The 72,089-nt window shown below is 44.0% G+C and overlaps 1 pseudogene; it reads right to left on the bottom strand.

The window, feature by feature from the left end:
* Positions 1–26,856: 26,856 nt before the first annotated feature.
* On the bottom strand, positions 26,857–66,724 carry LOC136449824 (inorganic pyrophosphatase TTM2-like; annotated as a pseudogene).
* Positions 66,725–72,089: the final 5,365 nt, after the last annotated feature.

Here is a 72,089-nt window from a genome sequence, read left to right as displayed (position 1 = left end):
CACAATTGGGAAATTGACTAAGGAACATTCTTCGGTTAATGACACAATAGCTAGCCTCAAGAATGAGAAAAGTATAGCTCAAGAAAGCCTCATAAGTTTGGAAGAAAATACCAAAATCTTGAGTTAAACTATAGCACTCTTTGGGCTAGTACTTCAACTTCTCCTAAGGCAACCGAAGACTCTAATGTCTCCACTAGCAATGGTTATAAAGATGCTATAAAATTGATGTAAATGCATATGCAACTAATCTTGTTGAGCTAGAGAAGAAAGACAAGGAGATACATAGGTTGAAGATGATCTTGAAGAATGGGTGCAAGTGTCAAGAGCAATCCAACAAGACGATATACAAGTCATCAAGGCACCCATCAATCAAGGAAGGCATTGGCTACAATAGGTATGATGGGATGGCCAATGAAAGAAACATGATCAATGGGGTGTCTTCAACAAGGGTGTTGCTCTTGATGAGCTCATTTGCGAGGCAAACAAAAAGGTCTACATTCCTAAGATCCCACCTACAAATGACAAGACCAACAAGATGAAGCAAGAGGAGGCCCCCAAGCCACAAGCACCACTCCCACGATGCTATGCTAGTGATTACATGTGTTGTTGGGGCTAGGATGGCAAGATCATGGTGAAGTACATTGGTGCCCGTAAGAGGAAGGAGATTATGAGGAGTGTTTGGGTGCCCAAGTTTTATGTGACTAACCCCCTAGGACCCAAATCTTTTTAGGTACCTAAAACAAAAGCTTGATTTATCTTTGTAGGAATACTCCTTTAGTGGAACCAGTTGGGTGTTGGATAGTGGATGCGCCAATCATATGACCGAAGAGAAGGACATGTTCACATCATTCCAACCTAGTCATGACCAAAGTGGAAACATTGTGTTTGGTGACAATGGAAAAGGAGAAGTTCTCGGTTTGGGTAAAATTGCTATCTCAAATGATAATTGTATTTCCAATGTTTTACTTGTGAATTCATTAAGATACAATTTGTTGTCCGTTTCACAACTTTGTGAGATGGGTTACAATTGTCTCTTTATGGATAAGGGTGTGGAAGTCTATAGAAGGGAGGATTCCTCTATTGCATTTACGGGTCATTTAAAAGGGAAACTCTATCTAGTTGATTTCACATCAAATAGAGTAAATCCTAAGACTTGTTTAATGGCAAAATCTAGCATGGGTTGGTTATGGCATCGCTGTATTACCCATGTTGTGATGAGGAACTTGTCCAAACTTCAAAAGGACGAACACATCCTTGGACTAACAAATGTTTCTTTTGAGAAAGATAGAATTTGTAGTGCATGCCAAGCCGGAAGGCAAGTTGGAGCTAAACATCCCGTCAAGAATGTTGTGACAACCGAAAGGCCATTGGAATTGCTGCACATGGACATATTTGGACCCATCGCTTATATAAGCATTGGTCGTAACAAATATGGTTTTGTAATTGTTTATGATTATTCTTGTTTCACTTGGGTATTTTTTTGTGTGACAAGAGTGAAGTGTAAGGCATCTTCAAGAAGTTTGTAAGAAGAGCACAAAATAAGTTTGATGTCAAGATCAAGAGAGTTAGAAGTGATAATGGGATGGAGTTCAAGAACACCAACATTGAAGAGTTCCTTGATGAAGAAGGAATCAAGCATGAGTTTTTGGTTCCATATACTCTACAACAAAATGGTGTTGTGGAGAGGAAAAACTGAATGCTCATAGAAGCCGCAAGAGCAATGTTGGATGAGTACAAGACTCCAACCAACTATTGGGCAGAAGCAGTCAACATGACATGTCATGCTATCAACTGCTTATACCTTCACAAGAAAAGAGAAAAGACCGCCTATGAACTTCTAACCGGTAAAAAGCCTAAGGTACACTACTTTAGAGTTTTTGGATCTAAGTGTTTCATACTTAACAAGAAATCCAAAAGTTCGAAGTTTGCACCAAAGGTTGATGAAGGTTTCATGCTTGGTTATGGTACTAACGAACATTGATATCGTGTTTTCAATAAAACCACCGGTTTAATTAAAATCGTGGTAGATGTGACTTTTGATGAAACTGATGGCTCTCAAAAGGAGCAAGTCAATGTTGAGATTGTAGGTAATGAAGAAGCTCACATAAAGCTATCAAGAAGCTTGCCATTGGTGAAGTAAAGACCATTGAAGTTCAAGATGAAGATGGAGACACCATTGTGCATGTTGACTATGATCCTACCATTCATCATGTTTCATCCAATGAACATGGTGAAGCTTCTGCATCAAGAAACAATCATGAAGGAAGATCAAATGATGCACAAGGTCATTCACATGAAGATGGTTCTACCAATGGTGATGAGCAAGCTCGACCTCAACTCAACAATCAAGAAAGAAGTGAAGATGACCCTCCACAAGACCATGGTTTTGATCCTCCAATCAGTCAAGACCATGATGATGAAGAGGATGGTCCCATCCAAAGATCAACTCAGGTGCCACATCTAAGAGTTCATCATAACATTCAATGGGATCATCCCATTGATAACATACTAGGGAGCATTCGATGAGGGGTAATGACATGTTCCCGCTTAGCAAGTTTTTGTGAACATTACTCATTTGTTTCTCCTTGGGAACCTCATAGGGTGGAGGATGCACTTGATGATCTGGATTGGATGATAGCCATGTAAGAGGAGTTGAACAACTTCACTCGGAATAAAGTTTGGTCTTTAGTGGAAAGGTCCAAGCAAATTGTGAATGAAACCAAGTGGGTCTTCCACAACAAGCAAGATGAGCATGGTGTGGTGATAAGGAACAAGGTAAGGTTGGTGGCTTAAGGATTCACTCAAATTGAAGGCTTGGATTTTGGAGAGACCTATGCACCGGTGGCAAGGCTAGAATCAATTCGTATTCTACTTGCTTATGCCGCACATCATGATTTCAAGCTGTATCAAATGGATATGAAAAGTGCATTTCTCAATGGTCCCCTATCCGAGTTGGTGTATGTGGAGCAACCACCGGGCTTTGAAGACCCCAAGTATCCCAACCACATCTACAAGCTAAACATGGTGCTCTATGGGCTCAAACAAGCCCGTAGAGCTTGGTATGATTGCTTGAAGGATTTTCTACTCAAACAAGGGTTTAAGATAGGAAAGGACTATGCTACTTTATTTAATCGCAAAGTCAATAATGATATCTTTGTTTGCTAAATATATGTCAATGACATAATATTTGGTAGTACTAATGTGGCTTTTTGTGAGGAATTTAGTAGGATTATGACAAATAGGTTCGAGATGTACATGATGGGAGAGTTGAAGTTCTTTCTTGGATTTTGAATCAAGCAACTCAAGGATGGCACATTCATAAGTCAAACCAAGTATACCAACAACATGTTGAAGAAGTTTGACATGGACAAAGCCAAGCCCATCAAGACAACTATGCCAACCAATGGACATCTTGACCTTGGTCAAGGAGGAAAGGATGTCGATCAAAAGGTATATCGCTCCATGATTGGATCCCTCCTTTACCTTTGTGCATCTAGGCCTGATATTATGCTTAGCGTGTGCATGTGTGCAAGATTTCAAGCTAATCCAAAAGAATGTCATTTGATGGCAGTTAAGAGATTTTTTTGGTATTTAGTGCACACTCCTAATCTTGGCTTGTGGTATCCTAAGGGCTCGACTTTCGAATTACTTGGCTATTCCGATTCGGATTATGCTAGCTACAAAGTAAACCGAAAGAGTACTACCAGGACTTGCCAATTTATTGGTAGGTCTTTGGTGTCCTAGAGCTCTAAGAAGCAAAACTCCATTACTTTGTCCACCGCTGAAGTCGAGTATGTGGCAACTGGTGCATGCTGTGCCCAACTACTTTGGATGAAGCAAACTCTCAAAGACTTTGGTTGTGAGCTAACCAAGATTCCCCTTTTGTGTGACAACGAGAGTGCCATTAAGTTGGCAAACAACCCTATAACCACTCTCGAACAAAGCACATAGACATCCGACATCACTTTTTGAGAGACCATGAAGCCAAACGAGATATCACAATTCATCATGTGAGCACCGAAAAGCAGCTAGCCGATATCTTCACAAAGCCCCTAGATGAGTCAAGATTTTGTGCTTCGAGGAGTGAGCTAAATATCATTGATTCTTGTAATGTGGCTTGATGACTTGCACATATTGTTGTTTGACCTAGATAGGAGAAAAGGAATTGTGAAAACATTGTGTGAAATTTCAAAACCTATCTTCTAGTTTTCACATGTGACTATTGCCCTATGATGATTGTTTGAAATCTAGTCACATATGAAAATGTTCTTGTCCATCATATATGTGCCCTGCACTACATGGTTAGTTCAAACTAGTTAGTTGCTGAATCAGCCTAGTTGGAAGTCCCAATGTGTGTCAGAAGTTCCGACCGCCAGAAGTCCTAGCGCCATCGCCAAAACTATCGATGGCCGGAACTCCCGGCTCATGTCGGTACTCCCGAAGCCGGCTGGTTCGTGTTCTTTGTTTTAACCGCATTTTGACCGTCCATGCGACTTGACCTAGGGTTAAAACCTCTCTTTTAACTGGCCCGGCCTAGTAACTCTCACCCACCAGCCCCTCTCTCGCTTGCGTCACCCCTACACTGCTCTTGCACTGCCCTCCCACTACCACTGCTCCTGTCCACTCTGGTCGGCACTCCTAGCGGCCGAAGCCCCTGGCACCTCCGGCGGCCACCTCTAGTGACCCTCCCTCTCCTCTTCCCTTCCTACAAGTCCTGACGTCACCTCTTTCTCCATTCTCCATGGTGTGTGCCCGTCATTGAAGTTTCAAGATCCCATGATGGTGTGGATTCTGGGTGAGGAGGTGCTCATGCTCGTGGATCTATTCGTGGACATCATGGTCATTGTGGATTTTGTTTTTCTCCCTCTCCTTCCCTTGTTCAAGGTACAACCGTTCTCCTACCCCTAATTGCCATTGTACCTTTCTTTTCTCCATTTCTCTTATCCTCTACCTCCCTTTCTTCCTTCCCTATGTGAATGTATGCGCAGATCTGGAGCCCCATGTGGGGGATTGCAACTTTGTGCGTCGGAGGTCCCGGTGGTGGTCGGCACTTTCGACTATCAGAAGTCCCAACCTATGTCGAAACTCCTGACCCTCAGTTGTATTTCCCCTCCTATTTCTCCACCTCTGCGCCTTCATTTTGATTTGTTGTCCTTGATTCTTAGCCCTACTCACTGTTCTTTCCCATAGCCATGGACGACAATAGTCCCCCAAGGTGCTAGGAGAAGTGGTCCAAGCGCAATCAAGACCGTGCCGCTGCCCCAAGCTGTCTGGCCGCACCAAGGCAGCATGTCCCCATGATGGTTTTGGTGGTTCACGTGCCTGACCCAAAGGTGCATGTAGACATGGTGGTCAAGGATCAACTGCTGCTCCTCCACCTCCTCTAGCGCGTGCCTTTGTTGGTGATGATCCCATCGTTGATGAAGAAGAAGAAAAAGCCCTTGAGCGAGCTGGTCACACCATCGCTACTTAGATTCTATGTACTCCATGCCATAGCCCTAGTTTTGTCAGTGAGCTTGTTCCTTTTATGGAACCTCTGTCAGTCATCCAGGAGCCTCAGCTCGCTCCTAATCCCTATGGCGGCTTCACCCGTCCTCTACCGGTTGATTATCATCACAGGGTCTGGGACATTAGGACCATGCGAGGCCAAAATCTTTATGCTAAGGATGAGAAGGATCTTCGGCTTGAGTATCTATGGGGGTATGGCCCCCGGTATCCACAAGACAAGACATGGGCCACACCATCAGAGGTGGCCCAGCCCACAAGATCAAGGCATGCACGACGCTGCTCGACATGTACCGCAAGATATTGTATAGTACCAAATAGGCTACTTTCCTTGTAACCCTAACCCTCCAGAGTATATAAGGAGAGCCAGGGGTCTCCTAGTGGACATGATCAATACATCTCAATGCAATACATCAGAACACATGATGTAGGTATTACGTCATACTGACGGTCTAACCTATCTAAATCTTGCATCTTGGTGCTTGTATTACCATCTCACTCCTGATCTCGCTCACCTCTATGACAAATCTACCATTGTGGAATACCCCTTAGTGGACTGTCGAGCATCTTTTGTCGACAGTTGGCGCGCTAGGTAGGTGTGTGCACTTGATCCCATGGCGAGCTAGATGGACCTCAAATCAACAAGCACTTTCTCAATGATGGCCCTGTGCCGTTGGGCAAGGCTTGACCACGTTCATGTGCCGGATCATGTTCAGGGTGGTGTCCATGCGGTTCTCCCATGGCGTTGCTACTTTGCATGTGATTCAGATGTGTTTTCCAATATGAAGCCGGCGGTGGCTCCATGGAATTCAGGACATCCTCAGCACCACGTGCAAGCCGATGGATTTCAACAAGACTGCATGCAAAGTGGTGCTGTGCTATCAGATGATACATGCAACCATTGAAGGACACATGGCCTACAGCCGCATGCATGCAACCTCGTCATTGGCATCTTCTCTGACTTTGCCGACCCATCGAGGACTCGGCGGTGCGACTACATGGCGTTTGTACTCTAGGCCGTATCCGCATAGGAGTCCTACTCCAATTCGAATCGAGCACAACGTGCAACAGAGATCTCCATGGAAGCAAATCTACATGCATGCAAGCAAATAAGGAAGAAGTACGTGTACATCTACATGCAGGCCAACTACAGATCGCTGCGGTACTTGCATGTGCACATGCACGTATGGCATCAAGCATGCTTTAGCCACGCCCCATCTACTCCTCCGTACAGCATCGTTTCTTCAACTAGTCAATGATCTCACTAAATCTCCTAAAGTCGATCACTAATATAAGGATGACGTCGCTCGGACTACTTACTCCAACCACCTACCGTGTCACAATGATGGTCACCGCGAAGAATGGTGCTGTGACAACCGCGACAGCTGCCATGACGATAGTTCAGAAAGCTCGAGGGCCGGGCAACTTTGTCAACGCTGACCAGATAATGCCATACACCACCGATCAGACGTTCTGTCTAAAGCTAAGTCATGCTTTAATATTTTCCTAAATATTCTCCAATCTCCGTATATCACCATGATGTTTCTCCGAGCTATTTTCTCCATGTTTGCTCTCTAAACGGTTTTCTGAACCCCTGAACAGTCACATTGATGCTCGGATGCCTCCAGAGATGGCCCTGTCTCTAGCTCCTCCCTACATGTGCACGAGCGTCTACCCTCTATGTTATGGGTGGTAAGCAGCAGCTCCTTGGTCACGCCTGTTCCTCCTACATGTTCACGGGCTCCGCACTCAACGTTATGAACTATGGGTTAGCTAGGGCTAGAGACTCAGCTACACACTAACTGGTCGGACAGTTTATATTAAATATAAATACATCTTTGCTCCAACTGATCGCCAAGCTAGATACACTATTTTTTCTCTAGAGTTCAAATATTTTTACATCATGTACTACCCGTTCTACATATTTGTATTGCAGGATCATCGTCCAGGTGATCGGACCACCTAGTGCTTGGACTTCTCCACTGACCAGCTGACCAGACTATTCATCACTCGTGCTTCATCGCTAGCTACGTCGGTTACTCCTCGGCACTCAGATTCTTCATGCTCGAGGACTAAGTGGGCACACTTCACCGCATGGATGTCGCCAGCTATGCTGGGGACTCTTTGATGCTCAGACATCGCCAGCTACGCCGGGGACTCCTCGGTGCTTGGATATCGCCAGCTACGCCGGGGACTCCTTAGTGCTCGGACATCGCCAGCTACGCTAGGAACTCGGTGCTCGGACATCACTAGCTACGCCGAGAGCTCCTCGGTGCTCGCACATCGCCAGCTACGCCGAGGACTCCTTGGTGCTCGGACATCACTAGCGACACTAGGGACTCCTCGCTCCTCGATGCTCGAACATCGCCAGTGACACTAGAGACTCCTCGCTCTTCGGTGCTCGGACATCGCCAGTGATGCCGGGGACTCCTCGCTCTTCGATGCTCGAACATCGCCAGCAACGTTAGGGACTCTGTGGTGCTCGGACATCACTAGTGACGCTGGGGACTTCTCGCTCTTTGGTGCTCGAATATCACCAGCGACGCCAGAGACTCCTCGCTCTTCAGTGCTTGGACATCGCCAGCGAAGTCGGTGACTCCTCGGTGCTCCCTTGGTGGTCGGATCTAGCTATGTCTTGTCAGTGTGCTATCAAGCTACTCCTTGCTATTCGGATCAGGGTGTTGATCTTAGGCAGCACGTCTAGGGTCTTGATACGCGCATGTCGAACGACGTCAGCAAGCTTTCAGACTTCTTTTTCTTTGACCCTGCTACAAGATTCATTCTTCATCTTCCAGCAGGCTCGGGAACTAAGTGGGCACACTTCACCTTGCGGTGAATGTGCTTTTTTCTCATCTCGATGCTACGCCTGGGGACTGGCTGCCTGCTCAGCTGGTCTTCTACTTTCTAACCCTGGCACCACATGACTACGTCACCTACTATCAGGCTCGGGGACTAGCTATGGGGGTATGGCCCCCGTTATCCACAAGACAAGACATGGGCTGCTCCATCAGAGGTGGCCCAGCCCACAAGATCAAGGTGTGCACGGCGCTGCTCGGCGTGCACCGCAAGATATTGTATAGTACCAAATAGGCTACTTTCCTTGTAACCCTAACCCTCTAGAGTATATAAGGAGAGCCAGGGGTCCCCTAGTGGACACGATCGATACATCTCAATGCAATACATCAGAACACAGGATGTAGGTATTATGTCATACTGACGGCCGAACCTGTCTAAATCTTGTGTCTTGGTACTTGTATTACCATCTCGCTCCTAATCTCGCTCACCTCTATGACAAATCTACCATCATAGGATACCCCTTAGTAGACTGCCGAGCATCTTTTGTTAATAGTATCTTTTTTTGGCATCCCTTCCACTTTGACTTCTATGATTCCTTGATCTATCATAAGTTTCTGAGGAACAGGGAGCCACCGGTCATTCAGATGAAGGTTATTGATGCTTATTCCCTTGGTCTGTTCAAGGAGCCAGAGCTAGAGCGGATGGTTCCTGATTTGTGCTTGGTGGGGCTATCCTACTTGATGGAGTTTTGAAAGCATTGGAACATTGAGATTATCTGTCATTTTTATGCTTCCTATCACCACGATACCAACCCTACCGGTGCCATTGACATCGTCCATTGTACCACTAAGGACAAGCACTACAAGGTGGATTTCATCACTTTCTCTTGCCTTCTTGGTTTGGATGAAGGTGACCGCACTACACCTAAGCTTTCTAAGTATGAGGATGTGGCTCTAGAGGAGTACTAGCACATGTATCTAGATGGTTATCCTGCAGATGGACAGACAGTGTATTTGAAGCCCTACTTTTATGTCCTAAACAACATCCTGCATTAGATCTTGTATCTGAAGCGTGGTGACTCCACTTATCTTCATGATGATTCTCAAAAGGTGCTTTAGCACTTTAGTGATGATTTTGACAAGTTCTCCATCAGTCGCTACATCTGGAACAAGATTCATTCGACAAATGAGGATCCTGTGAGGCATTATCCATATGCCCCCTATATTATTCATGTGATTGAGCAAGTGTTAGGCATCTGGTTCCCCACAGATTCCACTCACAAACTTCTCAAGATTTCAAACAAGATGTCTCATATGGTTATAAAACAACTGAAGGAGGCTGCCAAAGGAAAGGGCAAAGGCAAAGGTGCTTTGGGCTCTTGCTCTCACCGTGGTGCTTCACCACCTGCTACTTCTTGTGCTTCTAGTGTTGAGCCACTCTCCTCCTCCTCCTTCTCTGGTAAGAAGTCTAGCAAGTTCAAGTTTCTCATGACCTACATGTTTGGACAATGCTGTGCTAGTGCTCAACATGAGCATGACATGCAAGAGAGGCTCTATCATCTAGAGCAGCATGCTAGTATTGAGTCTTCACCACCACCACCATTTGTGCCTCCCTGTGATCCTCTGACTCTTTATGATGAGGCTTGTGCAGCATATGAGGACAATGCTGCTTCTCGCTCTCATGGCAAGAGTAAGGCTACTAACAAAGATGAGGATTACATCAAGGACAATGACGATGATTGTGATGATGGTGACCATGATGATAATGAGGACTATGAGGAAGAGTAGTTGTTTCTTTCATGTGGCCTACCCCTTTTGGCACTTGTTGACAAAGGGGGAGTGTTAGGCTTTGATTTTCATGTAATAAGTTAGTTGGTCCCTTAGAGTTTGTGAGACTTTGAACTAAGTGGTTTGTATTAACTATGTCGTGTGGTGGCACTACGTGATGGACAACTATATATGTGTGTATGATGGATGATTGTATGACAAGTAATGTTTATCTATCTATCGTTTTAGCTTGTGCTTGTATCTACTTGTGATGGTGGATGTTATTTTTGATGGCCATGTGTTGATCTGGTTTTTACTTTGATATCTTGGTCATTACATTCTTTTTTACTTGTTGTGTGAATATAACATGTCATATTGCATATCTTTTTCATGGATATATACTTGTTCACATACACTTGTTGCACCCCACGAATTGCAAAATTTAGGGGGAGCTTTTGTGTCTTGATATATGCAAATGATGGATAAATGATCATCATTGAAATTCAATTCATTGCATATATTAAAGAGGAGCTCTCTATAATTTTTGGGGTTCAAAATCTTAAATTCTTTTATTCTTATAAAAGCCTAAGTTGGTTGTCATCAATTACCAAAAAGGGGGAGACTGAAAGTGCATTTGCCCCCTATGTGGGTTTTGGTGTATTGATGACTTCAAATTAGGGACTAATGAGATCTTAATGAGATATATTGCAGCTTTAGTCCCTTGTAAGAATTAAAGAATTGATCTAAGATGAAATGGTGTCCCTCAATTCTTGAAGTTGAAAAGGCGGACGAACTCAAAGCGCTCTCCAAAAGTTTTTTATCTTCCATTTTGGGTTTAGGTTCGCCATACTATAAAGAGGGATGCAAGTTTAGGTGGTCGGTGGAAGATAGAGTGCTCAAATAAAAATAAAATCAAAAGAGAGACACTCTAGCACTTCACGAGCACGTAGAATATTTTTTAGAGACTTTTGGTGTCAGAAGTTATGACATAAGTCGGAACACCCGACTCAGGTCAGAAGTCTCGATTTAGGTTAGAAGTCCTGACGCCTAGTCATTTAACCTACATAGTGACTGCGATCGTTGGAAGTCCTGACGTGTGTCGGAACTCCTGATAGTCAGAAGTCCCAACACTTGGACCCTTGGTTGGACTGCTGACCGCTATCGTCGGAAGTCCTGACCGTTAGAAGTCCCAACGTTCACCTGGAGTTCTGACGTTGACTTGCTCGTGCTGACTTTGACCTTGCTATGAACAATGTTTTCTATAGAGGTCAGAAGTCCCGAGATCTATGTCGAAACTTCCAACATAGATCTAAACGGTTACATTTCTACTATGAGTATAAATAGCTCTCTCCTCTCTTCTAACCATTACTCACTCATTCATTGCAACCTACTCATGGACAAAACAGCTCCAAAGCATTCAAGAGTCTTCACTCCTCTCCTCTTTGCTCCTAACTTTGATTCCCCCAAGGATTGGAGTGATAGAAGAGTGGATTGAGTGAGAAAATCACTTTAGGAAGCTTGAGCACTTGATTTCTTCATCAAGCCGGTTTGATTTGCGTCTATTACTCTTGGGGCTTTGCTCCTAGCCGGCTAGGTGTTGCCCAAGAGCTTCCATCTTATGGAAGAGCCTTGGAAAGTTTGTATTACCCTCAATTTCTTAGTGGAAAGTTGAAGTGACCTTTGTGGTTTTCTTGAGAGAGGCAAGGAGGTGAAAGAGACTTCGACCTTTGTGGTCACCTCAACAACGAGAATGTAGGAGCTCCTATGTGATTTTTGGTGTATTGATGACATCCAAATTAGGGACTAATGAGATCTTAATAAGATATATTGCAGCTTTAGTCCCATGAAAGAATTAAAGAACTAATCTAAGATGAAATGGTGTCCTCAATTCTTGAAGTTGAAAAGGTGGACAAACTCAAAGCGCTCTCCAAAGTTTTTATCTTTCATTTTGGGTTTAGGTTCATCGGACTATAAAGAGGGTTGCAAGTTTAGGTGGTCTAAGGAAGATAGAGTGCTTAAGTAAAAATAAAATCAAAAGAGAGACACTCGAGCACTTCACGAGCATGTAGAATATTTATCGGAGACTTTTGGTGTCGAAAGTCCTGACATAAGTCAAAACTCCCGCACAAATGCACGCACGTGGGAGAAGAGGGGGCGCGAGCGGCAGGCGTGGGAAACAGAGCGGGCGTAGACCAAGACGTGGCCTCCACATGGGTGCACACAGGGGCAAGAAATGGAGCGGCATGGCCCCCATGTGAAGCAGGTGCAGGCATACTGGTAGGCACATCGGCAAGCATATGCACAGGTACGACATGGGCATCTGAACGGAAGCATTTATACGCACAGATATGGCATGGGCATTTGGACATGCATGTCTATCTAGACTTTCGAACGCTAGCCTGACCAAAAGTACTATATTACTCGATGAGGATGCTGTTAGGTTGAAAGGATCAAGATGCCCAAGAGGGGGGAGGGTGAATTGGGCTAATTCTAAATTTTTTTGCAACAATTAAACCCTACACTTAGCCCACTTCACCCCTTGTGCCTAGAATGTATTTCTATTGTTCTACCACACAAAAGTTTTGCACCCTAGGTTCCAATCCTACTCTAGCATGGCAATTCTAGGAGTGTAAAGACAAGAAATGAATTTCTCAAATATAAATGCTCAAAGTAAAGAGAGGGAAAGGAACACGGCAAGGTTTTCCCGAGGTATCGGAGAGTCACCACTCCCCACTAGTCCTCGTTGGAGCACCCGCACAAGGGTGTAGCTCCCCCTTGATCTGTGCAAGAATCAAGTGCTCTCTATAGGCTGATTCTTCGACACTCTGTTGCGGTGAATCGCCCACAACCCCTCACAACTTGAGTTGGGTCATCCACAAGCTCCGTCGGATGATCACCAAACTCCCAATCACCACCGAGCCGTCTTGGTGATGGCGATCACCAAGAGTAACAAGCCCAAACTCTCACTTAACCATGACAAGCCTAATGAGAAGGGTGGATGCACACTTGCTACTCTCCTTGCACTAATGAGGACCTTAATCTTGGATTCTCAAATCTCAATCACCTCACTAGGCTCTTGCTCTCCTTTGCACTCTCAAGGGTGTTTCTTAGCTGAACAAATGGGCAAGAGACCTCCCTTGGATGAGTGGAGTAAGTATTTATATCACCTCATTCAAAACATAACATTGGGAGGCTGAGTCAGCATTCTGTGGGGTGATTGGATGCTCAGGTCAGGGTGACCAGACGCTCTGGTCAATTATACCCGCAAAGAGCTGTTATGCTCTGATCGGACCAGGGTGACCAGACGCTCCGGTCAATTATACCCGCAAAGAGCTGTTATGCTCTGATCGGACTCTGATCAGTGTTCGGTCAGCACTGACCGGACACGTCCGGTCAAGAAAATATTCTCTAGAACCTTACTGATGTTGACTAGACGTTGGAACCCAGAGTCCAATCACTTCGTTGTTTAGCGTCCGGTCAGTTACTAGATCCTGACCAGCGTCTGGTCAGCACCGACTGGATGCGTCCGGTCAAGAAAATCCCTCTCTCGAACCTCTCTGGAGTTGACCAAATGTAGGACCCCAGCGTTTGGTCCACTTTCACTCAGCATTTGGTCAGTACCAGACAACTTTAGTTGATCAAATGAACTGACCGAACTCACCCTCTAGCGCCCGATCATAACTAGACCAGCGTCCGGTCAGTCATTTGACCCTCCATTCACTTCCAACTCGAAATCCTATGTGAATGAAGTTAACTCCAATTGATCTTAGGGCTATTCCTAAGCTACTTAGGGCTAGTTTTGACAAGTGTGCACCACACCTAACCCACTAGACTCACCTAGGTCAAGCTACTAGTCCATACCCCCCTTAATAGTATGCCCAAAGGAAAAACAAAGTCCTAAACTACTTTAAGTGTCTCTCCAACACCAAACGACACTTAAAACTAGTCTATCCTTTACCTTGTCGTCCATCCTTTGAAAACCAAAACGATTTCCATCGTCAGGGGCATGACAACCATGATTGCCCAATCAATTGCCATTACCATGACCTAACTCAAATTGCCTATGCAAAACACACGTTAGTCATAGTAATCTCATGTTGTCATTAATCACCAAAACTCAACTAGGGGCCTAGATGCTTTCAATCTCCCCCTTTTTGGTGATTGATGACAACACAACCTCGAATATGTAGAAGAGATAAGTGAGGTTTTCAACATGCTTGGTTCATATAAGTTTTTAACAATAAGAGCAAAGGGGTTAGACATGCTTATAAGACCCAAGCCAACATGGTTTACTCACTAGATATGAATTAAGCATGAGTACATGAAATAAAGCTCATTTGAATCAGAGTAAAAATGTGGAAGCAAAGCAAATGAGCATAACCAAGTGACATGACATATATATAAATCAAATGTAGAGAGCACACATGTCACATAAGTCTCACCATCACAAGTATGTAATGCAATGCATGAAGGTAAACGTGAATGCATAAAGTATCACACACAAAGAGCCAAAAGAAACGAATGCAATGCATGAAGGTAAATGTGAATGCATAAAGTATCACACACAAAGAGCTAAAAGAAACGAATCACATGCTCCCCCAAGATCTAATGCTCCCCCTAGATCTTACATACTCGCTGTCACATACTCACTCCCTCTCCCCCTTTGGCGTCAAGCACCAAAACCTAAGGGTCGAACGGTAGGACAGGAGCAGTCAAGTCAGGCGCTGAGGTGCGGTGAGAAATCTGGAACTGAGCAGCATCATCCTCTAGCCCTAAACTCTAAGCGGTCTAACCCTCTATCACTGGAAGTGAAGGTGAAGTGATCTGGGTCTACTCAGTAACTAGTGTGGCCTATGACTCTAGAAGTATCACTGTAGGAAGTGGAGCCACATCTGCCTCTGTCGCTGTGACTGTCTGAGGTGGCTTGGACGATGCAATAGATGATGGAATCATCTCTATAGTCCTAGTCACTAGAGCAACTATGGTAGGGACAGGGACTCATAACTCTAGAGGTGTAGGCTGCCCTATAAGCTCACTGAATGTAGCACCAAGACTCCTAGATACTGGGGTGTCCATCACTAGCACTAAAGAACTTTGAGGCCGAGTGAAGCCCATAACAATGGCAGTAAAGTGAGGACCCTGGGCTGGCACTAGTGAAGCAAACCGCTAGGACACCTACTCTGTAGGTGAAGCAAACTGAGTAGTTGGCTGTCCCTAACTCTGAAGCCCACTGGGCTGTATAGCTAGAGTCACTGTAGTGGTGGCAATAGGCTAGCCTATCTAAGGTGTAGACTATTGAGGAGTAACCCCAATAATAGTGAAGATATGCTACATGAAGCCAAGTAACTGCTACTGAATCATAAGCTGTTGCCTCTAAAACTCATCCTGTCGAGCCTGAACCTGAGCAAGAGCAACTGCGGTCTCCTGTGCCTGGCGTATCTGGTCCTGTCTCATCCACTCAAGTATTGCTAGAAGAGCTGGGTCTATCTGTGGTGGCTGTGGTGGAGCAGAGCTAGAGCCACTAGCCTCTCTATCGTGTGGTTGAGGAGGCATCTACAGAATAGGCTAATAGTCATCATCAGAGCTGTCACTCGGGTCGCTCTCGACCACATCCTCTTGTTGTGCATCAAGCTGCTCCTCCTCTATTGCTGCAATGCCCCTGATGATCTCATCCTGCTAGGCTACTATCTCTGGGATCTCTAGGTGATGGCTCGGCTGATGAGGTGTCCTTGCATGACTATGATGTAGCATTTGGGTCATGTCATATAATGGAAACTCAGTAGTAGCACATGTGTATTCCACCATCGTCTCTAGGGACTTCTGTATAACTGTCTTTCTAATTAGGAACGTGATCTAATGAGCATAAGGTAGCTGACGATGACCTCTAAACCCCTCTGCTAGTGTATCCTACATCTCTAAAAGTATCACATCCCAAATATCAAATACGGTCTAAGACACTAGAGAATGCACTAACCATAACTGAATGCGAGTCAAACCCTCATGGTAACCCATCTTTGGGAGCAGAGTCCTCCTCATAATAGCATTAAGAAGTCGAGTTGTAGGTGTAAGATTATGTGGTGTCCTACTCGACCCCTCGCTAAATGGCTCTGTGAAGCAAGGTCTAACAATATCTATAGGTGGCACAAGTCTGCCATGAGGGCATCTCGGAGGCTCTGTCTGACCATGGCAAACCTCGTGAAGGCGAATAGGTGACTCTGGAATACTAAGAATCTCTCTGACCCTCAAGCTCTAGAGCATATAGTCACAGCCTCTGAATGCAAAGTGAATGATTCTATGCCTCGGGTCATTCCAAAGAGAGGAGTAGAACTCATGGACCCATGATGGAACAAAATGGCCAGTCTGTCCAAGAAGATATGTCAAGCCTAGTAGATAGGAAAGGTGAGGACAGATCTGCTCGCCTGCAGCTGCAACTAGAGACTCTATGGAGTAGACTCTCTGAGATCTGAAGGCAACTCCACTATTCATATAAGCATTATAAAAGTCCTCCTACAACATAGTATATAAGTGCTCTAAAGCACGCTCATCTTGCCTCGATAGAAACTAGTCCCCAAACTGCACAAAGCGAAGCTACTGCACCTGTCTGGTTGTAGCTGCCCTCAAGTCAAGGTGAACCATTAGAGGTGGACCCTATGGTCTAGGAGGTGGATGAGAGCCCCTCCTCTATGTCTCAGGCCTCGATGACACCTGAGTGTGTGTACGACCAGAGCATCAAAGCTATGGCTGTGCTTCCTGCTCTATCTCCTCAATCTGCTCTATCTGCTAAGTACCCTCTATCTGCTCTGCTGGCTATGTCTGCTGCTCTATCTCCCCCTAAGGCTAACTCTCCTCCAAAGAGACACGCCATCCTCCTAGCATAACAGTCTCAGGTGGACTACCATGACGAGTCTCAACTCTCTTGACGATGGCCCTCTATGCTAGTGACAACTAATCACCTATATGAACGCGACCCTGAGATCCACCTCTCTCGGCTCGCTCTACGGCGGCTACCACTACTATTGCTCTCTCTGTCTCCACATCCGTGAACTTCTGCTTCTTCTTTGTAATCATCTTTTTCACCTTTCCTTTTTCTTGAGCAGTCAGGCGAGGCAGAGGCCTTGGATCCTCATCTCCAGGACCATCTCCGACATTCTTGCAACATGCCATTGCTGAAGCTAACTAGAAATACTGCCACTAACAGGAAACAATAGCCAACTGACACTCATGAGGCTTGGCCTCAATCCATACTCGAGGGCTTGGCCCCGAGTAAAACTACCACTATCAAATCAACCACAAGAGCACAGACTCACTGCACGATGGAATAGATATGAAATATAAATAATCACTATATTCATCTAGAGGTATGAAACCCTAAGAAGCAAGCAGTAGATGTGAAATTGAAAGCAATGGCTTGCTACCTAAAGAAATCTGATGAACCGGCAACCAATCAGCAAAGGAAAGGATCATGGGGCACTATTGGGATCGGCAAGGGCTAGGGTTAGGGTTAGGTGAGAAATGGTATGACGGCTGAGAGGGCACAGTAGTGCAAAACAGGCTCAGGCATGGGCGCTGGCGAGGCAGGTGATGGCGCTAGTGCACGGCGTGGAGCACGATGGTGCTGTGGAGGCGCAGGCGGGCGATGGAGGCGCTGGCGGTGGTGTTGGTGCACGGTTGCAGTGAGACTATGGAGGAGTAGGCACGGTGAACAAGGCACAAGTGGCAGCACTAGTGCACGGCATGTCGAGGCAGTGCGTGGTGGCATGGCAGTGTGACGAGGGGAGGCAGTGCGGGCGTGGCTAGGGCAAGCGGCGGCGCGAGGCAGGTACGGGCGATGCAGGCACAGGCGGTGTGGGTGACCTAGGCGTGGGCCTATGAAGCACAATATAAGGCAGGCCCCATGAGACAAAGAAGATAAGGAGTATTAGATCCACTCGATTTCTACTGACTGGACGCACTGGTGGCAACGACCGGACGCTGCCACCTAGAGTTTGGTCGACAACAGAGAGGTCAAAAACCCCTCAAGTCATGACCAGACACGTCCGATCACCCTTGATCAGACACAAACCAGAGTCCAATCGATGCTGACAACATCTTCATCGTATGACCGAATGCAGGATCACCTTCACACCGGACGCTAAAAGAGCACTGTGCAGCGTCCGGTCACTTCTGTGCTGCTTTTGTTCACCTCCTGTGAACTGACCAGACATTGGAAGCAGAGTCCGATGCAGCGCCCGGTCGCCATGCTTTAGTAGATCATCAAAGTTCCTTCGTGCTGCCTTTTCCCAATCAAGTCCTAACTTCAATAAGACGCAAATAAACACCAATTGGGACTGATGTGAGAGACCTCTCTCAAACCCTCAAAATTTTCAAAATATGTTGCCTTGGGCTATAATTCTTTTTAAGAAAATAGGCAAAAAAGGATAATCGAAAAGAAACGACAAATCAACACACATGCATATGCAATGCAACACTTGAAAGTAATTCTAGTTGCTTGTCAAGTTTGATCCAAGGTTAAGCTTCTTCACTCGCTTTTCGGCGGTTATCTTAACCATGTTAGACAAGCCCTATGTGCATTACTAAAAATTAAACATGTTATATATTACAATACAATGCAATGGACAAAACATGCTCATTTTTTAGTGAAGTTACTAAAATCAAGCACATTGAGCTCATTCCTCAACCGACAAAATGTAGCCTCATCTAGCGGTTTTGTCCATTGCACCTTCTAGTGATATATCATTTTTAGCAACATGATCTCTAAAAAGTGATGGCGGATATCTATGTGCTTGGTGTGAGAGTGTTGAACTGAATTATTAACTAGCTTTACCACGCTCTCATTGTCACACAAAAGAGGTACCTTTTCTAGAATTACACCATAGTCTATCAAAGTTTGCTTCATGTAAAGAATTTGTGCACAACAAGCACCCGCGACAATGTATTCTGCTTCGGAGGTTGACAAAGCCACACCATTTTGCTTCTTGGAAGACCAAGACACTAGTGATCTACCAAGCAAATGGCACCCTGCGGATGTGCTTTTCCAATCAATTTTGTAACCGGCATAATCCGAATCGGAATAGCCAACTAGTTGAAATCTAGCTCCTTTAGGATACCAAAGACCAATGCTTGGTGTGTGCTTAAGGTACCTAAGGATTCTTTTAACGGCAACCATGTGAGCCTTCTTAGGACAAGCTTAAAATCTAGCACACATACACACACTAAATATGATGTCGGGCCTAGATGTGGTCAAATATAATAAACTACCAATCATAGAATGGTAGAGAGTTTGACCAACCGATTTACCTCCCTCATCTAGGTTGAGATGTCCATTAGATGGCATTGGTGTCTTGATTGGCTTACATTCATTCATTTTGAACCTCTTGAGAAGGTCCTTGGTATACTTTTCTTGAGAGATGAAAATCCCTTCTCTCATTTGTTTGACTTGAAAACCAAGAAAGAATGTAAGCTCTTCAATCATAGACATCTCAAACTCTTTTGACATCAATTCACCAAACTCTTTGCAATAGTCTTCATTTGATGAGCCAAATATGATATCATCAACATATACTTGGCAAATGAAGCTCTCTCCATCAAGCTTCTTGGTGAATAGTGTGGTATCGATCTTCCTAATGGTGAAACCCTTCTCAATGAGGAAATCCCGAAGGCGCTCATACCAAGCTCTTGGGGCTTGCTTAAGCCCATATAGCGCCTTGGACAACCTATAAACATGATTAGGATATCAAGGGTCTTCATACCCAGGAGGTTGATCAACATAGACTAGTTCATTTATGAAGCCATTTAAAATGCACTTTTAACATTCATTTGATATAATTTCATTTCATGATGTGATGCATATGCAAGGAGGATACGAATGGCTTTAAGTCTTGCAACCGGTGCCAAAATCCAACCCTTCAACTTGAGAGAACCCCTTTGCAACTAGTCTTGCCTTGTTCCTCACTACAATGTCTTGATCATCTTGATTGTTGTGGAACACCCACTTTATTCCAATGACTCTTGCACCTTGTGGTCGCTCTTCAAGAGTCCAAACTTCATTGCGGGTGAAGTTGTTCAACTCTTTATGCATGGCATTTATCCAATCCGAATCTTGAAGAGCTTCTTCTATATTCTTAGGTTCAATGCAAGAGACAAAAGAGAGATGTTCAATAAATGAAGCAAGTTTTGGAGAGCGAGACATTACACCCTTTGAAGGACTCCCTATGATGAGATCTTATGGATGTGCTTGTAGTAGGGGTGAATTTCTTCTATCAACCACTTGAGGGGGAGGTTGTGGAGCATCAACATCTTGAGCTTGTGCCATCATTTGATCATGAGAGACATGAGTATCTTCATTTTCTACACTTCCATCTTTATCACCATCTTGTGGCACATTTGATGAAGAAGGTGGATCAATCACTTATACATCATCTTTGGGCTTGATGTCTCCAACCGGAATGTTCTTCATGGCCTCCCTCAATGGTTTATCACCTACATCATCAAGATTCTCATGTGCTCCTTGGGAGCCATTAGATTCATCAAATTCCACATCATATGTTTCTTCAACCAAGCTAGTGGCATGATTAAATACTCTATATGCTTTAGACTTTGATGAGTAACCAACAAGAAAGCCAATATCACAACGTCTTTGAAACTTCCCTAGGTGTTGCCGCTTCTTGTAGATGTAGCATTTGCAACTAAACACCTGGAAGAAAGATACGTCTGGCTTCTTCCCATTGAGCAACTCATAAGGTGCCTTGCCAAGAAACTTTTGAAGAAATAGGCGGTTGGATGCATAACATGCGGTGTTGATAGCTTCTGCCCATAGAGCTTTGGGTGTGTTGTACTCATCAAGCATTGTTCTTGCAAGTGTGATAAGTGTCCGGTTCTTTCTCTCTACTACACCATTTTGTTGAGGAGTGTATATTGCGGAGACCTCATGCTTGATTCCAACTTCATCACAATATGCTTTAATGTTTGTGTTGTCAAATTCCTTTCCATTATCACTTCTTATCTTCTTGAGCTTCACTTCAAAATCATTTTGTGCTCTCTTGGCAAACTTCTTGAAACATGAAGCCACTTCGGTCTTGTCATGAAGGAAGAATACCCATGTATATCTAGAGTAGTCATCAACAATTACAAGACAATAGAGATTTCCTCCAAAACTCTTGTAAATTGTTGGTCCAAATAGATCCATGTGAAGGAGCTCTAGCACTCTTGTTGTTGACATGTAAGCTTTGGTTGGATGAGTATTTGCAACTTGCTTGCCAGCTTGACATGCACTACAAAGTTTGTCCTTCTCAAATTTCACATCCTTCAAACCTCTCACCAATTCATTCTTCATTAGCTTCTTGAGTGAGCTCATCCCAACATGTGCAGGTCTTCTATGCCATAACCACCCAAGTGAAGTTTTGGTGAATAAGCATGTCTTCAAGTTTGCATCTTCGGAGGTGAAATCTACTAGATATAGGTTGTTGTATCTAAAGCCCTTGAATATCACTTGATCATCATATTTCTTGGACACAACCACTTCCTTCTCGGTGAACAAGCATTGAAAGCCAAGATCACACAATTGACCAACGGATAGCAAGTTGAAACTCAATGAAGCAACATATAGCACATTTGATATTGAATGATCATTTGATATTGCAACTTTGCCTAATCCTTGAACTTTGCCCTTTGAGTTGTCACCAAATGTAATCCTTTCTTGACCATCTACTTCTTCATGTATGGCTTGTTCTTTTTCTTCTCATCATCATCTTCATCACTTGAGTCATCTTTCTTGCCCTTGTACTTCTTGTATTTGTCTTTCTTGGGTTTGGGGCATTGATGAGCTAGATGACCAAGTTCTCCACAATTATAACAATCCATCTCAGAGATGGGCTTCCTTCTATTGCTAGTGAAGAATTTCTTCTTCTTGCCATCAAACTTGACACTGTTCTTGTTGAGCTTCTTGTGCATCTTGACGGTTTTTCTCACCATAAGAGCAAGACTTGCATCATCAATTTCATCATCACTTGAGCTATCATGATCAACTCTTGCTTTGCCCTTCTTCTCTTGGCTAGCCTTGAATGCCAAGTCTTTCTTTTTAGTGGAAGAAGAGCCATCTTGTGGTGTGATGTGCATGTACATTTCATGTGCATTGATCTTTCCCAATATTTGAGTTGGTGTAGCGGTGGAAAGATCACCTTGATGAAGCACCATCACAATATGCCCATATTTGTCAATGAGGAGGACACTCAAGATCTTTCTTACAACATCGGAGGGTTGCATTTGTGTGAGTCCAAGCCCATTGACTTCCTCTATAAGAACATTCAAGCATGAGTACATCTCATTAGCACTTTCTCTAGGAAGCATCTCAAATGAATTAAGCTTTTTCATAACAAGGTGGTAGCATTCCTCACGCTCACTCTTTGTTCCCTCATGGAGCGCACAAATGTCCGACCATAGTGCATAGGCATCCTTATGGTTCTGAACATGGTTGAAAACATCCTTGCAAAGGCTTCTAAAGAGGGTGTTTCTAGCATTTGCATTCTATTTCTCATAATTTACTTCATCGCCTTGAAGGTGTGCGGGAACATTAGGTTTTGGGAAGCTTTGTGAGGCGGCTCTAAAAACTCCAACATCTAGAGCTTCTAGATATGCCTCCATGCGAATTTTCTAATAAGGAAAATCATTTCCCTCAAAGATAAGAGGAGGTCCATCCCTATGGGACATCTTTATCTAGGCGGTTAAGCCTAATTAAGCGAGCACGAGGCTCTGATACCAATTGAAAGGATCAAGATACCCAAGAGGGCGGGTGAATTAGGCTAATTCTAAAATTCTTTATAATAATTAAACCCTACACTTAGCCCACTTCACCCCTTGTGCCTAGAATGTGTTTCTATTGTTCTACCGCACAAAAGTTTTGCACCCTAGGTTCCAATCCTACTCTAGCATGGTAATTCTAGGAATGTAAAGATAAGAAATGAATTGCTCAAATGTAAATGCTCAAAGTAAAGAGAGGGAAACGAACACAGCGATGTTTTCCTAAGGTATCGAAGAGTCGCCACTCCTCACTAGTCCTCATTGGAGCACCCACGCAAGGGTGTAGCTCCCCCTTGATCCGCACAAGGATCAAGTGATCTCTACGGGCAGATTCTTCGACACTCTATCACGGTGAATCGCCCACAACCGCTCACAACTTGAGTTGGGTCACCCACAAGCTCTACCGGATGATCACCAAACTCCCAATCACCACTGAGCCATCTAGGTGATGGCGATCACCAAGAGTAACAAGCACAAACTCTCACTTGACCACGACAAGCCTAATGTGAAGGGTGGATGTGCACTTGCTACTCTCCTTGCACTAATGAGGACCTTAATCTTGGATTCTCAAATCTCAATCACCTCACTAGGCTCTTGCTCTCCTTTGCACTCTCAAGGGTGTTTCTTAGCTGAACAAATAGGCAAGAGACCTCCCTTGGTTGAGTGGAGTAAGTATTTATATCCCCTCATTCAAAACATAACATTTGGAGGCTGAGTTAGCATTCTACGGGGTGACCGGATGCTCTGGTCAGTTATACCCACAAAGAGCCGTTATGCTCTGACCGGGCTCTGACCAGCGTCCAGTCCGGTCAGCACTGACTGGACGCGTCCGGTCAAGAAAAACGCTCTCTAGAACCTTAATAATATTGACCGGACGCTGGAACCCAGAGTCTGGTCACTTCGCTGTTCATCGTCCGATCAGTTACCGGATCCTAACCAGCGTCTGGTCAGCACCGACTGGATGCGTCTGGTTAAGAAAATCCCTGTCTGGAACCTCTCTGGAGTTGACCGGATGTAGGACCCCAGCGTCCGGTCCACTTTCACTTAGCGTCTGGTCAGTACCAGACAACTTCAGTTGATCAAATGAACTGACCAGACTTACCCTCTAGCGTCCGGTCACAACTAGACCTGCGTCCGGTCAGTCATTTGACCCTTCATTCACTTTCAACTCAAAATCCTATGTGAATCTAATTGATCTTTGGGCTATTCTTGAGCTACCTAGTGCTAGTTTTGATAAGTGTGCACCACACAACCCACTAGACTCACCTAGGTCAAGCTACTAGTCCACACCCCTCTTAATAGTACAGCCAAAGGAAAAACAAAGTTCTAAACTACTCTAAGTGTCTCTCCAACACTAAACGACACTTAGAATGAGTCTGTCCTTAACCTTGTCGTCCATTCTTTGAAAACCAAAACGATTTTCATCGTCGAGGGCATGATAACCATGATTGCTCAATCAATTGTCATTAACATGACCTAACTCAAATTGTCTCTGCAAAACACACGTTAGTCATAGTAATTCTGTGTTGTCGTTAATCACCGAAACCCAACTAGGGGCCTACATCTTTTCATAGGTGGCTCGAGCGAATTTAGAAAATCAATTGGCTGCCAAGAAAGGACAAATTTGAAGAGTGTTTTGGCCAGCTCGGGTGAGTTGTGCATGGTTGGAAGTCGTCTTGTCAATGAACGCTGGATGGTCAATTTTCCTTAGCCAAGCTAAGGTGAGTGGCAAGCCAACGTTTAAATGGGAAGGTTTCTCTAGTTGTCAGGAAGCCTGCTAATACCTGTTGTAAGTTAACGTCCATGCATATAATGGCTACAACCACACTCTTCTCAAGGTTTGTGACCGGAGTATCGGACCAGTGACTAGGAGTACCGGACCAGTAAATCGATGTAAAATTCCTCTGAAGATCGATACATCTTCCTATATTGGGGAGAGGAACACTCTTCTCAAGGTTTGTGACCGGAGTACCAGACCAGTAAATCAATGTAAAATTCCTCTGAAGATCGATACATCTTCCTATATTGGGGAGAGGAACACTGCAGCATCATCCATGTATAGTGTATAACGAGTCACCGGTTGGGTTAACTATCCAATATTAAAACATAAAAAATTGTGTAACAACTCTGTTGAGTCGACCCATTATTTTTTTCTGGTCATTTTTGGGTTCCACCCATTCATAAGCCACACGAGCAAAAGCACCGGGGCCTGGGCAGCCATGGCGGCATCTGCTTTGGTTGCAACCAACTTGCTGGCTCTCCTTGTGCTCGGCATGACAGCCGATGACACCACCAGCTTCACATGGAGAGAATTCCTTATTTGACACCAGATAAATGATCCGTTCCTTTCTTGGGCCTCAAAAAATTTCCGTTCCCTATTTGACACCGAGTTCAACTTTCATTCCTTACATGCCTTACATGACACTCCATTGCATTTTCCATCCGGCCACCGTTAACTGCGCTGTGAAAAGACGATTTTGCCCCTATGTGCCCCACCACCCTTCTCCCTCCTCTCCTCCTCCAGGCCGCTGTGTCCTCCCCCAGCCTGTGGCCACCGCCTCCGCGTACGCGCGGCCACGCCACCTGAGGAGAAGGCCGTCGGCCATCCCCACTGCTGCGGCCGAAGCCCCCTCCCTCCTCCGATGAGCCACGCCACCCTCCTCTTGCCTACTCTGATGACCCACGGCACCCTCCCCTTGCTCCCTCCGCCGGCGAGCCCCCTCCCTGCGGTGCCCACCCACGGACCACTGTGCCCCTGCCGCCCGCCGCCACCACGCGCTCCTCGAACCTCGCCGGGAGCGGCGCCACGGGGCCGACCGCCCACACGAAGGCCACCGGCGTCTGCTCCAGCGCGGCGGCCATCGCTGCCGCGTGAGGCTCCTGCAGCACCGCCATGCTCCCGAAGCAGACGCACACGACAGAGCCTTCGGCGAACCCGTTGAGCCACATGCACAGTTCGGCCGCGGCCGCGTCCGCCTCCCCGCCGCGGTTGCTCGCAGCGTTGGCCATGGGAGCCAGCGGCGCCTCCAGGTACCGCTCCTCTTCGTTGGAGCAGGCAAGAGGAGGGTGGCGCGGCTCGTCGGAGGAGGGAGGGGGCTCCGGCCACAGCGGCGGGGACGGCCAGCTACCTTCTCCTCAGGTGGTGCGGCCGCGCGTACGCGGAGGCGATGGCCGCGGGCTAGGGGAGGACGTGGCGGCCTGGAGGAGGAGAGGAGGGAGAAGGGTGGTGGGGCCCACAGGGGCAAAATTGTTTTTTCACAGCGTAGTTAATGGTGGCCGGATGGAAAATACAACGGAGTGTCATGTAAGGAATGAAAGTTGAACTCGGTGTCAAATAGGGAATGAAAATTTTTTGAGGGTCAAGAAAAGAACGGGTCATTTGTCTGGTGTCAAATAAGGAATTCTCTCCTTCACATGCATTCAACACCAAGAGGACGGGAAGCCCTCGGGCCCTGCACACCGGCGCGTGCACGACACTGGGCCGGACGCTGACAGATTGATTGGATTCAAGGTCGATCTCACCTAACTGCCAAATCCAATTATACTGTACTTTAATTTGTGCTTCAGAGCCCCTTGTCACTATTGCTTTCACTATTTTCCTTTCTCCAACTTTTGTACCATACTTCCATGTAACTTGTTATTGATGTTTACTTTTAGCGCAAATTCTATAATGCAGGGAGAACGGTCGGCTATTCAGCGCAGAATCTTTAATTGAGCTCTAATTGAAGAACAAATGCGGACCCAGCAAAGGACAAGGGTGTACTGTACACCTGTACACACACAATTAATTTTTGCAAAAAGAATGCAAGTTAGTAGGCATGTCTACACTTGTAATTAGATCAGATCCGAATACCAAATAGCCAAGTAGGTTAAGTTAGGCTTCGGGTGATCGATTTCGCACAACATGAATGGGTGCTTGTGTGGTGCATTTCAAAGAGAATAAATAAAGACGGCATTGCAAACAGGACAATAATGTTTACACTCAAAAATCATGAGACAAACAGTGGCATTCTGTAAAACTTGTCGATCTCTCATAATTTCTCCAGACATATTATTTACTATCATCTCCAAAATTTATTGGTATTGGGGACTGCCAGTACCCGTTACACAATAAGTATATGCTCCTGGTACACCATTTTCTGCTTTTGGAAGTAATTCCCTAAAAAACAAAGGCCTTGTTGCTTGTGCTGGTATATGAGTTTATCTGTATTAGCCCTGTTCACTTGGCTGATAAGCCATGGCTGAAAGTACTGTTGGCTGATTTATTGTGAGAGAAAAATAATGTTCGTTGGCTAAAAAAGTACGGCTTATAAGCCAAATGAACAGGATGATTATTAGTACTTTGTAAGCTGATAGATATGGTCTTCCTGATGTAAAAAGTTTGAGAACTGTCTTCCTTTTAGCTTGTAGAAGAGAGAACATCAGTATGAAATCTGGACTCTGGGATATTGCAGATCAATTGTGACAATTAGCTTCCTCCAGTTCCGCCAAAACAAGACTAGATGGTGAGCCTCAAGCACATGTTTGAGCCGACTCACTTTGGTCAGCCCCGGTTGAGACCTTCAAACATGAAGTACCCAATACTGGCAACAGTCAGGCAAATAAGTGGACAGATGACCGTGTCAATATCCAGTACCCGGTTCTTGCTGGCGGTATTTGCTTGGCGTGTTAAGACCAAATGCTCATGAAGTAGGTTGGTCAGATTGTCGAGCTGATGTATAGCCTATCGCTGACCTCTTGATATGTTCATAACCTGCATAGGAAACAAAACACCAAACTTGAAATGTCAAGTCAAGATATGTACAAAAGAATGTGTTACATTAAGATAGTGTTGACACAAAAATATGACGATGTGATCAACACACAGCAAGCCAGATGATCTGAGTGGAACCAGACCAGAGATCTGCTTGGCTTCAACATAGAACCAGCCGATTCTAAAAATCCAACGACGTGCCAGTCAATTTGATCTGCAATTGACAAGGAGAGAAAATCTTATCCGTAATTTAAGGTGGAACATGTCAGTGTCACATCAGACAGTTCCAAATATACGGCTCGATAGCCGATTCAATAAGGCTATCGACTAAATAGTCGATATCTGGCATATCCATAAGAAGCGATATAAGAAAGCATCATCGGCTAAATAGAACATGATCGATATAAAGTGTCGAGCCGATAAGTTTCATGAAAAGAGTATAACATGCGAACAAATCGACTGTCTAATATAAATGAATCTACAAACAGTTTGAATCTAGTCTATTATCATCAGTAATGAGGTTCGATCGGATAGATGCAGCTATAATAATGATAACAAACTAAAGCCAAAGAAACTATAAAACCATCTATATGTTAACAGATTCATGAAAACATGTTATATGTGTGAGAGTATAGGCAAATCGACTAAAATAGCCGATACAGTCATAGCAAACAAACAGAGTATATATCTTGATCATGAACAAGACCACTAATCGACAATTTCTAATCTAAAGTCTTACTAGTGAAGTTCGACCGGATCGATGCAGCTATAGTAGTGTCATTAGATTAGATCTCATTAACTAGTGAGTTTATTCAAGATTGAAACATGTCTTTGGATGCATACTATGTTTGATTGGTTTAGGGATAAAACAGCCGATCTAGCAGAATTAAGCTATCAATTATAAGGTTTAAAGCGTGACCAGATCAAAGAATGATCAATTAAGATGATATGATGCCGATCTATCTCTATCTCAATCGGGTGATTTTATTATAATTAATAAAACATTAATTATAACAAGATCGATAACTGGTGAATCAATAAAAAACAGCAAGAAAAATCTTACTAATCTTAGCAGATTCGATAACTGGTGATATTGTATTAAACAAGTTATTTAACACAAAATTGATAACTTTGATCTATATTATGATTCGTAAGAGATTAATTAGTTGATGCAGCCTTACAAACAATGATATGGATCGATAACTAACTTATATTATAGCTCATAAAAGATCAATCAGCTAATGCAGCTTTATAAGCACAATACAAGTCATGACGGTAATCATAAGCAAGCTGGAGGTCGATCAGTCGATGCAGCCCTGTTTGCTGAAGATCTTGTCGAAATCTACGGTACTCCTACTCAAATACGACTCATTATAATTCTTGGAATAAAAGAAAACTTCCTAACTTAATAATAACTTGGACCCTAATTTTCCTTATTTGTAGAGTCCAACACATCTTCCTAGCACCATTCAAGCAAAGCCCACTGACACCACCTACTAACGTCATCTATAAAATAGCTGATTCTAACATCGCATCTAAATCAGCTGATACCAATTCACATCTAATCGATTCCTTGATGACACAATCCTAGAAGCTTTCAGTTTTCGCATTCTTCCCAAATTTTGATGTAAACACATTCCCCCTAATTTTAGGATAAAAATAATTTTATTCTAAAATTTCTATTTATCTGCTCACCGTATTGCAACTGATGTCCCAGATCAGCATCTACTAATCTCTTATCTGCTAATCCTCTAAGGAGCCGATTACAATTGAAGCAACTAATGTCCCTAACAAATCCTAGACGACGGAAGATGAGAACCTCTCTACTTCACCACCTGATACTACCAAGGTATCTCATCAAGCCTTCAATCTTATGCAGTCCTCACTCTTCTCTAATCGTTTTCTTTTATCAGACACCACCTAGGAAAACGTCTCCACAAAAGCAAAACTCTAACAACTCACCAGTTGAAGAGGACCCTATTAACACTGATACTCAAACTACCGATTCTCCAGATCAGCAAACAATCGATGGTAAGAAATTCATATGCTCATTTATCCTTCTATAGCAACTATAAACTGAAAAGCTTCTTGATGCCTGCAGACACTAGCATCGAAAGCCCAGAGCCAATTCAATCGGATGTTGAAAGGATGTTGACACATCATCGGCTATTCCTTCTCCTCAGCCAGGATCTCTTTCAGAAAAGGTAATGTCTCCCTCTCACCATCCATCTCAATGTCAACTCATTTGCTATTTCTAATAAGACTTCTTTTGTTCACATATAGGCACTTAACTCTCCAGCTTTGAGCTATTCTTTCAACTTTGAGGAATATATAGATGAAAGTAAGATAAGCTCATCAACCATTTCTTCTCAAGAAATCTTATCAGACGAGACTAAAAATCGGCTAAAAGACAAGCTGCCAATGCTCGAGAGGAACATAGCCGATTTTGGTCCAGGATGTAGATCCAATGAGAAGAATCTTCTTAACCATTAAGAATGATCTGCCCCCAAATCTTGCTGAAGCCTTGATACCTCGGTCCAACATCGAAGATCAAGCTCCCAAGGTGAAAAAAGGATCAAAGAAACTTGACTGACCGTGAAGCTTTGATGGCTAAGAAGAACTCTAACAAATAGAAAGCCAAAGAATTAGCACAACTGATCGACAATCTGAAGAATTCTTCTTTCAAAATTGAACCAGAACTGACATAGCTAAGAATTAGGCATGCTGAGCTTGAACAGGAGCTAGAAAGTGTGAAAGCCGCCATTGACCGTCATGAGTTTAACTTGACTCAGATCCCCAAGGCCATCAAACAGAAAAAACAAGAGATGCTGACCAAGATTAAGAAAGGCAAAGCTATTTACATCAGTCTTGAGAGCATTCCCAAATCAGCCGAAGAAGACATACAACAAATTACAGAAGTTGATGCTATTCGGCTGAAAGCACTAAGAGCAATTCAAGATGCTCTTAACTTGTAATTTATGTTCTAGCATCTGTAGTATATATTATGTGTAAACCTGATGATAACCATACTCTTTCTGTTGGTCTACTATACTTCTTGGTTCGGCTAGAATATCCGATTTAAATTAGCCGATTCCTGATTCTGACTTAACTGAATCTAAAAACAGCCCTTATTGTAAAACCCTTCGAATTCCTTCTCAGTCATCAACATCACGTTCCCCTCGGTATTAGTGAAATGACGCTTCCCCTTTCATTAATTGGGGTTGCTTTCACACATTCTAAGATATCTACCATCTCACCTTTGTGGCTATAAATACCAGCCAAGATATTGTTAACAAGGTGTTCGATTAGTTTGTACTAGGAGCAAATGATGAACGAATAAAGTTTTTGCCTTTTCCTTATAAATTCATCTCTAAAACTATCATAATATAAATCATGATTGTCCTTGTGTATGTTTTTGCTCCCCCTTCGGTTTATTTTCTTTTTTTTTGAACTAAAGGCGATACCCTCCATGCACCGGCTATTAGAGCCGATGACTAAACAAATCGGCTATCAAGTATTAATCCAAACGCTAGGATAATATTTCTTTAGAAAATTTTCATTGATTGCTCTATCAAACTCCTCTTCCCCTTCTAGCATTTCCAAAATATAAGCATTGCCAGGTGCACAACGTTGAATCCGATAAGAACCTTCCCAATTAGGTGACCATTTGCCAAACCTGTTGTCTTTAGACCCAATCGACATTCTTACTTTCCAAACTAACACTCCTTCACAAACCTATTTGTTCTTGACCTTTTTATTATAATGCCTTGTAACCCTTAATTTATTAGCCTCAATATTTTCAAGAGCGCGTAGCCGATGACAACTTAAGTCCTCCAAATCATCCATCATAAGGTTTTTATAGACTTCGGCTGTCAAATCATTTTGCAATGCAACACGTCTTTATCTAGTCTGAATCTCCTAAGGAAGAACTGTATTATGCCCATATACTAACTCATAAGGTGATGATTTAATCGATCCATGGCAAGCCATTCTATATGCCCACAATGCTTCATTAAGTGTCACGTACCACTTCCTTGGTAGCTCTTCTATTTTCTTCTTAATCAACTTAATCAAAATTTGATTGGATGCCTGTGCCTAGCCATTAGCTTGAACATAATAAGTAGAAGAATTTAGTAATTTAATTCCTATACTGGCAGCAAAATCTCTGAATTCTTCTGATGTGAACATTGTCCCTTGATCAGTACTAATGGTTTGAGTAATCCCAAAACAATAAACAATATGCTCCCTGATAAAATCAACCATATTCTTTGAAGTTACTATTTTTAAATGAATCGCCTCAACCCACTTGGTAAAATAAACTGTTGCTACCAATATAAACTTGTGCCCTCTACTTGAAGGTGGAAAATTTTGGCCAATTAAATCAATTCCCCAGCCTTGAAACGGCCATGGCTTAATTATTGGGTTCATAGCCGATGCAGGCGATTTCTAAAATTACCAAAACGCTGACAATCCTAACACCCCTTGTAATATTCAAAACAATTTTCTAATATTGTTGGCTAGAAATATCCAGACCTACGAATAACCCATTTCATTTTATAAGTCGATTGATAAGCTCCGCATATTCCTTCATGTACTTCCCCATCAATACTCTTGCTTCTTCTTGATTTAAACATTTAAGCAAGACTACATCGACTGTTTTATAATACAACTGATCATCTAACAAAACATACTTAGTCGATTTATATCTCAATTTTCTGGTAACCTTTTGTGATGGATTCTTGAGATAATCAGCTATTTCAACTCTCCAATCATAAGCCAAGGTCTCACTACTTAAGATTTCTTGGAACACTCGATAGCCCGACGCATTCTGAGCTAACCGATTGGCCTCTTGATTCTGTGCTCTTGGAACATGCTGAAGAGAAGTAAGGGGAAACTCCTCCAATAACTTTCGACATTCATCATAGTATCCCTTCAAAATATCGTCTTTACATTCATACAGGCCGATCAACTGATTAATAACTAGTTATAAATCTCTAAATATCTCAATTGATTCGGCCTTTACTTCCTGAAGAAGTTGAAGTCCTTTAATAATAGCTTCATATTCTGCTTGATTATTGGTGTCACTAGTTTGGTTTGAAAGGCAGACTCAAAACTTGCCCCCCCCCAAGGCAAAATAATAATAATACTAATGCCACCACCTTGCTTGCACGATGATCCATCAAAGAACAATGTCTAAGGCATAGGTTCCACATAGCCGATGCTTGGTTTATGTTGTTGAGTAATAAAATCGGCCATTACTTGTCCTTTGACTGCCTTAGCCGATTCATACCTCAAGTCAAATTCTGATAATGTAAGAATCCACTTTCCCATTCTCCCATTTAATATCGATATTGACAACATGTGTTTGATCACATCGACTTTAGACATAATTGTACACTTAGCCGATAATAAATAATGTCATAATTTAGTGTAGGAGAAATATAAGTATAAGCATAACTTTTCAATAGAAGAATACCTTGTTTCTGGATATAAAAGTCTTCTGCTTAAATAGAAAACAACACATTCCTTTCCTTCAAACTCTTGCATTAAGGCCGATCCAATTATTTGGCTATCAGCCGACACGTACAACTTAAAAGGCTTACCTTGCTGAGGAGGAACCAGCACAGGTGGAGATTTCATATACTCTTTTCTCCCCTCAAACGCTTTTTGTTGTATGTCACCCCATTTAAATTCTTGATCATTTTTCAACTTCAACAAAGGAGAAAATGACAGAACCCTTTCTGACATATTTGAAATAAGTCTTCTGATAAAATTAATCTTACCTAGCAAAGATTGTAATTCTATTTTATTAGTTGGAGGTATTGTCTCATCAATTGCTTTCATATTTTTCTGAACAATCTCAATTCCTCTCTCATGGACCATAAAACCCAAAAATTGTCCAGCTGACACTCTAAAGACGCACTTATTAGGATTCATCTTTATACAATGTTTTCTTATGCACTCCAAAGTCTCCCGTAGATCAGCCAGATTTTCTTTGTACCATTTGGATTTCACCACCACATCATCAATATAGATTTCAATAATCCTACCGATCAACTTATGAAAATATAATTTATTGTCCTCTGATAAGTTGCACCAGCATTCTTCAATTCAAAAGTCATCACAACCCATTCAAATAAGCCGATTGCGTCGGGGCACCAAAAGGCCATTTTTGTTGTCTTCTTTAGCCATAAAATTTTGATTATAACTTGCATTACCATCCATAAAACTAATTACCTTATGCCTGGCTGCTGCATCTACCAACATATCGGCTATTGGCATCGGATAACCATCCATCGGTGCAGCCTTGTTCAAATCTCTGAAATCAATACAGCCTCTCAATTTCTCATTTTTCTTATACATAGGAACTACACTGTGGGGGTATTAACCCCTATACCCTTATGGCTAGGCTTGGGCCGGCCCGGATCAGGGGGTCCGGTCCACTAGAAGACGACGCGTGGCCTAGCCAACCTGTTCGGAATCCCGCGTAATGAATCAAGACAGATTTGGAGATCAAGCAAGATCCTAGTCGGTTAGAATAGGAATCCTTATTCGGCCACCTATGGCAATTGTAACTGGCTAGGATTAGTTTCCAGATCTGTAACCCTGCCCCCCGGACTATATAAGGTGGGCAGGGGACCCCTCTAAAAAACATCTCTCATTGACATACAACAATACAATCAGACGCAGGACGTAGGTATTACGCCTTTACAGTGGCCGAACCTAGATAAAACCTTGTGTCTGTCTTGCGTTATCATCTTGTTTGTTGCTTGCGCATCTATCTATCGATAATCTACTACCTTGGGCATACCCCTAGGTAGACTGCCGACCATATTTTGTCGACAGTGGCGCGCTAGGTAGGGGGTATGCGTACTACTCTCCAGGCGAACAAAATGGTCATCATCCCCGGTTCCATGGCTACGCCAAATGGCCTCACGTTCACCATCAGCCAGATCACCTAGACCACCGGCTTCGACGACTTCATCGCCATGACCCTAGAGGAGGTGTGGGTTCAATCTGCACCGACCACTACTTCACCTGCATCGGCTACGGCTCCGACCACGGAGGATCTGGCCCCGACCATGGTGGATTTGGCTCCGACCATGGTAGATTTGGCTCTGACCACGCCAGCATCATCTTCAGCCACGCTGATAACCCGTCGTCCGCTTCCTCGCTACAAAAGGAGGTAGATCGACAACACCGACTTGCTCGACTCTATCGGCTGGGTCGACACCAAACTTGCCGAAACCCTAGCTCTGGTAAGTTTGATTCAAAGTCAACCTAATGAGCAGGTAACTATGACCCACAACAGATCTACCCGACCAGCTCGGGCCAGTCGTCCTGCACGACTCGGTATGGATCTTGTGGTCACATATACTCCTGAAGGGCGCTCCGCCATCACCGGCCAGCCCCTGTGACGGGTCTCCGGCTCTCCGAGTATGAAGCCTCGATGGAAAACCACCAGGTCTGGCCCTACGGCCTGCGCAACTTCGTCAACATGGTTCGAATTGAGGATTATCAAGAAGGATCGGTCCACACAGTTCAAGAGGGTGGCTCAAGCTCCTCGTTTGGCATCGCATCTAATGCCTTTGTTCACACCGAGCTCTAGCATCATGACGATGAAGGCATTGAATACGATCTGGATACCCTAGACCATGCCCTGAGAATCCCACAATTCCCGTCCTTCCCACCAAGGCGAGGAGACTTGATCAATGTCGTCAGTAATGACGAACCATCGGTGGTCGGCGAACCAGAACAAGAAAGGCTAGCACACGAAGCACGCAATATTGACCGGTTTAATCACCGACAAATTGAAGCCGAGGCAGAAGAGGAAGCCCGACGCATAAGGGTCCAGCCACGCGACCTTAATAATGCTTTTGACAGGGTGGGGGACAAGCAAGTCTTTAGGATTCCAAGCATCAACGTAGCTGTTGCTATGGCAATAATGCAACAACTACCCAACACCCCAGAAACTCAGGCAGTTCATGATGACATACAAGCTTACCTGACAGCTGTTATGGCCCAGACCGCAGAGATTGTAAATCAAGCCCGGGCTCCATCCGTCTCAGTCGAATCAAGCCACAGCCGCCAGTACTCAAGTCGCTCACAACCACCCAACCAACGTGGCTCGCGCAACAACGACCCATCAGACAACCGTCAAGGCAGAAACGATGGCCATGATGGTGGTCGGGACGACAACCGCCGTCGGGAGGACAGCCACCGTGACATTCGGGACGACAACCGCTGAGACAACCACGATAATCGCCGTGATAACCACGGTCGCAGGGTTAATCAGGATGGCAACCGAGATCGCCATGATGGCAATAACGATCTCTGCCATTACCTCGGAGGACGCGATCTGCGCGATCGCATCAACCAAAGAGCCAACGATCATGCATCCCACGAAAGCTATCGCCGTATGGAATATGATACTGCCCACGGCCCTCTGGGTTTGAAGCAGTTTACTCCGCACCTTCGCCAAGTCATATGGCCCAAGAACTTCAAGATTGAAAAACTTCAGAAGTACGATGGCAAGGAGAACCCTGAATTATGGGTCATGCTCTATGAAACTTCGTGCAGATCAGCCATGGCTGACGAGCACGTCATGTCTAACTACTTTTCAGTCGATGTTGGCCATGTAGGTCACCAATGGCTGGTCAGCTTGCCGGTGAACTACTTTGATTCTTGGCAAGAGCTCAAGCAAGCCTTCATCGACAACTTCATTGCTACTTGCGAGCAACCCAACAACAAATATGATCTGCAGCGGATTCGAGATTGGAAAGATGAGCCACTGCGCGAGTACGTTCGGCATTTCTCGAAGATGCGCATCAAGGTCCCGTCAATCTCCGACAACGAGGCAATCGAGGCTTTCATCACTGGCCTCCACTTCCACGACGCCCTAAGGGACAAGCTCCTCCACAAGAGACCTGAATCAGTCACAACGCTCCTGGCCACTGCTAAGAAATATGCGGACACCGACGATGCAAAAAGATAATTATCGAAGAAGCAGCAAGGGTTCTACGCTCTGACCACCCCCCACACCACGATGACTACCGCGGCAACCATGGTTGGAACAACAATTTTGACCACCACAACCAGCGCAACGACTCCTGTGACCACCGCGTCCAACGTAATCAGTGGCGTAACCGCCATGACGATTACAGGGGCAAGCGTGCTTAGGAAGATGACGGTGAGGTCAACACCGTTAAAAAAGGTGGCGGACGTCGTAACTACGAAGAAGACTATGCCAAAGCATTGAAAGGGTCCTGCCAGCTCCATCCCAAGTCAAACCATACCATGGAGAATTGCTGCATTCTCAAGTCTATCTACACGCGTCAACAGGCTCCGGATACATCCGACAAGCCTAACGACATAGGGGAACAACGCAACAAGGACGACGACGATGAAGACGCAGATCCCCGTCACAAGTACGTCAAGCCAACCGATCATGTGCACACCATCATTGGAGGCAAAGTGTCCATCGAGACCAAACGAGAATGCAAGCTGCTCGCCCGTGCTTGCTTGAATGTGGCCAACACTGACAACCTCATCACCGATCCGCGGCTTCCTCCTTGGTCTCACCGCGAGATCTTCTTTAGCAAAAGGACCAATGGGCCACAATACCTGAACCAGGACATTTTCCCCTGGTCCTCGATCCTTGTATCAACAAGGTTCAGTTCGATAGAGTGCTGATTGACGGCGGCAGCTCCATCGATATACTGTTCAAGAATAGTCTACCAGCCCTGAAGATAACCCAGGTGGATCTCAAGCCATACGAGGCATAGTTCTGGGGTGTTCTCCTTGGACAAAGCTCTACACCTCTCGAGCAGATCATGCTACCTGTGTAGTTTGGGACCCCTGACCACTTCCGCACTGACTATGTTAACTTCGTGGTCCCTGACTTTGACGGCACCTACCATGCTATCCTTGGTCGACCATCGCTCACCAAGTTCATGGTCATACCTCATTACAGGTATTTGGTGCTCAAGATGCCTATCGAGAAAGGAGTTCTAACTCTCAAGGGCAACATATACGTAGCTTATACCTATGAGGATGACAGCTTCAAAATAGCAGAGGCTCACAACCTCTCTATTCGCATGGCTGAGACCATCCTGGATGCCAAGAAGACCTCAGCCGACCACCTGCAGATCCCAGAGCTCGAGGCTCCACGCAAGAACATCAAGTCCAAGGAGCATAAGGTGATCCAGCTAGTCGACGGTGATCCTAGCAAAACGGCCCTTATCGGGGCCAACCTAGATCCCAAATAGGAAGATGCACTTGTCAGGTTCTTAAGGAGCAACATGGATGTGTTCGCATGAAAACCTGCTGACATGCCCGGTGTACCTCGGAACTTGATTGAGCACTCCTTGAATGTCAATGGCAAGGCCAAACCTATCAAGCAGAAGCTACGACAGTTTGCTCGCGACAAGAAGGAGGCGATTAGGGTAGAAGTTACACGGTTTTTGGCAGCCGGATTTATCAAAGAAGTGTATCATCCAGAGTGGTTAGCCAACCTGGTTCTTGTACGCAAAAAGAACAATGAATGGAGAATGTGCGTTGATTACACTGATCTCAACAAACACTACCCTAAGGACCCCTTCGGCTTACCTCACATAGACGAGGTCATAGATTCAACCACTGGTTGCGAGCTACTTTTCTTTCTCGATTGCTACTCTGGTTATCACCAGATCGCTCTCAAAAAGGATGACCAGATCAAGACATCTTTTATCACGCCTTTCGGTGCCTACTGCTACACGACCATGTCATTCGGGCTCAAGAACGCTGGGGCTACCTATCAGCGCGCCATATAGGCCTGCCTCAAAGACGAGATAAAAGATGACCTCGTCTAGGCTTATGTCGATGGTGTAGTTGTCAAGACCAAGGAACCACATACCCTTGTTGATGACCTAGCACACACCTTTGTAGCCCTTAATACATTCCAATGGAAGTTAAACCCAAAGAAGTGCATCTTTGGTGTTCCTTCTAGTATATTGCTTGGCAACGTCGTCAGTCATGGCGGCATACGCCCTAACCCAGAGAAAGTCAAAGCTATCTTAGACATGAAGTCGCCCAAAAAGGTGAAGGATGTCTAGAAGCTTACTAGATGCATGGCTGCCCTCAGTCATTTCATATCAAGATTAGGAGAGAAAGGACTATCGTTTTCAAGCTGCTCAAAGCATCCGAGAGTTTTGAGTGGTCAGAGGAAGCAGACGCTGCCTTCACACAGCTGAAACAATACCTTACATCATCTTCGGTCCTCACTGCTCCTAGAGAAGATGAAACTCTCCTACTTTACATTGCAGCAACTAATCGGGTGGTCTCCACTGCCATGGTGGTCGAGCGCGATGAGCCTGGCCATGCCTACAAGGTACAACGACCAATCTATTTCATCAGTGAGGTACTTGATGAATCCAAGACCAGGTACCCATAGATTTAGAAACTGATCTACGCCATACTAATAACATCCCGAAAGTTGAAACATTACTTCGACGGATATCGTGTGGTGGTCATGACTGAGTACCCTCTGGGAGACATCATTCGCAACAAGGATGCGAATAGGCACATCGTCAAATGGGCAATGGAGCTATGCCCTTTCTCCTTGGAATTTGCAAGTCATACTACAATCAAGTCTCAGGCACTCGTCGATTTCATCGTCGAGTGGACAGACTTAAGCACACCTGCCTCTCAGGGGCTCGATGAGTATTGGAAGATGTACTTCGACGGCTCTCTCAACATCAACGGTGTAGGAGCAGGAGTCCTTTTCGTGTCACCATCCAAGGAGCAGCTCTGGTACGTCCTCAGGATTTATTTCCTAGCATCAAATAATGCCACCGAGTACAAAGCATGCCTACATGGTTTGCGCATTGCGGTCGAGCTCGGTGTCAAACGTCTCTATGTTTACGGAGACTCGGCTCTGGTCATCAACCAACTCAACAAGGACTGGGACACGACTAGTGAAAAGATGGATGCATACTGTAAATCGATCAGAAAGCTAGAAGACAAGTTCTACGGCATCGAGTACACACACGTGGTCCGAGACAAAAATCAAGCAGTAGATGTGCTGTCAAAGTTAGGATCATCCTGAGCCAAAGTCCCACATGGCATATTCGTTCAAGACCTGCTCACACCTTCCATCAAAGAGGAAGACCCCACAGTCGACAAGCTTCCAGACCAGCTATTGGTGGCTACGGTTCCGGCGTCAAGCACCACCGAGCCACCTCCAACCACCAATGAGCCCGACTAGAGAGTACCTTTTATCAAGTACCTGACAGATGGCAGTGGTTACACTGATCGGACAGAAAATGAACGCCTGATGCGTTGCAGTAAGCAATACCTGCTCGTCGATGGCAAATTATGGCGCAAGAACGCAAAGGAGGAAATCTTGATGAAGTGTATAACCTAGGAGGATGGCAAACGTCTCCTGGACTAAATCCACTCTGGCTCCTGCGGCAACCACGCGCCCTCAAGAACATTGGTTGGCAAGGCTTTCTGAGTAGGGTTCTATTGGTCATCAGCTGTATCCAATGCAGAGAAGCTAGTCCGCCATTGTGAGGGTTATCAGTTCTTCACCAAGAGAATCCATGTACTAGCACACGAGATCCAGACAATACTAGCCTCTTAGCCCTTCGCATGCTGGGACTAGATATGATCGGGCCCTTCAAACCGGCTCCTGGGAAATTCACATGTGTCTTTGTGCTAATTGACAAATTTTCTAAGTGGATAGAGTACATGCCTCTGGTACAAGCATCTTCGAAAAAGGCTGTCACGTTCATCGACCAGGTCATCCATCGCTTCGGCATACCCAACAGCATCATCACTGATCTGGGTACTCAGTTCATCGGGAATGCTTTTTGGGACTTCTACGATAAAAGAAGCATAGTAGTAAAATATATCTCGGTGGCATATCCCAGAGCTAATGGACAGGTCGAGCGGGCAAACGGTATGATCTTGGACGCATTGAAGAAGAGGATGTACAGAGAAAATGACAAGGCTCCCGGAAGATGGCTCAAAGAGTTACTAGCCGTGGTCTGGGGCCTCAGAACCCAGCCCAGTCGCAATACCGGTGTATCACCATACTTTATGGTTTATGGCGCTGAGGCAGTGCTCCCAGCTGATATAGCCTTCAGATCAGCACGGGTAGAGAACTTCGACGAAGACAAGACCAATGAAGCGTGGGAGCTAGAAGTGAATAGTGCAGAAGAGAAGCGGCTCGATTCTTGCGTACGTACAGCCAAATACCTTGTTGTTTTGCGCAGGTACTACAACAAGAATGTTAAGGAGCGGTTCTTTGTGGTCGGGGACCTGGTCCTGAAGTGGAAGACGAATCAGGCTGGTGTCCACAAACTCACAACTCCATGGGAAGGGCCCTTCATGATCAAGGAAGTTACGTGACCTACGTCTTATAGGTTAGCTCACCTAGATGGTACAGACGTACCCAATTCATGGCACATCGACAAGCTTAGGCGTTTTTATGCTTAACTGCTAAGATATGTACTCCTCTTGTACTTTCGATTTAATTCAATAAAGCTACTATGATTTCTCCAACCACTCTAATGTGTCACTTCGAAGTCTATAGTTATTCTAACTTAACCAGTCAAAACCGACCACCATTCCTTCCTGAGTTTTCGAAGCAGGCCCTGTCTCCGGTTCCTCCCAATGCATGCATGGGATCTGCTCTCTACGCTACAAGTGATCGGCAGGTCCCCTCTGGTTTGATTTGTCTGTGTCTACGTGTGCATAGGCTACGCTCCTCACACTTCGACCACATGGCAAACCAGGGCCATACAAACCTGTCAGGATGACATGTCGACTAAACTGGTACAACTAAACAGAACGCTAACATGTTCTCACTTAGTTACACCAACGCGAGATTCAAGCTTAAATATGTTTTCCACAAAACAAACAAGCTTATGATGATATAGAGTTACGTTATTACAAGCTTGCCTGAAAAGGTCTAAGTTTACAATAACACAACTACATCTTCTACAGCTATAGCCTATACTATTGGCTGGTCGGGTTACGCGGCACCTGCTGCTCGCTGGGCCTAACATCGTGCTCAAGTCCTGGGGACTCTTGTAGTGGTCGAGCCGAAGAAGATGGCCCCGCCGATGCCTGGCTAGTCGAGACCGCAGGCTTCACCGGTTGGCTCAAAACTGATGGCGTTTCTAGCTGACTTGTTGATGGCGTACCCTGTACAGGTGCTGTCCTGCCTCCACACAGGTTAATGTCGCCAATTATTTTTGCCGATAAGTCCAGCTGGGTCGTACGAGACCCTTTGGCCTTGTCTGGATCTACCTCCTTCCGGTATCCAGCCTCCAGGCGCTTGAGATCGATCAAGGGGTAGTGAGCACGTACCATGCTTAGCACATGTGCGCCTGTGTACTCACCTGCCTCCTTCACAAACTCTTGGAACCATCCCCATGCCTTTCGGCATCTATCGACCAGTCCGAGCTGTGGTGTCCTTGGCACTTCCTCTGTAAGCGCTGGGTCGATAAGGTTGAGGACCGGCAAAATGCCCATTGCCACATCTTGGCACCAGTTTTTCCATGTGTCCCAATCCTCGGTGATCTCTTGGCATCGTGCCTTCCAGCCATCACAATCTTTCATCACGGCTTCCAGATGCTTCTTGGCATTGACTTTTAAAACTACAAACCGCACAAGACATTAAAACGTCATACCACGATAAGATAAGGTGGGAAATAAAAGTGAGCAAAGGGGTCTGGAACATTTACTTTTCAGTTCCTCTTTCATCTTGGTCATGTGGTCCCAGAGCTACGACTGGTCATGCACCAGTTTCCTGTTGTCCTCCTTCAGGTGATCACACTCTATGACTGCATGACTATTCTCCTCTCGGAGACGGACTACTTCGGCTTCTAAGCCTGCACTACGGCTGTTACTACCAACAACGCAACAACACTTGTCATGCAATCGTTGTGATAAAGTAACTACTTACTTGTTTTTTCCTGCTCTTTGTTACTGAGCTGGACGACCAGGTTCTGGTTCTACGCCTCTTGCTCCGTCCTCTCATGGTTGGTGGCTTCAAGTTGGTGGCGCAAGCGTTCCACTTTGGCCGCCAGTTCTTTATTGCTTGCTACGATCCCCGCAATCTGGTCGAAGCATTTCTTGCGGTACCTTGCGGTCTTCATTAAGTCCTGCATGCAAAATGCTAAGTAAGATAGTATGACTAGATGGCAAGATCAGGCGATCAAGCAAAGCATACCTGGACTTCCGTCACCAGTCGTTTCATCGCCCGTTCAACTTTCATGGTCTCTTCGACCTCTGGGATTTCCTCATGAACAACCCATTGGTTGTTCCGCCAGCGCGACACATATACATGTTGTCGTCTATCCTGTGGACGGCCTAGGACCTCTTCTACTTCGTCCTCTTTGGCCTCTTCTTCGGGTATCGATGCTGGTCCAGAGTTGGCAGCTTCTGCGATCACTATAGCCTTCCCACAGGCTACAGCATCGATAAACGTGCTTTGTGCTCTCGCCTCTGTCTGCTGCTCCTCGGTCTGACCCGTTACCCTAGGTGCTGAAGTGTCGCCCTCAGCAGGGTTAGTGCTCGGAGCACTTGCGCTTGGCTCGACTCTTCTCTCGACCCCCTGCTCGAGGACTGTTGTCTGACCGCCTATGGTCTAAGGCTCTGATGGACCTTCTGCTATGTTTTCCTCCATGGCCGGCTGTTGCGTAGTTTTGTCTGCAACTGTTGCCAGAGCCACGCTGCTCCTGGCTAGTTGATCCAGATTTTTGGTGGACGCCGACCTAGTACATCCAAGATAAGTTCAGAAGGCAACCATAGTCAATAAAAATTGCAAGCTTACATCAAAGTTACAAATACTTACATGTTGGAAGCATGGAATGATGTGGCAAAGGCACGTCTCTTCAGCCGTGCTTGCTGCACGTGCTATGCGGGTGACACCTGGTCTCCTTCTATGTCCAGCACTGGCGCCGGGGCTTGGTGCTTGACCCCTTCGCCGCTTGTCCTCCGCACTGCAGTGGTCGGCAATGCGGGTCCCACCGGCATGGAGGAGCCACCTTGCTCTGTCGACTCCAGTTGCCTCCTCTTTCGAGGGACGAGTCGAAAGATGTCTGCATCCTCTGTTTCATCGTCTAACAATGTAAAGATCACCTGACAACGCTTGCTGGCCGCCGGCCGCTTACCAGCAGCTCTGGCCGCTGCCTCCTCCCCAACTCCGAGCATGGCCCAGTCGACGTCTTCGATCCCAGCGCTGGTCTGGGCGGTTGGGCCGGCAACTTGTGGCCAATCTACACCAAGGGGTGGAGACACAAACACTATTGCTCTATCCCGACCATTAATCTGGGAAACACAAAGGAGATAACACAGTAAGTTTTTGTTACAACATAAAACTACGGGTACAAGGCAGGATGATTTACCTTTGGGAGAGGTCGGGTGAGCTTGAAAGCGTGCTCGATGTCGCTCAATCTAACATAATTTGGATCAGCTAAGTTAAATAGCTCTCCAATTCTGGCTCTGACTTCGATCTTGTCAAGCGTCTCTTGCCTTGTCCTCGTTGGGTCTGCGCTACCTTGGTACTCGTAGCCAGGGTGTACCCTCCTCTGGCAGGGCTGGATCCTTCGGCTGATGAAGTTCTCGACCATGCACGGACCATCCAGTTTCTTCCACGGGATCATCCCAAGTAGTTCTAGGATATGTTCCAGGTGCTCGGGCTTCTCCAACCAGCTGGTCCCCTTCTCCGGAATGAACCCCACGTCGCATAGTGTGATCGTGTTCAGCTCTTCACGGATGTAGAACCACTTCTTGTACCAGTCGTCAAGCGATGTGTTCCAAGGGCAGTGCAGGTACTGGGCCTTCATCTCGTCACGAAGGTTGAGGTACACACCTCCGACTATCTTCAAGCCGCCGCTTCCTTTCTTCCGCAGACAGAAAAGATGGCGAAAGAAGTTGAAATGGGGCTGGAAGCCGCCATATGCTTTGCAAAGATGAATGAAGGTGGAGACAAGAAGAATCGAGTTGGGATGCAGATTGCAAATCTCAATCTTGTAATACAGACAGAGCCCCTAAAGGAAAGGGTGCACTAGAACCCCAAAACCCCACTTGAAGAAATCTTCGAAAACCACAATCTCACCTGGTTGTGGATCGGGGTACCCCTCGCCCTCCGACGTGCGCCATCCCGCGAGTTCCTTGTTGTGGAGTACTCCCATGATGACGAGGTCTTCGATGGTCTGCTCGTTGCTTCTTGACTTCCACCACTCCTTCGCCATGACTCCAGCTTTCTTCTAGGCGTCACTTTTCGCCATGAATCTGGCCTTGCTAATGAAAATGGATGCGGTGGAGGAGTGGTTGGTGATGATTTTGGAGGTATTAGGGTTGGCAAGAGGAAGAAGAAGGCTGCGGCGGCGAATGGTAATGGGGCTCGGTAAAAAGTAACTTACCAATTCTATACTATATTTAACCAAGAGTTCCGCCGTTTTGTCTGCCCGAGATTCTTGGGAGACGTGCACACGCGCCATAGACGGTTGTTTTCACAACCTCGAGATCTATGCCAATATATGCACCTCTTCGTTATCAGTGTATGCGCCTCTTCGTTACCAGTGTGAGAGGGCCCACACTGATGCACCTCCTTATAGGTGCCAAGTGATTGTTTGCTTGAAACGACAAGAAGGCAGTATGACGTGCTATACCCGTCTACTTTTTTGACCAGACGTGTCAGATTGGACTTGACAGAGTAAGAATATAAATAAATATACCAAATAATAGTACAAGTGGCATTTGGTTCTTCGCCGCACATCTCGTGCTCAGGGATGGTCCAGGCCACTATCGTGCTCGGGGACTGCTTAGACCACTACTTTGCTCGGGGATTGCTCCGACCACTACCGTGCTCGGGGACTGCTCCGACCACTACCGTGCTCGGGGACTGCTCTGACCACTACCATGCTCGGGGACTGCTTCGACCACTATCGTGCTCAGGACTGCTCCGACCACTACTGTGCTCGGGGACTGCTCCGACCACTGCTTGGAGACCGCTCCCTCGGCGACATGTAATTTGTACTCACATACAGTCGAGAGGCATTTATTTAGACCTTGCTACAAGGCTTATACTTTGCCTTCCAGCAAGCTCGGGGACTACATCGGTACGATGCACCTTCTGGTGCATCTCGTATTGCTTGTACGACGATTGGATTCTTAACTTCAGTGAAAATTCTTTTTAGACCCTGGCACCATATGCCTACGTCACCTACTACCAGGCTCGGGGACTAAGTGGGCACACTTCACCTTGCGGTGAATGTGTTTATTTTATCGACCCCTACGCTTTGACTGATTGCCAGAATTACTACTGTCCAAGGGTCACTTACATTTCTTTTTAGAAATACAAGTGGGCACACTTGATAAGAAAAGAAATCTTTTTCTTTTTTCTTTAAGAGAACCATGCATTCTTTGGACAACCAGAATCTTCGGCTATAATCATGGTCTACTACTCTCTGTTCTGACCAGAATGCTGGCACATTCGATTAGTCAATGTTTCAATCAGTTGGAGATGACATGAAGGCGGATCGCATTAGTCGAAGGAGATCGAACGGCGTGTCGTAGCATAATACATGGTGCTCGGGGACTAGCTGTGGGGGTATTAACCCCTATACCCTTATGGCTAAGCTTGGGCCAGCTCAGATCAAGGGGTCCGGTCCACTAGAAGACGACGCACGGCCCAGCCAACCTGTTCGGAATCCCGCGCAATAAATCAAGACAAATTTGGAGATCAAGCAACATCCTGGTCGGTTAGAATAGGAATCCTTATCCGGCCACCTATGGCAATTATAACTGGCTAGGATTAGTTTCCAGATCTATAACCCTGCCCCCGAACTATATAAGGTAGGCAGGGGACTCCTCTAAAAAACATCTCTCATTGACATACAGCAATACAATCAGACGTAGGACGTAGGTATTACGCCTTTATGGCGGCCGAACCTGGATAAAACCTTGTGTCTGTCTTGCGTTACCATCTTGTTTGTTGCTTGCGCATCTGTGTGCCGATAATCTACTACCTTGGGCATACCCCTAGGTAGACTGTCGACCATATTTCGTCGACATACACTCGATATCCACTCTGCATATCGACAAGGTCAGATAAATTTTGCTTCTAGTAGTCTTTCAGTCTCCTTTTTAATATCATCAAGAACATTTGAATGAAATATCCTTAGAGCTTGTTTAAATGGCCAATATCCAGGTTTGATTGGCAACCAATGTTTAACAATTGATCGATCTAAGCGAGGTATTTTATAATATTCCCAAGCAAAATAATCTTTAAATTCCTTTAATAAATATATCAATTCTTGTTTATACTCAGGATCTAATTTAACACTTACATACGTCGGCCTGGGCCAATCTCCAGGACTAATATCTATTTCTTCTAACTCATCGGCCGATGTAAAGCCATATCCTAGTTTACCATCTGTACTATCTATTGAATTATCCATTAAAATAAACTTTCAGAGCCGACTGCTCGAATTGACTGTTGGCCTTCATCATTGATTCTAATAAAGCCTCCTTCCTATTGCTTGCTAGAAAAACACTCAAAATTTTCTAGTTCCCAATACTTTGGATCAGTTGTTGCTATACTCACAGAATCATCAGCATGAACTAGCTCAACATTACCTCAATGCCACTGAATCAAGCATTGATGTATAGTCGATGGTATACAACAATTGGCATGAATCCAATCATGACCCAGAAGTAAACTGCATGAACCCTTTTCATCAATGACAAAGAATATAGTGAGCAAAGTCTTGCTTCCAATTGTCAATTCAATATTTATTGCCCCTCTGGTCTTAGACGTATTACCCCCAAAATCCTTAAGCATCATGTCAGTCTTAATCAGATCTTTTGGTCCTTTACCAAGCCTACAAAAAATAGTATAAGGTATCAGATTAACAGAGGCACCTCCATCAACCAACATTTTACTCATCGGCTTCCTATCGACAAAACCTTTCACATATAAAGCCTTCAAATAACGATGCTTAACTGGTTTATCAAATATAGCTTGTTGTATCAATGTCAACTGGGCTGACATCTCTTCATAATCTGATTCATCAAAATTTGAATAGACTTCTTGATCTGTTGAAGCTTTAAATTCAGATGGTAAAAGAAAAGTCATTTGAATATTAGCCGATGGTTGACCCTTATCGACCGTTTGTTTAGCAGCCATACTTGTGGTTTACCAGATTTCTAAACCTGTTCTAATTCTCTGCTCCTTAGACGTTGTACTCTTCTCTTCTAACTTATTGTTAAACCTCTTGGACATCACTCTCCTTCCTGCCAAACATACTCTTCATCATCTTCTTCATAATCGCCCCAGTTCTGATCAACAACTCGCTTTCCAAGCCGATCATGAATGCTTCTATTTTTAAGCGCCGATCCACATTATTATGTTAATATTCAATTTGATCATAGATAGACCGGTGGTTGACTTGAAATTGTCTAAACTCCCAATATCGTTCACTATATTTTGGGCAATTATTTCTAGTAGGCAATCTCAAACCTTCATTCCAATAATGTCTGAAGAAAAGACAATTCCAATGTGACTCAGCTTGTTCTCTTTCATATCTCTCTTCTTGTTGACATTGATATTCCTTCTCTTCTAACCAGCGCTGATAATCTTTCTCCTTCTATCGTTGTCATTTATTCAACAGATTTCGAGGTGTAACACGTGATCTCATCGCACCATCTCTCGACGTTTCTTCCTACTCATATCGGCTCTTTTGTTGGTCACGTCGCCTTTTAATTTCTCTATATTCATCAGCCGATATTTGTATCTTCGGATCAACTGTTCTAGTTTCTCTTTCCCTAGTTATGTCAAAACTTTAGTTTTCCCTCTGAACAACTTAGCACCAACCATGTTCGGATCCTTTGGGAAAGAATTATCATCAACTTTCATTTTCTGAGCTGTATCAAATTTAAGCTTCCCTTGTTGAATAGCACTCCGAATATGCTGTCGAAAAATCCTACAATCATTAGTAGTATGAGAAGTAGTGTTATGGTACTTGGAGAACTTCTTATTCTTCAACTGATCGGGAGGTAATATAACATGATTAGCAAGCAGTTTAATCTGTCCCTTCTCAAGCAAGAAATCAAAAAGTTTATTTGCTTTTGTAACGTCAAAATCATAACTTTCTTCAACTTCTTTTTCTCAAAGATTTAGAACCATTACTATCTTTTTATCCTAATTCCATTCAACTACAGCAATTTCCTCTTCTTCATCATCATCGACTAAATATGGATTATAAGCTTCAGCGATTGCAGCATTATTCTAGAATCGAGTATCTCTTCGCATATTCTAGAACTACCTATTAAGTGTTGTCACCCGTTGAGCCAATTGACCTAAATTATCAAATTTTTGCCCAAGCAGCTTTTCTCTCCATGTTGCCAACATTTTTTGAACGACCAACGCAGCTAGCTAATCATCAGTCAAATTCAACGAAAAGCATAAGTTTCTTGTTTCTCGGAACCTCTGAAGGAACTCAGCACCTGATTCAGTAACTCTTTGCTTTATAGTTATCAAATCGGTGATTTTTCTTTCCCCTGTCCCAGTGTAGAAATATGTATGAATTTTTTTTTCAAAATCACTCCAATTGGTAATAGAATTAACCATTAGTGATAAAAAATAAATGAAAGCTAGTCCTGACAAGGACAAAGAGAAGAAACGAACTTGATGTGTTTCTTCAACAAAGGCTTTACCCAAGTGAGTAAAACATCAACTGACATATTCTATTATACTTGTGCTATCTTGACCAGTGAATTTAGCAAATTTTGAAAGCCTATAGTTCATAGGAAGAGCCACCAAATTATACCACTCTAGATATGGATGTTTGTAAGAAAAGGTCTGCCCTTTTGATTTTAAACCGAACTAATTTTTCATTATTTTGGTTACCCTGAGCAACAATTCATCAGCACTTGAGTTTGAATTTTTTGGCAATTGCTGACTCATCTACAGATTGAAATTCTGAGTGTCTTGATATCCTGCATTTAGAATCATATTGAGAGTACTATAATTTGAACCATAATGAAATCCTTGTGGAATATCTATCTATCGAGCCCCTTGCTGATTTACTGTTTGAAATATCTGATTAAAAACATTAGGATCAGTATCTCTACGAATTCTTTGAACCGATGGTGCTATTTTTTGAACCGACGGTGGTATTTGGTCTGATGTACCAAAATTAACCATCTAATTCTGAACTTGCCTTACGGCTGTTGCACTTGCTACACTGATGATGCAGGATTATATTGCATTTGAATACTAATAGCACCCTGAATTTGCTCAGATGAATTTTGAATTGCCTATACATCATCACTCTTAACTAGTGCTGCTTCTTGATTGCTAGTACCAGCTTGATTAGTCCCCTGAGTTGATGGATGTGAAATATTGTAATAAGCCGGTCCAACCTGATCAAGTGAAAATCCATGAAATACCCCCTTCATGGTATTGTGGAATGTATTCAAGAAAGCTGTATTATGATTCAGCATTGCATCATGAATAGATTCGTTAACAACTTCTACAAAGAAGCGCATATCATCAGCTTCGTCTGTATCTGACTGTCTATGCATCAAAACTCTCGACAGTGAATATTTCTAAATAACTTTATTATCACGTGTTTTAGTGTATGACAACAAGCACTTGTCCTAAAACTCATCTATAACCTTACCAATGACATATTTATCCTCATTAGGTAAGTTTTTATAAAATACCATAAGAATGTCCTTGTTGTGAATCGCCATGACAATTGTGGTCCCACCGAGCGTGCCAAAAAGTATGTTGACACAAAAATATGACGATGTGATCAACACACAGCAAGCCGGATGATCTTAGTGAAACGAGACCAAAGATCTGCTTGGCTTCAACACAGAACCAACCGATTATGAAAACCCAACGACGTGCCAGTTAATTTGACCTGCAATTGACAAGGAGAGAAAATCTTATCAGTAATTTAAGATGAAACATGTCATCAGACAGTTCCAAATGTACGGCTCGATAGCCGATTCAATAAGGCTATCGACTAAATAGTCGATATCCGACGTATCCATAAGAAGCGATATAAGAAAGCATCATTGGCTAAATAGAACATGGTCGATATAAAGTGTCGAGCCAATAAGTTTGATGAAAAGAGCATAACATGTAAACAAATCGACTGTCTAATATAAATAAATCTACAAACAGTTTGAATCTAATCTATTATTATCAGCAGTGAAGTTCGATCGGATAGATGCAGCTATGATAATGCTAACAAACTAAAGCCAAAGAATCTATAAAACCATCTATATGTTGATAGATTCATAAAAAACATGCTATATGTGTGAGAGTATAGTCAAATCGACTAAAATAGCTGATGCAGTCATAGCAAACAAACAGAGCACATATCTTGATCATGAACAAGACCACTAATCGATAATTTCTAATATAAAGTCTTACCAGTGAAGTTCGACCGGATCGATGCAGCTATGCTAGTGTTATTAGATTAGATCTTATTAACTAGTGAGTTTATTCAAGATTGAAACATATCTATGGATGCATACTATGTTTGATTGGTTTAGGGATAAAACAACTGATCTAGCGGAATTAAGCCATCAATTATAAGGTTTAAAGCGTGACCAAATCAAAGAATAATCAATTAAGATGATATGACGCCGATCTATCTCTATCTAAATCGGGTGATTTTGTTATAATTAATAAAATATTAATTATAACAAGATCAATGACTGCTGAATCAACCAAAAAAAGCAAAAAAAATCTTACTAATCTTAGCAGATTCGATAACCGATGATATTATATTAAACAACAAGTTATTTAACATAAGATCGATAACTTTGATCTATATTATGATTCGTAAGAGATCAATCAGTTGATGCAGCCTTACAAATAATGATATGGATGAATAAGTAACTTATATTATAGCTCATAAAAGATCAATCAGCTGATGTAGCTTTATAAGCACAATATAAGTCATGACGATACTTACAAGCAAGTTGTAGATCGATCAGTCGATGCAGCCCTATTTGCTAAAGAATTCGCCAAGATCTACAGTACTCCTACTTCTAATGCGATGGCAAAAGCCGAAAAGATTGTATTCATTGTGTTCATTTTTTCTTACAATAACCAGAGTCTAATATTTATACTCAGAACCTAAACATGAATCCTACTCAAATACGACTCATTATAAATCTTGAAATAAAAAAAACTTCCTAACTTAATAATAACTTGAACCCTAATTTTTCTTATTTGTAGAGTCCAACACATCTTTCTAGCATCATTCAAGCCCGTTGACGTCGCCTGGTGACGTCATCTATAAAATAGCCGATTCTAACATCACATCTAAATCAGCTAATACCGATTCACATCTAATCGATTCCTTGATGACACAATCCTGTAAGCTTTGAGTTCTAACGTTCTTCTTCCCAAATTTAGGTGTAAACAGATAGGCACAACCAACACATGCTTTTATGGTGAGGTTTACAATAAATACTAAACATATTGAATAACCAAACGACTTGCATAAAAAATTATGCAATGTCAAGAGTACATATTCATTGAGTCTAGGCTTTGCACAATACATATATACGGGTAGCGATGCCGTTGAGCAAAATCTGGGCACACCAGCGCTTTCCCCAATCCACATTCAAAAGGTGTTTCTCCAATCCACACCCTCTCCATACCAATAAAATTTTAATTAACCACACCCAATGGATAACGGATAATAGCTAATGGATATGGGTAGTGGCATCACGTACTCACAGGAAGCATTTGTAACCTCACAGGAAGCGCACGTGTGATTTGTGTTCATGTTGCTCGTCCAGGTCCTGGGGAAGAAGACACATGTTCAAGAAGATCAAGGATTGGACACCATACTCACAGATCGAACTTTTCCAAGACCAAACTGGACTCCCATCCTCACAGATCGAACTTCTCCCAGACCAAATCGACATCTTCTCCCCAGATTGGACTCCCATACTCTCAGATTGAGCTCCTATTGGACCAAGCTATCCTAGCGCTTGATGTTTTGGGGGAAGAAAACAAAGACAAATCGTGTGGAGCCGTTGGGGCACGTGGCATCCGGCAGGCAAGGAGACGAATTGCGCGGAGCCACCGGTGGGAGGTCTTGGCTGGTCACTGTCGGGGCAGAGGCCTCACCCGGGCACCATCGGCAGCGGAGGCCTCCCGCGCTGCGTAGATTGGAGATTGCCCATGGGTATGAACAGGTAACCACATTAATACCTAACCTACCTATTCACCCCTATTCACCAACGGGTACATCCATCCCCTACCCGCTTCAAATGGGTACACCCGTACCCTGTCCATTTGTCATGGGTGTGGATACGGGTAACAGGTACAGGTACCCATCGACATCACTATCTACGGGGAAGAAAAAAATAATATGCTCATTGGAAGCTTCAAGAGTCCTGTCATTGAACCTTTGCCACATGAATATTAATGCCACAATTTTTAGCTAGGGCAGTGGGGTAGGAAATACCACATGCACCAGCTAAATCCCAAACTTTGAACTCATCTCTAACCTGGACTAGGATCAAGGATAAACTCGTGATACTCCATCAAAAACACACCAGTTGCGGAGGTTCCAAATAGACCAAGCTCCCAAAAATGATAATTGAATTGAGGTCCTGTCTGACCTCCCCATCAACCTTGGAACTTGCATCAGACCACCAATTGTCAAAGGATGGGACTGCAGGCTGTGGAGAACAGCTCTACAACCTAACCCTTGGAGCAAAGAACCAGAATTATCGGGCAAACACGCAACCAACCAGCAAATGGTTGATCGTTTCAGGCTCTTGGTCACAGAGGGGGCAGCGGGTTGGCCGGTTGGGTGTGGCAAACCTCTCTTTTCAAGTCTATCAGCTGCCCAACATTTGTTGTGAGCCACCACCCACCAGGCACATAAAAAAATGACATTTGCCCGGTGCCCATGATCTCCAAATTCTCTCCCAGGGACCAAAAAGGACAGCGCCTTGAAACAACTCAATATATGCAGATTTCGCTGAGTAAAGATCAGAGCTGGAAAAACGCCAAGAATGCAGGTCCTCCACTCCAGGACAAAGAACTACTTTTGATATAACAGCCCAAAGCTCCAAGAATTCAGCAATGAGATCCACAGAAATCCCAGAAAATGGGATTGTTTCTTGCAATACAGCTGAATGTTGCAGAAGGTGCATACGAGTCTCAATTATCTACTAGTTGCTGCAGTAGATGATATTTAGTTTCATTGATTTTGTTAGTCTGTGCATGAATACTAATATTACATCAAACTATATTATGAAACCATCCAAAATTATTGTTCTCACACAATGTGTATTTGGCAACCCAGATATGATGGTGGGAGGAGGCTGCAGCCAAGATCTCCAAACAAGAGAAATGGTGCTTCAACGGAATGGTGATCTACACGCTATGGAACCTATGGAAAGAGAGGAATAGAAGAATGTTCCAAAATGTTCAAGAATCAGCATGGCAGGTCGCCTTTAGAATCAAAGAGGATATTGCACAAAAAAAGAGGGCACTGATGTGGAGGGGGTAGCTCCTGTGAGCCGCATGTAATTTGGGCAGAAAACCGCTTTGTTTTTATGCTCTATACATAAACCTCTTTTCCCTATCTTAATTGAAAGGCAAAGCTCCTGCTAGTTTGTGCAAAAAAAAGATATGATTTCACATTCATAGATGTATAGTTGCATAGTTTTTGGCCATTGCTAGGTATTGCTATACTACCTGTACTGGAAATGGAAAACTTCTTTTTTATTTATTTCGGACTAGATAAACTCGAATAGGATTTAATTTGTGACCCACTTGTCCACTTAACTTGAGGACACTAATGAAAGCCCTGACCCTTTGCTATTTTTATCAAATTATTAGGATCTGAGGTCTAAAAAATTCACACTGATCTAAACTAATATTTAAACAATGTTGACAGCTACATCTAATTCCAACAAGCTACAAAAAAGGTAGGGAGGAGGCAGAGAGAGATACCTCTTCTATCATTGGGGAATCCTTTGAAAGTTGGTTTGACGATGAAGAATGAGGTATCAGAGTACCATTGCCTAACTGAGAGACAAAGAGATTTGTAGGTGTGGAACCACTACAAGCATCATTTGGAAGAGCTAAGTTCTGCTGACTGGGCAAATGTTTCTTCACTGAAAAATTTGAATTGAGTTTTTCAACTCGAGAGGTAAATTCATCCATCCTTTCATTCAATGTTGATATCTGTTCTGAAAGCAGGGTGATAGCACCCTATAAAATAGAAGTGGAAACAAGAACATTTGCATGTCAGCAATCACATATGTTTTCATTTAGGCTTTCAACTGTCATGCTAGTTATAACTCTTTACAAAAGTCACCTGGTCGATAGCAGGAGGTTCAAGGGCTTGCCCCCCACCAAACCTCCTGTCTGTCAGTTTACTCAATTTCACAACACTTTTGTCTCTATGCGTTGAATATGATTGAGATAGGCCACTGGACAACATGACAAGAAAAAGTCAGCTAACTTTATTCAGGTTCCAAAGTTCCAAGTATTCAACTTTCCAGGAGCAACTGTTCAAACTCAAAACAAGGATGTTAGTATGAAACCTTTTCATAAGTTTGTTTCTCCGATCAGCAGAAACACGGGAAAAGGCTTCCTTTGGACTTGAGACTAGCTCATCATCAATGCTGAGCTTTGTCTTCAAATCTTCTGGTAATGCCTGCATAGCAGTGAGATCCAATGAATGAACTAAGCGAAATAACGAGAAGACATGTGAAAATACAATGTAAGCAATATAACTAACAAAATATACATACCATAACATCATTAATCAATTTCTCCAGCTGAATTTGTTCAATATATGTGCGTGGTATATAAGAACCATCCAAACCTAACTGATCCGCTACAAATTTAACATAAAGCCGATCTCTTCCTTGCACCTAAAGAAAGAAGCAAGGTCATCACATTTGCATGTCTTAAATAGTCACTGAGACAAAAAAAAAATAATGAAATAAATAGTGCTGAAGATATTGAGATAACAATGACATTGACAGAAACTACATCAACCAAACAACAAAAATTATACTCACTTGTATATAGTGTCAGTTGAGTTGTTCCAGCCAATCAATTTTAACAGTTGCCTTGCCATCAGAAAAAACACGACTGCTTCTCTTCAGTATAGCTGCTATAGTATATCCCAATGCCATCAAACCACCAAGAAGACGTACACCGACTTCAAAAGTGATCCTTGGTGATATGATAAATGAATTGTCAGTCACCCATTCCTTTGAGCATAAAATAACATAAGACAGCGAACACTAGGGCTGCCAGCAAGAGTTTGTTTATTGCACGTAGCAATGGTCAATAGAAAACAAATACAGGTAAATCTAAGCCAACAGCAGAAGACTGATCAAATTTGTTAAACTAAGCAGACTAAGTAAATATAAAAGGAGAAGTAAAATTTAGAATCTCACTATAGTGAAACTTGAACTGAACTAGTATTTCAAGTTCTAGCAAAGATTCCAGGGGAAGTATGTGTATGGAATAAAATTACATGGCAGCTAAGGAGTGGACTTAATCCAAATGACCTTATACAATAGTAGTATCATAACATGATCAACCAACAATATCACTCAAAAGTACAATTCGTAGCCACTAAACATAAAACTGAAATTCCATTGGTAAGATAGGAAAAAACATAAATCAATATACCTCAAACATTAGATTATATTTCCCTTCCCTATTCCGCATTCTCAAATAAGATTGGCATGCTTCTGGATCTTCACCAGGTGGAAGTAGATATATATCATAAGTTTCTTCGTTGTTTTCCGTATGATCATCACCAAGTACGGACTTGATTTTCTCAGGTGCTAGAGACCTTGGTGACTGCAAGTATGTATGAGTATGACCAACAGGCAGTGCACAATTCAACAATTTTATTGGTTAATCATAAAAAAGGTTTGTCCTTGAAACTATGTCATTGGTGCACAATTCTAGAATTTTTTTGAGATGCCTACCTTTAGAATGTACATAGGATTTTGGAACCCTGAGAATGGGTTGAACTTGTTGACGATTTTAATATGTGCGGTCTCCAAATCTGGTTCGATGAAAGCCTTGTACATTGGATAAACCTGAAAATGCCATCTTTCAATAAACCACACCAATTACAGTAAGAGGTAATTCACATGCTAACATGAACCACAAGACTGCTCATAAAATCTAAAGTTGAAAAATTCAACCTACCGTTTCAGAGATCTGTTGAATTATTTCTTCAGGCTCCTGGCCAGCTCGTTGTATATCCCTTAAAACCCTCTTCACTAGGTCAAAATGAACACCACCAGTGACAGAAACACAGTCCATCACAGGCCGTAACTTCTCACTCAGTGCATAAATACCTTCAATGATAACAATTCGGGAGCCAGGAACATCAACTGTTCTGTTTGCACATAAGAAATTATGATATATTAAAATGAAAGATGAAAATATGGACCTTAGCTTCTAATATTGAAAGATGGCAGTGATTATTTACCTATAACCGATCCGGCAGCTTCTAATATTCTCTATAAACCAATTTGGTTTCATGCCCGGAAGGTCAACCATGGAAGCCATTTTCTTAATAAGACAAGTTATGGAGCGGTATAGAGGACCTACACATGGTTTTTATCGACTTGGAGACGGCTTATGATAAAATATCAAGGAATGTTATGTGGTGGGCTTTGGACAAACATAAAGTCCCAACGAAGTACGTCGGGCTCATTAAGGACATGTACAACAATGTTGTGACTAGTGTTCGAACAAGTGATGAAGACACGGATGACTTCCCGATTAGGATAGGACTACATCAAGGGTCAGCTTTGAGCCCTTATCTGTTTGCCTTAGTGATGGATGAGGTCACAAGAGACATACAAGGGGACATCCCTTGGTGTATGCTTTTTGCGGACGATGTAGTGCTAGTTGATGAAAGTCGGACAGAAGTGAATCAGAAACTGGAGTTATGGCGGGAGACTTTGGAGTCCAAAGGTTTTAGACTCAGTAGAACTAAAACTGAGTATATGAGATGTGACTTCGGCACTACTACTCAGGAGGAGGAAGATATTAGTTTGGAAGGCCAAGTAGTGCCTAGGAAGGATACCTTTCGATATTTAGGATCAATGCTACAGAGAGACGGGGATATTGATGAAGATATTAGCTATAGAATCAAAGCAGGGTGGGTGAAGTGGCGCCAAGCATCTGGTGTCCTATGTGACAAAAGGGTACCACAGAAGCTAAAAGGCAAGTTTTATAGGACGGCGATTAGACCTGCTATGTTGTATGGTGCAGAATGTTGGCCTACAAAGAGACGACATGTTCAACAGATAAGTGTCGCGGAAATGCGTATGTTGCGTTGGATTTGCGGTCATACAAGAAGAGATCGAGTTCGGAACAATAATATACGTGATAGATTAGGGGTAGCACCAATTGAAGAAAAACTTGTCCAACACCGGTTGAGATGGTTTGGACATGTCCAACGGAGACCTCCAGAGGCACCGGTGCGTAGTGGAATCCTAAGCCAGGATAGTAACGTGAAGAGAGGCAGAGGAAGACCGAAGTTGACTTAGGTAGAGGCAATAAAAGGAGACTTAAAAGGATGGAATATACCTAAAGATTTAGCCTTAGATAGGAGTGCTTGGAAAACAGCTATTCACGTGCCTGAACCTTGATTGCTTCTGTTGGGTTTCAACTCTAGCCTACCCCAACTTGTTTGGGACTTAAAGGCTTTGTTGTTGTTGTTGTTGTTGTTGTTGAACCGATCCGGCAGCTCGACTTGAAATCATATATCCAAACTTGAACCGATCGTCCTTCCTTCAGACCATGAATATTTTCCAGCAGTGTGTCATAGTCTGTTAGGCGTGGATCTGAGCAGGTTTTATTTTTTTATTTTTCGAAAAAACGCAGGAGATTTGCGTCTCATTGTATTAAGAAGAAAAGAGGGTACAAGAACCCAGACTTACAAACACCCCAAACACAACACACACACAACACAAGCTACACCAGCCAAGGCACAAACGTAGCTCGGCTGGTTGAAGTTGACCCGCAGAGATCCCAGGAACTAATCACCCGGGAGATGGGCGGTCAAGAGGGAGAGCCCTCGAGCCCCTACAATGGTCCACAACCGGCGTTCTTCACTGGCCATTACAACAGCCCCAACCACACTTGGAGCTGCTCCATCAAAGACACAGCGATTGCGATGTTTCCAAAGAGTCTAGGCCCCCAAAATAATTAGGGAATTAACTCCTTGCCTCACCATATCAGAAGTAGCATTATTAGCTCTCTCCCACCAGTCCATGAAGGAATTATCAGTAGGTTGGGGAGACAAAGCCTGGAGACCGACCTACCGAAGCAAAATGAACCAAAATTCCCTGGCGAATACACATTCCACAAGGAGATGGCTGATTGATTCCTCTTCTTGATCACACAGCGGACAATAATCTGGGTGAGGCATTCCACGTCGTGCAAGGCAGTCAGATGTCCAACACTTGTTGTGGGCCACTATCCACATGAAGAACCGACATTTTGGTGGCGCCCAAGTCTTCCAAATTCTTTCCCATGGTTCAAAGAGAGTAGCTCCCAAGAACAAACCCTCATATGCCGCCTTAGCCGAATATTGGCCATTAGATGAAAGCTTCCCGACATGTTTGTCCCCCTTTCCAGGTTGTAAAACAATGCCTGAAAGGGTATCACACAACTGGAACACATCAATTATCAGTCCAACAGTAATAGCCCCTTGAATGTCTGCTATCCAAGCCCGGTTATTAAGTGCCTCCTTGACTGTACGCTGTTTGATCTTTCTTTTAGAAACGATAGCAAACAGTCGAGGAGCCAAATCTGCGATGCACTGACCATGCAGCCACCTGTTGGTCCAAAATAGGGTGTGCTCGCCATTACCAACTTCGGTGATAACAGCCACAGCAAAGAAGGCCTTCACCTGGTCAGGGACCTGAATAGGGAGATGCGCCCAGGTGGTTTGGCTCTGTTTTCTGCAACCACAACCATCTCATTCTCAATGCCCAACCAAGCGTTTTTAAATCTGAAATACCTAACCCTCCAAGTTCAGTTGGGCGGCAAACCTTCACCCAAGCTACAAGACAATGTCCTCCCCTTGCTTCCTTGCGGCCACGCCAAAGAAAACCACGCCTTATTTTGTCAATTGCCTTGATAGCCCAAGTTGGAAGATCTGATGCCATAACAATATATACCATCATACCAGTAAGCACATATTGAACCTGAATCCTCCTTCCTGCCCTTGTCATCAACTCCGCCTTCCAACCCGGCAACTGATCAGCAATGCGGTCAACAATGGGTTGCACTTGACTTTTGCTTAGCTTTTTCAAGGACAGAGGCAAACCTAGATATTTGCAAGGGAACTCAGCAAGGGAGCAGGGCAGCAAATTTTGAATGGTTGTCGACTCCAAGTCACCACATCTAATTGGGAGAACACTGCTCTTTTGAAGATTAGTGTTCAGGCCTGAGGCTTCACCAAAAAATTTTGAGGATATCCATTGTTACAGAAATGTCGCTAGCCACTGGACGGAGGAAGAGCACCACATCATCCGCATATAAAGAAATTTGGTGCTGCATATTTCCAGCCGAGAGAGGCTGTAGAAGACCTTCCCTTGCAGCTTGGGCAATCAAGTGCCCCAAAACATCTATGACCAAGATGAAGAGCATGGGAGAAAGGGGGTCACCTTGCCGCAGCCCTCATCGATGGGAAATATATTTTCCAGGAATCCCATTCAATAAAACTTGAGTGCTCGAGGAGGATAACAGCCCACAAATTATATCTCTCCAGATTTGCCGGAAGCCCAGGTGCTGTAGGACCTCCAAGAGGAAGGGCCAGGACACTGAATCAAATGCCTTAGAAATATCCAATTTAAGAAGTATGCGGGGCTGCTTTTGGTGATGAAGATATCTGGCTGTTTGTTGTACCAACATGAAATTATCCTGTATGAAGCGCCCTTTTATGAACGCACTTTGATTTGGTGACACCATTTGCTGGAGATGATCAGCAAGCCGATTGGCCAACATCTTAGTGATAAGTTTAGCAAAACTATGCACCAAGCTAATAGGACGAAAATCCTTGGGCTGATCCGCACCAACCTTCTTGGGAAGCAAAGTAATGTAGGCTGAGTTGAGAGATTCAAAATTCATGAACTTCCTGCTCCAAAGCGCTGAAACTGCAGCCATGATATCCTCCTTTATAACCGGCCAACAGGATTTGTAAAAACGACCTGTAAAGCCATCCGGCCCAGGGGCTTTATCTGATGGCAGTTGCAGAATTGTCTTCCATACTTCTTCTTCACTAAAAGGAAGATCCAAAACAGCCGTCCTGTGAATTGATTCCAATCTCAGCTAAATTGACAGTATGTAGCCTGTCTGAACTACTCCCAAGCAGATTTTCATAGAAATTATCAATCACTTCAGCTTTGTCTTGGTGGCTTGTACAAACACGGTCCCCGGAGATGAGATGACCAATAAATTTTTTTCTCTTTCTATGACGGGCATGCAAATGAAATAGCTTGGTGTTGGCATCACCTTCCCGGAGCCATCCAATACGTGATCGCAGCCTATCAATAGTTCTACTAAAGGAAGAAAGAGCAAGGCTGTGCTTTTTCAGATTGTTTTTCAACCACAATTCTCCTGGAGATAGGGACGATTATCTTGAGCTATCTCAAATTGATGAAGGATTTCCCGTGCCAAGGCAAGCTGAAATTTCACATTACCAACCGTTTTGCTACTCCACCTCTGTAATCCCTTAGCGGTTGCTTTAAATTTCTGGCTTAGAGTTAAATAGGGGCAAGAGCCAGTAGGAACAGACGTCCATGCAGTGGCTACCACCTCTTGAAACCCATCCATCTTGGTCCAAAAGGACTCAAAATGAAATCTGCGCCTTCCTACTTTGTTATCCTGAAGCCCCAACAGAAGAGGGCAGTGATCAGAATCTTCTGACGCCAAACTTTGGAGCAAGCAATTAGGGAATTTATCCTCCCAGTCTACAGAACAGAGAACCCTGTCCAATTTAACCAGAATAGGGGAGTCTTGCTGATTAGACCAAGTGTATTTGCGACCATGGAGGGGAACTTCTTTGAGGGCCATATCATTAATGAAACGCCTAAACCGACCCATCATAGCTCTATTGTAGTTGGCATTATTCTTATCCTCATCTTTGTAAATCAAATTGAAATCCCCTGCTATCATCCAAGGCCCAGGACAGGCAGCCCGGATGTCACGAAGCTCCTGTAGAAACTGAATTTATCCCCATTCCCCTGCGGTCCATAAACACAGGTCAGCCACCACGCGTGTCCATTATCCACGGAGAATTGAATGGGCGTACTAAATCTGTCAACCCTCTGAGCACCAGAGACTCCCACATGACGCCTCCAAGCAACAAGAATACCACCACTAGCCCCGGTTGATGGCAGAGACAAGTGTCCTGTGAAATCAGACCCGAGGGTAGATAAAATGACCCTTTGAGACATGGTTGTGATCTTGGTTTCCTGAACGCAAACAATATCTGCACAAGAAGAGACTACCCGAGAACGCACTGCATCTTGTCTAGCGGTAGAATTTAAACCCCTCACATTCCAAATCAGAATTTTTGATGGATCCATTGAACACAAATAAAGAACGACCACAGAACTGACTCAGAACAGACCTACATCACCAGCACCTCCTCAATCCCAGACTCCAAATCTTCAGGGAGAGACCAGTTAAACAATGCAGTCAGAGCCTGGAGATGAGAATCCGAGAGTGGCTGCCCAAACAGCTTGAAATACTTGTCTTGGGCCTGTTGAGTCAAACCTTCATGCTCATCAATGATGTTGAGGGACCTCATCGCCTTCTTCCTTGGTCTTCCCCCCCAGGTCTGCAGGGATCACTTCAGCCTCGACACCAGCAAGCCGACGGCTACGGCGGGGGCAGACCCTGGGTGGCACAGACATGCCTCTATGTCTGCTGACGAAGGGGCCGGGCAGCAGGCTCAAAGTGCGTCGAGTTATCTTATCAAGGAATGCAGTCTGAGCATCTAGTGCAGCCGTCGACGAAGGAAGGAGTCCCGCAGCCGCCGCAGGGGGCACCATTGCAGCCACCAGAGGAAGCCCCATCGCGGCCGCCGGGACAGCTGTCGGATGGGGCACCGTTGCAGCCGCCGAGGATGGGCCCTCCGCATCAGCCAGAGAGTAGGCCAGAGGTTTAGCAGCATCAGCCGCCTGCTCACCCCCAACCATCGAGCCCACGGCAGGGGCCATCTCCGTAGAGGAGGTTGGAGGCGGAACGGCGACCACCACCCCCGCCGCCTCGCCCCCGCCCGCGGGGGTCCTTGAGTGGTGGAAGCGGCGCCTAGAGTAAACCGGGAGCGGCTTCACTTGAGGTTGAGGAAGCAGTGGTGGGGTGACCAGGAGACTGAAATCGGGAATGTGAGATGAAGAATGCGGCGTCCGAGGTGAGGCCGACAAAACCGTCACCTCCTCGGGGAAAAAACACAGAGGTGAACACAGTGAGGCCGGCAACTCCGTCGCCTCACCGTGATCCTCAGCATCAGCCCCAACAATATCAAGCACATCATCCTTGTTCGGCCCAGGTGAGGTCGGCAACTCCGTCGCCTCACCTTGATCCTCAGCATCAGCCCCAACAAAATCAAGCCCATCATCCATGTTTGGCCCAAGTGAAGAGTTCACTGGCCCATGGGCGGCCAGCCCAGGAGCACCAGAAACGGTCCAGGGGAGCATTAACTCCTCCCCAACTGAGAACCGCATAAGCATGGGGGAGATTACCGAAGGGGCCGCATCGTCCGACGAGAAAGGCCTGGCAGCCGCTGGCTCCTCGTCGAAAGGGCCCTTCCGTCCATTGGCAGACACCGCAGTAATAGAGGGAACAGAACCGAGGGGTTCTATCTCTAGGAGGGGTCAGACATCCAGCGCCCCCTGGAAACCCGCGATCTACTCCGGAGGAGCCTCGAGCGTCGGGGCCATCAAGATGCCGACGCTTGAAGGGGCCGCCACGTGGCCTGCGCAGGACGAGGAAGGTCCCCCCTGCTCAAGGACAGGGGGGCCATCACGGCCCCCACTCGCCGGAGAGACGTCGGACGGCGCGGAGGAACGGCGGCGCCGCCGTCGACGAGCAGGAGAGTCATCATCAATCCCTGCAGGAGGTGGCGGGGGGGAAGGAGCACCAGGCCCAAGCAAGATGGAGCACTTGATATCAATGGGGTAGGACAGTAATCTTTTCACCGGGGGGGGGGGGGGGGGCCTCCATGGAAGCGACCGGAGGTTCAGTGACCCAGAGCTCCTTAGAAGATAGGAACACAGCCGGATCCTTGCACCATGCCGAGCATCTGAAGGTCAACAGGTCCGTCAGCCTGACAGTTTCTGGGTGAACTTGCTGGATGCAGGCCAGAGGGCTCAAGAACTGCTCCACAGTCGAGGTCTCCCAGACATGTGCTGGAATACCCCGAAGCTCAAGATCAACCAGCAATGGCAGGGACTGCCCCGATGCACCGGCCAACCGACTCCACCGCATACACAGGAGGGTGAAAGCAAGTGAGCGCAGGGGTGGTAGTCGCTGATCCATCAGGCGCTCGACGAGGCCAATATCGGGGAGGACGAGCAGATAACTCGAGTCAGAAGCTTGACGAAGCACCAGGGAGCCAGCCTCGACACCCAAACGGATAGCGAGAACCTCCGCTATCTCCCAAGCCGGGGCCAAGGGCTTCTCCCCACAGACAGTCACAATCACGGCATATGTGAGGTCCTCTTCTGCCCTAGCCATGCGATCATCCCAGCTAATAATGCAGGGGGAGACTGCACGGGCATGACAGGGGTTTTAAGAGGTTAAAATATCAATTTCTCTGGTTGGAAACATTATCACCTTAGAGAATGCAGCTTGTAATAATAGAGCACTCTGATACTAGCATTGCTTCATAAATCTTATAGTATAAGATAATAACCATGCCATTATCAATGCCTCAATGCAGTGGTATGCAGTTTCCAAATGAGCAAATGTGCAAGAGACACAGCTCAACATATACGTAACATAACTATCCCTTATTGTTTTTTTTCAGAAATTTTGTTAATGCAAAGGAAGTGGCATATACATATTAAATAAACTATAAGACAATATGCAAAATGTTTGATCATTAGGACTACCATCAAAATTGCCATCGACTATGTGAGTTGCGTCATTATAGTTGTCCATTGATATAACAGCAACATCGGGCATGAAATTGACCACCTTCTCAGTAAACACCATCTTCCCAGCACCAGAGGGGCCAGCAACACCAACAAATATTAACCGGCCATTGTGCTGTGCCAAAAGCTGGCAGGCATGGATCACAACAAAGAAGCCTTTCTCAAAAGACAATGGATCATGGAAGCGGATAATCTCATAGCGATCTGAGTCCTTCCTTTTCACCAGCTGGACCTTGTCACGCAGAAGGTTATGACGCCTCCTTGGTGAGTCAGCCATGGAATCATGTTCATCCATTGTAATCTGCACAACAGATGGAAAGAGAAAATTAAAGATATAAAAGAGCTATGGAAATTTAGGGGTTCCCTAAGAGGCTCGAAAAACATGATTGATTGGCTTTAAGGTTGGCGTCACCTAGCTGCGGAATCCAATGATATTATACTTCCTACTTCCGAGCCCCTTGTCACTATTTCTTTCACTGTTTTCCTTTCCCAACTTTTCTACCATACTTTAATGTAAGGGGCTCTTGTGTTCTTGCCCCTACTTTGTTGTAAAATTGTGATTTTGCCCTCATTTTTCTAACTTTGTGATTTTGTCCTTAACTGTTCACAAGTCAACGTGATTTTGCCCCTGGTCAAACAGGGGCAAATTCGCGTTGACCAGGGGCAAAATCGCGTTGACTTATGAACAGTTAAGGGCAAAATCACAGAGTTAGAAAAACGAGGGCAAAATCATAATTTCACATCTGTGTAAGGGGCAAGAACACCATTTTAGCACAATTTCACCTTCTTTACTTTTAGCGCAAATTCTATAATGCAGGGAGAAAGGTCAGCTATTCGCTCCAATGAAAAACAGGGGCAGACCCAGTAAGGACATGGGTATGCACTTGTACATACTCCTACTGTCCTACAACCAGCAACAGTTGGCATCACATGATAAATAACTGGTCATGTATGACAGCACTGTCACACAAATACAGACTAGTAACAAACTCGCAGTAGGAGCATGAGATATAGTTCATGTTTTGGATGCCAAATAGAAGGCCTAAACATGAACTAACCATGGTCTAGCAAAAACTAATAGAGGAAATCGCAGTGTGGCTCTCCCTTTTTTTTTGGGGGGGGGGGGGGGGGGGGGGGTCTAGGTACAGCAAAATTTCAACAGGAGGGCATGTCATACGGTAAGCATGCAAAACTGCACAAATGTAATGGCATTTTCGGACGGATAACAGGGCCATTAAAAACCTGTATCATAAAACCCTATCGACCTGTTTTAATGTGCAGTAAAATTGCGCCAGTAAAAATATTCAATGTGCAGTAAAATTGCGCCAGCGAAAACAGAAACCCCGTAGGTGTTCAACGCGCCCATGGATTAGAACCCATGAGGCGGTTTCGGTTATGGATTGTGACCGTAGATTCGGTACAATGCTCAACGGTCCAAATCCGAAAGAAGCCGAGTATGACCATGACCGATCCTTAGGGAGATGGAGATAATAAAAGGGAAAAATACCCTCCTCCATGACGACGCACCGAGAAGGAGGCGGCGCCGGCTCCCGCAACAGGCCGCGTTCCCCGGCTGCGGCCAGTGCAGCAGGATTCCGCGGTGGCGACAGCAGGGCCCCGAGGATTCGGCGGAGGGAGCAGGTAACCGAGACTCAGAGGACCGACCGGACGAGAGACGCCGGCGGTGGCTCGCGGCGGCCGAGCAAAGAGGGGAGCCGCAGCGGCCGCGCTAGGAGGGGAGACGCGGCGGGAGGCGGTGGTGTCGAGGTTTGCGACGTGCCGGGGAGGGTGATGTGGGGAGAGGTGGGCGGCGTCCGCGAATCGCCCCCTTGGTCCGCTTTGGGCCTAGCAAGCGGCTATACGACCCGGTGAGAGCCCGCAGAAATCCAACCAGAAAGGCAATCTTCACAAAAGAGGCCCTAATTAGAATGGCCAACGGTGCAGCCCATACATATCTTTTCGTGAGAGGAGGAAATGGGCCATTTTGACCTCCTCAACTATCGTGTGAGCCATTCACACACACACAATGGCGGAGCTAGAAGCAATTGTTAGGGGGGGCAATTTGCCTTATGAAGATTAACATGTAACCAAATGCTATAGCAATTAGGCACTACTTAAAAAAATTGCAAATCATATGACTGAAACTAGGGCTTATTAGCATCTCAAAAACCAACAATAAAAAAGGTAGCAACTAGTCTGGATTGAGTACAAGTTACCATTGAAATAGATAGATCTCGTATAACCTCTACCATCTAGCCTTGTTGATTAGCCATCAAGAGTTTAAAAACTAGAAAAAAAATATAGAAAGAATGAAGCAATCGGGAAGGCTAGAGGGATATCCTGCATGATGAGATTATTCAAAAGGTCAAATAAAAGTTCTGAGAGGCTTGTGCATGTGGTAAGAAGCTAGAAGCGAGTAACAAAAGCAGGAAATACAAATGTTGTGATATAGACATAGGCTTTCTAGACTTCAGCAAGGGAAGCCATTGCTCACTTTGGCCGAGCTGTAGCTCCGCCAGTGCACACACAAAAAAACCACTATCGTGTGAGCCTGATTTACGTTATTTTAACTAACAAGTGATATTCCTCTATGTGGTATATTTTCCATACTTGTATTCAAACAAGAATTACAACCAATCGCAACAAAAGAAGAGCACTTGATCATAGATGGTTTTTATCTTTTATGGGTGAAAAATGGATTTCATGATGATATTGGTCTACACCAAGTTTCAAATGGACTTCATAATTGTTATTGGAGAAACATAATTAGAATATATTGACTATCCTCTTTTGCAACATAGCAAATGTATTATTATAATGTGCATGTTCATAACATCCCTTACTAGTATGCGGTTAGTGCATATAGTACATGTTTAATTAGGGCATGCACACGGACGGAGCTAGGATTCAGACATATGGGGGCTAGGCGGCAGCTCACCAAGTGCCAAAAGAATTATATGATACCAATGCCATATCTTGATGTTGGCTTAAAAAATATCAGCTTTGATGTTGGCTAAAAAAATTTATAATAAATCATCTTTAATCTCATCATCTTAGATAAATGCTAAACGTGTCTAAATTAAACATAAAAAAGAGACTCGCATCATATTTATTTTATTTAGACACTTAATGTGCCAGAACTGTCCAATTTCACATAATCCTAAGTGTACTTGTCAGCCATTTAACACTAAGTACATGAGAGACCAAGCTCGACTCAGTAGTCTGTCGAGCACACTCAAAGGAAGAACTCGAAACAATCCACTTTTTCATCGAGATCATAAATAAGTGAAAAAAGCTTATAATATCTTAACCATTTTATACATCTCATAGTTTCCAAATCAGAGTTATTACAAAACAAGTGTTCATAAAGCAGCAAATATTAAACTAATTTTCAATTTTAAAGCCTACGATCAGGCCTTATTGAGCCCACCAGAAGGTACATACACACACGCCGTCAGCTAGGTCCGGCATCCATTTCTTACTTACAATAGTGGACATAAAAACCGGAGTACACAATATACTCAACAAGACTTACCCGATAAGGTGGGAGTAACTTCTCGACTCTCAATGATATGCAAGGACTTTCTTTCTAGCTGTTTAGTTGTTCTTGTAAAGAAGGTTTCTAATAGTGCATCGTTGTGTTTCATGTTTTCACAATCAAGATTAAGTTCATTAACTAACCAGTCTAGGTAAGCGGTTGTACTACTTTCAAGCATGTGGTAAGCAATTAGAGTATATCATATTCCATTAGTATCCTCATCATCATCTCCACGTTCCAGTTGTTACTATGATGTTAGGGGAAGGATCAAGGTACTCATAACCAAGAGATATTTGCGGTGATTCGAATCGATGTACATCCAAAACTAGAGTATTCCAAATGCATGCCCATACAAACCTGGTCGGGTTCAAAATAATTAGGCAGGCCGTTCTCTAATTTGCTAACTAAGCCTGAACCTATCCGGCCAACCGAGAGAGCCAAGCCCAAAACACTACGGCCTAGCCGTAAGTTTGCTGACCTCTACCTACCTTGCTGCCCTACCTCATTGCCTAGTGTAAACCCAAAACTTAGGGCAAGAAAGGTATGTTGGCCTTTTTCGGTCCTTCACAATACCAAATATGTGTTTGGCACTGTTCGACATGTCCAATATAGCCAACAATGAATGGTCCTTAATTGACATAGGCGAAAGCAAAAGTGCACCTAGGACCTCCATGTCTTGTAGCCTCACCAACCCCAACTTCCCGCTCGGTCTCCAGTTATTATCCATCTCCAAATTATATGATAGTAAAAGTAGTATAATACATATTGTGAGTAATAGCAGGATACTCACGTACTACTAGAATCCTTAAATATAGGGCCTACACAAATCCTATCATAGTAGTAAGACTTGTAGGATAAGAACATTTGTGCAGGTGGTTTTCAACCAACTTCTACAAGTTAATGCATAACCAACATAATAAAAAATGCTTGTAAAATAGGGGTCATGCACCAGGGCTTGCCTAGGTAAACCATCATTATATCAAGTTAGCATTGCTTCGTCTTCAGAATGTGATCACCCAGCATCTTCAGTACATTATCCCCATCAAACCATCATTAGGATTGGGTCACCATTACACCTTCTTCGGGTTTGACTCCCGCGTGCTTATCCATCCATTCATAATCGTACCTAAGTAATATGCATCGATGCAGATGCATGCTTCAATGAATTATGCATAAATAAGATATTTTAAAGATGACAAGAATAAGATGTCATCATGGTGAAAGGATAACTAATCGTTCTAGGTTCAACCCTCATCTTCTCCGACAATGATTTTCTTATGAGTTGATTATTAAGCTTTACTAATAAGTTAGTGTGCGGCACAAGCATAGCGTAAGTCAAAAAGGGTGTAAAGAGGGACACTCTCCCGCTTTTCATGTTTAAAGGAGCGCACAGGTATTGGTGGTTGTTAACAATCATAACACAAGCTATAAAAATAACCATTTTACATTTAAACATACAAGTGCAAGCTTCAACAACATGTTAAGCACATAACCATTACTAAACAGAGCTAGTAACACTTTGCTTAGTCAACATGTGGGCTTGTGGCACAATGGTATGGAAGGCAGGTACACAAGCCTACTATAAGCATCTATTATCCTTAATCGCTTAATTAAACATAAACACTAATAAAAAGCTGGTACGCCAAACATCTATTCGAAGATGAACATTTTATGGGTGGTACATCTAAACTAAACATAGCTAATGTGTGAATTTCAAAAAATTTGATGAACAAATTAATTACTATGATTAAAACAAGATTTAAATGCAATAAAGCATGTGACACCTTGATAAATCTATAACTTAATATTTATGTAACACTATAGTCACATTTTGTGTTCCTAAGGCACAACAATAGCAACACTACACAGTGGAATCATATTTCCCATTTTTACCTATTTTTAACTAATTTAAAACTACTCACTCCATTCCGATTTATAGGTCGTTTTGGCTTTTCTAGATACATAATTTTTATTATATGTCAAGACATATCATATATCTAGGTGCCAAGCAAAATCTATGTACCTAGAAAAGCCAAAACAATATATAATTTGGGATAGAGGGTGGTATTAAACAACATATCACAAGATAAAACTATAACTCAGTCAATATGCATCTACTGGGCATGAAATTTTTTACCATAAAGTCTACACATGAGCATTGTTCTACCATAAAAAAAATTGAATACATTTGGACAACATAAAGTACCTATATGATTTAACTACATAAAAGCATAGATCTGTGACTTCAGCAAACAAATTGTATTAAAACATATGGTTTTATATGTTCTCTATGTAGAACTAGTAAACTGGAGTTCAACAAAATTAGTTTGACCTTTTTCTGATTTTTCTATGATTTATTATCAACTAGCAAACGTGCCTTGCAACGGAGAACAATACGTATAGGAGTATTCAAACTTGTATAAGAATGGGTCATGAGTCTGGGTCACATACTAGATACAAATGGTGCAACCCAGTACATATTACTATATTAGAATCGAATCTTGTATCCATTGTCGCTGTTCTAATTCGTTTGAATATGGGTTGTAAGTCCCGGTCAAGTAAAAAAGAAGGGAAAACACAAGGAGAAGATGGATGAAAAAAATTAGATAAATTTTTTGCTCTTTATTAAGGTATATATTTTATAAGTTTCAATCGATTAAAAATAAAACACAAAATTGAAAGTAAAGCAGGGTAAACGAATAATGGATAGGAAGGGCGATGAAACAATATCAAAGACACGAAGATAGAGATGACTCACACAAGATAACTAGTAAGGTATAGCTAGATAGGAAGACAACGAGTGAGTAAAGGTTCCTATGATTTATCTAGCTAAACGCAGTCTGACAACCAACCAGTGCCCAAAGAAGCAATATAAAGGTTCCTATAGCATCCAACCTTTGGTGTGGTTCTCCATCTTTACAAATATTCTTCTAGTACCTCTTGTGTGCGTCATATATGTACGTAGGAACCTCTCCCACAAAAGAGCCCATATATGTGGATAATATAAGTGGCAAAAACATTATGATGAGGTATCTTACATAATAAGTCGGTCAACAGTAGGGAACCTCACCTTCAGCAGTGGAGGCATCAGGACATCGCTTTATAACAAGAAGGAACGGTGGTAGGTGAGATCAATAATGGAGAATCAATGTCATATATTGCAATGTATGAGCATGTTTGCTAGTAAATCATTAAAGATATTTGTCTTTATTGTAATCAGTGGACATACGCATGTTATATATCTCTTTTATTATTAAAAACCTCATATAGGCATATGTGTATGCGTATGCTTAGAAAAATGATACACTACATAAATATTTTTTTATTATAATAAAACATGAATGCGCGATGTACTTTACATTGTATGATAAGGAAATTAATAACTATTTTGAACCTTTTTATGGGCATACTTATTTTTACTACGTGGTACGGTGCCTACTAAGGCCAGTCTCAATAGAGTTTCATCAGAGTTTTATGGGCATTAAATAGGCTGATGTGGCACCGTATTGATGAAGAGAGAGATGATAAGAGTTTCATGGGAGTAGAGAGAGTTTTATAAGGATGAAACTTTTCTGCACTATTTCTAAAATATGAATGCATCGGTAACAGGGCCATGAAATCCCTGTTGAGACTGGCCTAAATACATATATGGTTTTGGGATTCCCGAGACTCATCTACGTACATTGCCTACGGAAGGAAAGACGCACTCAAGGAGGTAATT

Source organism: Miscanthus floridulus, chromosome 5 (assembly GCF_019320115.1).
Source record: "Miscanthus floridulus cultivar M001 chromosome 5, ASM1932011v1, whole genome shotgun sequence".
NCBI lineage: Eukaryota > Viridiplantae > Streptophyta > Magnoliopsida > Poales > Poaceae > Miscanthus > Miscanthus floridulus.
This window is presented reverse-complemented; position numbering and strand designations above follow the sequence as displayed.